The sequence below is a fragment of the Cyprinus carpio genome, chromosome B17 (genome assembly GCF_018340385.1).
Source record: "Cyprinus carpio isolate SPL01 chromosome B17, ASM1834038v1, whole genome shotgun sequence".
NCBI classification, from domain to species: domain Eukaryota; kingdom Metazoa; phylum Chordata; class Actinopteri; order Cypriniformes; family Cyprinidae; genus Cyprinus; species Cyprinus carpio.
Genome location: NC_056613.1, coordinates 7,534,245 through 7,604,259, shown reverse-complemented (window position 1 = coordinate 7,604,259; position 70,015 = coordinate 7,534,245). Strand labels below are relative to the sequence as shown.

The 70,015-nt window shown below is 36.9% G+C and overlaps 2 protein-coding genes across 7 annotated transcripts; one reads left to right on the top strand and one right to left on the bottom strand.

Moving 5' to 3' along the window:
* The first annotated feature begins 159 nt into the window (after positions 1–159).
* Positions 160–11,874, top strand: LOC109076423 (homeobox-containing protein 1-like). 6 transcript variants are annotated; one of them, XM_042741989.1, is made up of 9 exons: positions 160–502; positions 3,847–4,392; positions 6,081–6,166; positions 6,423–6,533; positions 8,547–8,703; positions 9,616–9,698; positions 9,804–9,899; positions 10,152–10,270; positions 11,040–11,177. In XM_042741989.1, exons 2-9 carry the CDS (start codon positions 3,848–3,850, stop codon positions 11,109–11,111), a joined length of 1,269 nt encoding a protein of 422 aa, XP_042597923.1. In that variant the 5' UTR covers positions 160–502; position 3,847; the 3' UTR covers positions 11,112–11,177. The 6 variants fall into 6 exon arrangements, with proteins under 6 accessions (XP_042597923.1, XP_042597922.1, XP_042597920.1 ...); XM_042741988.1 differs by having other exon boundaries at positions 10,149–10,270; XM_042741986.1 differs by having other exon boundaries at positions 163–502; positions 11,112–11,874.
* A 5,507-nt stretch (positions 11,875–17,381) lies between these two features.
* On the bottom strand, positions 17,382–60,142 carry LOC109076419 (kinesin-like protein KIF13B). The gene is made up of 40 exons (XM_042741984.1): positions 58,952–60,142; positions 54,913–54,997; positions 44,487–44,502; positions 44,268–44,328; positions 43,655–43,747; positions 42,506–42,686; positions 42,332–42,419; positions 41,502–41,636; positions 37,354–37,466; positions 36,385–36,496; positions 36,000–36,212; positions 35,810–35,920; positions 35,527–35,661; positions 34,952–35,082; positions 34,608–34,694; positions 34,303–34,490; positions 33,657–33,921; positions 33,391–33,553; positions 32,170–32,316; positions 31,933–32,082; positions 31,551–31,676; positions 31,178–31,351; positions 30,183–30,340; positions 29,905–30,037; positions 29,421–29,567; positions 29,294–29,323; positions 28,809–28,918; positions 28,120–28,236; positions 27,758–27,813; positions 27,485–27,609; positions 27,229–27,405; positions 26,924–27,016; positions 25,580–25,732; positions 24,417–24,494; positions 24,250–24,303; positions 24,057–24,171; positions 23,494–23,627; positions 21,967–22,032; positions 21,019–21,700; positions 17,382–20,270 (listed from the first exon to the last, which is right to left on the bottom strand). Exons 1-40 carry the CDS (start codon positions 59,019–59,021, stop codon positions 20,062–20,064), a joined length of 5,481 nt encoding a protein of 1,826 aa, XP_042597918.1. The 5' UTR covers positions 59,022–60,142; the 3' UTR covers positions 17,382–20,061.
* Between the last annotated feature and the right edge of the window lie 9,873 nt (positions 60,143–70,015).

Below are 70,015 nucleotides of genomic sequence, written 5' to 3'. Positions count from 1 at the left end.
CTGTATGATATGCATAATATTAATAATAAACTAAATTCATATTTCCGAGAAAAAAAGAGTAAGAGGTGGATATAAGCAGTAAGCTCCACATTCTGTCCTCACGTCCTCAGCGAATAAAAAGTCAGAAATGACATTTTTGTCCGTGCAGCAGTTGGTGAAAAATGATCGAGGATGAAACTGTACCATATTCCACTGGATTTGTAGTCCGGCGCTCGACGAACTCCCATTAAGTGTGACTATCCCGCCCGCCGGGAGGAACTACAACTCCCATGAACCCACCGCCGCGCTTCTGTTAATATCAATATGGCTTCTGTCAGTCAGACAAAGGCGAATCAGTTTTTGCCTTGAAATGAAATCAAATTAGGGAAAGGTAGCGGGAGAGTCGGACGTCGTCCTGGTTTGCTGGTTCATGTCTGGCGACGGGGATTAAAGAGACGGAAACACTGTCAGTTGAGTTGAATAAATGCTGTGCTGCACGGAGGCCCCGCACGCGCACAATCAGGTAAGTCTGAGATGCCAAATTATAAGAAAGGCGTCATTTGTTAAATCTGTCTGGAGACATGAAACATGCATTCACGTGTAAACGCCGCGTTCGGGGGAACTGAGCTCGGTTCGACCGCTGGCTCGCATGTAAAGTCACATCTGCTCTCATTCTGTGCTGGGATAGGGGTTTAGAAAAGAAATGCCAGCAACTGTGCAACAACTGACTCTATGTTGACATTGGCGAAATCAACTAACAGTTGTGTTGATGCTCATCTCTTTGCATTTGTTACCGTGACTGTTATTATTTATGTATATGTTGTATATTTATATATTATTATGTTTTGTGCTTTAACAAGGTGTTGAAAGCATCCTAGAGCGGTGTTATTTTGCTATAGGGTTTGTTTATATTGGGATAGGTGACGTCTGGTGAATAAAGGCTTGATAGTTCATGCAAATTTTATTTTGTTTATTTTTTTATTTAGGGAAGGTGGCCCTATTAAGACCACCTACATTCAAAGTTGTGCATGTTTTCTTATAGATGCTATATGTTAATAGTTTGATAATAAAGTGTATGCAATATAGGAGTAATCCAGTCCAAACACGTTATTTTTGTCATAAACTGATCAAATTTAATTGCTTTGCAAATGATAAATCCAGATCGTCTTTCTAATGTAAAGTGCATTTGTATCCCATCATGCTTTTTATTGTAAATTCTTCACATTGCATTACATTAAATCAAATCATTTAGATGCATTTTTGACTGACCAACTGCAAAAACTGCTGATGAAGCTGTTCTTCTCACTTACCTTAAGACAGTTTGCAGTTTCTCTGGCTGAGCATCTTTTTGGATTCCAGTTTCATTCCCAGGCTCAGTTTCTTCATACCAACATACCAGTGCAGCAAGTTTGTGAGACTTCCCTTTTTTTGAGCCATATCATTTAATTTTCTCAGAGTGGCCATTTTGTCTCCACAATGAAAATAATGTAAGCGGTTTAAGTTTATAAAATAGAATGTGTCACAAATGAATTCTGTTAATGTTTTTATTTGAGGTGAAGTGGCTTTTTGCTTAGTAGGCTAGGCTTATATGAAGCAGGGAATAAGGGTTAATAGTGCACATTATAAGCATTCCTTATAACCCCTCGTGACAAAAAAGAAAAGAAAAGTGTTATGTTTATAGATTATACTTACAGACAGAGCTTAAAATATTTAGTACATAGTTTGTATAGTGTTTTCATTTAATATAATCATTAAAAGTGTTTATTTATAATTTTTTTTAATTATTTTTTATGTTTTGTTGTTCTGCATCTTTGTGAGCATAATTTAGACAGTCATGTGCTTGTTACAAATATGAGCTTTTAAAAGGCAGAGAATTGCCTTTCAAAGTTAGAAAAATAAAAAAGTTAGGAAATAAATAATTTGAGGACTCATTTGATTTATCCTAATTTTACATTTTAAAAAAGCTTAATGAATTCTAGTAACAGCTTTAATATATTTAGTTTTGTGTGGCCTGGATAATCAGTTTGTTTATGTTTCTGTAGAAAATGTAGCAAGATGTTCTGTAGATGCTTATCACATTCAGTTTATTTATAGATATAACTTTAATTATAGAAGCACAGTGGGCATCAGGTACATCAGACGACATGTTCTGGATGGTCTCTATTTTCATTGATCAGTGGGCATGAAGGTCTAATAATTACCAGCTGTCTGTATGGGTAAATTGATATTTTAAAGATCACCATAACTTACATATGCAACAAATGGGCTGTAAAAATAGTTTAAAATTACGGAGAATTGAAGTAATAAGAGATTTGGGCTTTTTGTGGATGCCGTGCTGATGAAGAGAACCAGGGGCATATGGACAAAATCAACTTTGATCTTGAGCTGCTGCAAAACAGATGAGTTTTTGTGCTGCTGCCTCAGTACTGTAGTTTCATAACTATAATCTATAGATGCTTTTATGCTTCCATGCATATGTCAGATAAGACTATGAGTATGCAAATAAAAGAAACAATGAGCAACGCTAAACTCTAAAACTCCTCAGAGCATTAAAACATTATTAAAATGACATGCACACCAGTAGCCTTGCGTTTAATGCTTGATATAGCAAGATTGCATCTCTATTGATGATTGTTATTGTTAAAAGTAACAATGCATTTTGCATTATTAAACAATTATTTGTGTTACTAGTTTCATGTGTGCAGGCCAGTTAACTGAGTTGGTTTGTCATCACCAAGTGAGGAGAAGTGGTTGTGCATGCCTGTGGTTTAACACGTCTACATATAAGTGTTTCTGAATTCTTGTGTCACTGTGGTTTTTTATCAGCAAGACGGAAAATGTATATGTGGTGCATGCATCCGTGGGACAATAATGGGTTTTTATTTTATGACTTGTATTGTTTGGTTTCTAACGCTGAAGGCTTGTTATTTTGGGAGATACAAAAAATGGAATATTGAACAAATCCTTAAGAACGCTCTCAGATTTATTGTTGTTTTTGCTGATTTGCTGTATCTGATGCCTCTGGATAATTAAACCTTTTGAAGCTTTTTAAGGGTGCTTGGGTGAGCAGAAATCTTTTATGCATTTTATGCAGCACAGACACCAGGAGACAGTCGTACTCGCTCATCAGCAGAATTTATTCTTGAAGAACATGTCGCAGGGAAGTTGAAATCTTCATTTGGTTAAAAGGAGCCTCACCGTTTTCTCGTTTGCTTGATTGCATTACACTGTGCCATATGGAATGCATATTGCGCTGGCACGAGTTTTGCATTTGCAGCGTCATAAGTTGTAGCTTCCTTTTAAAACTCGAAATGAATTGAAATACGGTGTGTTACGGGACAACTATTCGGCAGAAGCACGCGTGTGTGGGCAACAGCCTGGCATTGAGAGAACTATTCTCAGACAAACGCCTGTACGGAGTGATTCATCCTCAGCTTCTTCTGAAAGTAGGTTGGCCGCCTCAGATGGAATTTTTCTTGGCAGTTTTCCCTAAAGTTAACCTCCTTCCCCCTCCTCACGTGTCCCAGCTTTCTGCTGTTTAAAGTCTATTAAAAATTCTGTGGTAATGCATGCAGTGTCTTTGCCTTGACCTCAGACAGGCTCCACACTTCTGTTGCAATGATTGGTCGATAAAGGTGCGGTGACTTTGACATTTTCTTGGAAAAATAATGCTTTAGTTAGGGCTCATGCGCATGCGGCCCCTGCTACACCTCCTCCACTGCATTTCTCACACAAAAACATTGTTTTTTTAGTCTAGGCTGTGTTGTTTTGATTTTTATACACTATGCAGCCATTTGTCGTGTTTTATCAGCATTTCCTCCAACATCAATTCTCTAATGCAGCAGCTCTCTCTCTCTTTCTTTGCAGAATGTCCCATTATACAGATGAGCCTCGTTTTACCATTGAGCAAATTGACCTGCTGCAGCGGCTACGTCGGAGCGGCATGACAAAGCAAGAGATCTTGCACGCCCTGGACACCCTCGACCGGCTGGACCGCGAGCACGTGGAGAAGTTCGGCCACCGTCATGCCCACGGCGGAAGCGGGGTGAGCGGCGTCAATCATGGCAATGGCAGCAACGCCACCACCTCTTCCAACTCCTGCACTACCTCCTCTAACAACCTCACAGCCTCTTCTTCGACGACCTCTAAGGCCACGCAGACGGGATACCGTGGCAATGGCCTCTCTCCCTCCCCTAGCAACAGCTGTGACACCTCCCCGCCCCCGACGGTACCCACCCCCGTGCCGGTAGTAGCACCCATGGTCCAAAATGGACGGGACGGCCTCGCCGCTATGCCCAACGGGAAGCTCTCTCCACCCCGCTTCGCTGTTAGCAACACCTCTTCGCGGGCCTTTGCATACGAGCTCCCAGATGAGGAAGTGGACATCGATGACAAAGTCGAAGAGCTCATGAGGTAGGTGGAAAACTTGGGATGGGACAGTTCTTATATTATAAAAAAAAAACTGGATGGTTACAATAAAAAACAATATGAACATTAAAGCTGCAGGCAGCATTGAAAGGGGACCCTCACACCCGGGCTCACCGCTTAGCGGTGGTGCTTTGACTAGAACTGAATATGGTCATGTGTTCAGGACAGGACTCGTATCAAACGTGAAGTTTGGGGCAGATCAGACATTGTATGCCTGAATTATAACAACTTCTATGCTAATTTCAAGGCCGCCTGACAAACTCAAGATCTTTGCAATTTAACGTCACAAAGGGCTTTAGATTACACTGACTAAATTTAGTGTTGACCTTTAAATCTCTAGGAAGAGTTTGTTAATATACAATTCCTGAAAATGGCCAAAACGGCACAAAACTTGCTGAGAAAATTCAAATAACAGACTTCCAGGTGGGTTTTGGACTTCGCAATGGGATACTTTTTTGTAGGTATTTGTGTGTCACATGTGTCTACCACATTTCGTACATGTATTTGAAGCAAAGCTTCGTAGGTGGCACTATTGAGCCATTTTGTCATTTTGGAGAAGAAGAAAAAGAAACTGAGCAATTCCTGTAGGGTCCTCGCACTGCGGTGCTCGGGGCCCTAAATACAGAAAAAAAAACATTGTAGTCCACTTCATGATGAACAACTCATCAGCCTAAAATACCTTAATTATTAGCTTTCATTCATATCTTAACTGAAATAAACTCTATTTGGATGATACCTCAAAATACAGTGTAAAAACAACAACAAAAAAACGTCTACAGATGCATCAAAAACGTTTTTTTATTTTTTATTTTTTTTACTTATTTTAAAAAAGTGAAACATTCATATATTCTGGAGTCATTACATGTAAAGTAAAACATTTCATTTGTTTGTTTTAATTTTGATGATTGGAGCTTTTGATGATTGATTGATTTAATTTCGATGATTGATCCAGTATCTCAGAATATTAGAATATTTCCTAAGATAAAACATAAAAGTTCAAGTTCTTTAACCCCAATAATTCCACAAACCCTCATAAAAGTATGTGCATTTATGTACTCAATACTTGCTCAGGGCTTCTTTAGCACAAATTACAGCATCAGTGATGCGATCAGCCTGAGGCACTGCTGAGGCAATTGAAGCACAGGTTTCTTTAATAGCGGCCATCAGCTCTTCTGTATTGTTGGATCGACTGTTTCTCATCGTTATCTTGAAAATATCCCATAGATTCCATTTAGGGTTCAGGTCAGGCATGTTGGCTGGCCAATCAAGCACAGTAATATCATGGTCAGCCACTTGTAAGTGGTTTTGGCACTCAAAAAAAAAAAACATAAAATCCCAGTGCAGTCCAATTCATGATCAGTTGACTCTTATGAACAATTCTTGTACATGAATCATTCAAAATGAGTCACAAATCATTCATGTCAGTCGTCGTTAACACTGATAAACTCATAAACTCGCTCATAAATTTTGGTCATATCACTGAAATAAACTGTATTTGCTGTTTGTGAAGCTTAAATTAGTGTTATTAATACTAACCGGTTGTTGATATGACAAGGTATAGTTAAAAACAAGCATTAGGGACATTTTTGTTGTATAAAAATGGTTCTTTAAGAAATGTTGCCAAAAATAGTGTTGATGTTTTTCATTTGATGTCTCTCTCTCTGTTGTTGTAGAATGGACAGTGCTATAATTAAAGAAGAGATTAAAGCCTTCTTGGGGAACCGGCGAATATCACAGGCAGTAGTTGCCCAAGTCACAGGTTAGTTTGCCCTGGCTTTTTGTTTTCCAAAAAGCCAGAATGACTGTGATGTATTTCCCTTGTTATTTTGTATGATAAAAAAAAGAGAGCCGTTTAAGCACACCTTAATAATTTGTTACTTCAAGCATAATGCTATAAACAAATGTCAGCTGTATGGCTGCTTTTTATTACAGTTGTGGGATTTGTCATGGCAGGCCTTCGAGAGGCATATGCAAGTCAGATTCTGCCCTTAGAAGCTGTGTGTTGTTGTCTGCAGGTATCAGTCAGAGCCGGATCTCTCATTGGCTGCTCCAGCAGGGCTCAGACCTCAGTGAGCAGAAGAAAAGAGCCTTCTACCGCTGGTACCAACTAGAGAAAACTACACCTGGTAATACCCAACCCCAGTATCATTTAACCATGTAGGACGTGTAACAACTTTCTATCATCTAATAACTTTAAACCCAAGTCATCTTTGGCTGATATAAATTTTATCATATCATATCATATATCATATATCATATCATATCATATCATAATCTCATATCATACATCCTATTTTCCCATTTACACATTTCATACTATGTTTTGCAATGCTTAATTAAAAAAGCACAAATAATTTGATGTTTATCAAATCTCAAAATGAATGTGTTTTTCATGCTGTACATTACAACGTTGTGATGTGTGAAGTCAGTTTTAAAATGATCGATTTTATTTTTAGGTTTTTTATTTACACAAAATATTATAGAAACTTAATACCTAGCACATAATACGGCCCTGTGATGAGGAAGGATTCTGTATGGTGTTCCTATGTGTACTCAGTGGGCATGTCATAATATTTATCATAATATGATAGGTAATATCAATACAGCGCTGCTTTGCAAAGTTACAAAACATTGAGGTGGTAAAATAGTTCATAATTTGTATATTATTATTATTATTATTATTATTATTTTTTTTATAGATTTTTTCTGTACAACACAATATGACCATTAAAAAAATACAATCATAGAAAGCATAATTATGTATAAACAAATGATATTTTGTGATTGCAAAATTGGGTAAAACAAGCATTGAGGCCTTTGCAGAATTTTGATTTTACAAGATGCCATATGTATGATTTATTTTATTGTTTTGTCATTTGATAGTGATACTGTTGTTTTAATTTGCTTTTATATAGAATTTTGAATCTTTCATATTCTTGAGACATTAAATGACATTAAATGGTGCTTAATATAAACCTAAAAAGAAAAGTTCACCCAAAAATGAACATTCTGTCATTTACTCAACCTCAAGTAGTAGTATTCTTCATTCTTCAAAATATAGTTTGTGTTTAATAGAAGAAAGAAGTTCATACAGGTTTGGAACAACTAGAGAGTAAATGATGACAGAATTAAAATTTTGGGGTGAACTGTACCTTTTAAAGGGGTGCTATTATGCTTTTTCACTTTTTCAACTTTAGTTAGTCTGTAATGTTGCTGTTTGAACATAAAAAAAGATCTGCAAAGTTACAAAGTTCAAAGTCCAATTCAAAAGGAGATAATTTATTTAACAGAAATCACTTTTCAAAAACTACAACGAATGACTCGTTTGGACTACAACGCATATTTTCCAGGATTTGTGATATCACAAAGATCGACGAATGGGACGAGACCTGGTTGAGCTGCATTAGAGAATGCAACGAGTGTTATCACTATGTCAGAGCCACGCTAGCTTTCCCAAGGCAGACGAACTTTGAGTGATTACAATCATCCAGATTTAAATCGCACTCAAATTTATTTGATTTTGATGCAGTATTTACACTGAAGCTAGCAGGCGGCTATGGCAAGGAGCATGACATTTCCTGACCAGGCGCAGAGTGCTGCCAATCACAACACACACTAGCCCAGCTAACCAATCACAGCACATTTCGTATTTCAGAAGGCGGGCCTTCATTTGATACAGGAACTATTCCAGCTGTTCATGTCAGACTGGGGAGAGAGTTGATGTAATCATGTTAAATATGTGAAAAATATTGTGTTTTTCGAACAACCTAGTATGAGAGCCTGTTCTAGTACACCCCCAAAACAAAATCAAGACCTTGTAAAAGAGCATAATAGGACCCCTTTAATATATGCATATATACAGCATTAAATGGCACTGACAAAAAGAATAAACTGTTCTCCAAAGCCTTTAATTTTAGAAAACCTCTTGTGCTCCTTCAGTTTTTTCCAGGCTGATCTGAGGGAAGATATCAGACATTCAGTGAATAGATTAGAAGGGCATGACCCAAACCCCAGAGTGCCGCTTTTCTCATTATCATGTGCTTCCGGACCAGTTAAAAGGCTTTGGTCTCCTCAGAAGCACACAGACTGTTTTCCTTATGACACTTCATCTGAGATGACGTGTCATGTTTGTGTCCCAGGTGCAACACTAGCTATGCGGCCCACCCCGGTGGCCCTGGAGGACATTGTGGAGTGGCGTCAAACCCCTCCTCCCATTAGCAGCACCCAGGGCAGTTTCCGTCTGCGCCGCGGCAGCCGCTTCACCTGGAGGAAAGAGTGTCTGGCGGTGATGGAGAGGTGAGAGGATGTGGTAAATTGTGTGAATGGACAGGACACTGTGGGTCGTTCCAGGATAATGGATGACCTTTTGATTTTGAAGCTGTGATCTTTGAGGGAACACTTTACAAGAAGATTCCAATTGTTAACATTAGTTAACTACATGAACAAGAACAAACAATGAAAAATCATTCTTAAGTAATTTATCATTGTTAATGTTAATTTTAATGTTCATTAATACAGTAATAAAATTGAAAGTTGAATCTGTTAACATTATTTAATGGACCTGAGTTAGTATAGAAAAAAATTGTAAATACTGTAACAAATGTGTATTTTAGTTAATCTATTAACTAATGTTAACTAAGGGATCCTTATTAAGTTTTTAAGTGTTTAACAGTCCTGTCAAGCATTACTAGTTTCATCCTCAAGGTCAAGACACTACAAGATTCTTATTAGAAAGTAAATGCTAATTAATAAATTAATTGATTTAATACTAATTTCTGCAAATATCCCCATTTCAATAATTAATTGTTTAATAGATAGTTTATAATGCAGAATCACATGTGGTAACAGGACTGAACAACAAACATTTTGTACAGCTTTTAATAATCACAATTTATTTTCATTGATAAACATACTATTGTTAATTCATTGTTAATTTATGTTTGTTCATAATACATAAGTCAATGTTAATTTATACAACTTGTAAAATTTAGTATGTAGAAATACACATTTAATTCTGTAAAAGTACTGTTCATTACTAGTTCATGACACCTAATGTACTGTATTAACTAAGGAATTTTGAACCTCATTGTAAAGTGTTAATTTATTTTACATTATTAGACATTATGCATGCATATATATAAAGCTATGAAATGTGTTATAAAAAGGTTATCTGCCTTACACTGTGTTTATCTTATGTTTTCGCACAAGTTATTTCAATGACAACCAGTACCCCGATGAAGCCAAGCGAGAGGAAATTGCCAACGCCTGCAATGCAGTTATTCAGAAACCAGGTAGAATGTTTAAACACAAGCTCCATAAAGAAGATGAATGCATGTGTAAATGCCTGTTATCGTGGCCCCAGACGTTATTGATGAGCTCTGCTGTGATTTGATTAGGGAAGAAGCTTTCAGATCTTGAGAGGGTCACGTCTCTGAAAGTTTACAACTGGTTTGCCAACAGACGGAAGGAAATTAAGAGAAGAGCCAACATAGGTAATGTTGAAGCCCTCTGGGGACAGACAAAGCTCGAATTACACGCAACAATGCATTTTGAATATGGACAATGTAATTATTTCCATTGCGTTGTTATCGCCATGCTGCAGCTGTCTCATTCAAAATGTGCATTCCTAAGAAATATTGAATTTACAGAATTTAAATGCCTTTCAGAAGACTCAGTTCTATCATGTTGGGCACATTCTAATGGGCTCAGATATGTTATGGCAAGGTCTGTTTTTTTCTAAGAAGCAGCAATCCTGGAGAGTCATGGGATTGATGTCCAAAGCCCGGGAGGTCATTCCAACAGCGATGAGATCGATGGAAATGACTACGGTGTGCCAGTAGCTGCTGACCAAGTTTTGGGAATGGTAAGGGAATTTTTTTCTCAACCAATTAACCATTCCTACGTATTTTTGCTAGGATGGCCTATATTTTAATTTAAAAAATGATAATAATTTAATTTTAGAATGTAATAATTTTTAGATTTAAAGAAAAAAAATACATTATATATAATAATAATAAAAATTACACACATTTATTTAATGGCTGATACTCACTAAATGTCCAATATTGAAATTCTATTCTAATTTTAATATATATAATACTAACATAAAATCAAAATATTAAAATATAATCAAAATAATAAATATATAAAAATATATATATATATGTATGTATGTATGTATGAAAGTGTTGTGTGGTGTGTGTATATATATATAAACATATATAAATAAATATATATAAGTATAATATTTACATATTAGTATAATATGTAGTATATCATATTTTATATCATATATATTTTTTCATATATTTTATCCTAGATTAATAAAAAATTCTGGCTAATACCAATGAGCTAATAATTATTGTCATGTTGTGGCTGATAATCACTATATGGTTGATATTGAAATTGAATGCTATTTTGCTAAATAATTTTAAATGCTGCATATGAATTTATGAATGACAGCAGAGGTCAGTCTAAATTTGAAAATGGGGAATATGAAAATGCACAATTAAATATCCAATACCAGCCAATATAAATCCAATAAATAGTAAAAAATCTGCCAAAATTCCTAAATGGTACCAATATACCATGAGTTGAACTATTTCATGCTCTTTTGTCTTTTAATGACACAGTCATTCAAACAGGTTTTCAGAGGCAAAAGCAGAGGGCTTCAGTCCAATCTCTGGTTCTCTACTTCCTTATAGGATGACAACACCGGCCAAATCGAACACCAGGACCCCATAGCTTTGGCAGTGGAGATGGCTGCTGTCAATCACAGCATCCTGGCACTGGCGAGGCAGGGCGGAGCCACCAGTGACATCAAAACAGAGGTGCTGGACGACGAGTGAGAATCTTCCCTGTGGAGCACGGAGGGAAGCCGAAGGAGAAATGTGGGGTTACAAAAACAAAGCCAAACAGTTTGTGCGTGAACTGTTATTATGAGGAATATGGCCAGGTCGTGGATGACCAAAGTGAATGCGGAGGTTATAAAGACTGTTAACCCAACATTCCCCCTCCTCCTCCCTCCTACATGTGACGCCTCAATAGTCTTTCCATTCAAACCATTCTCCTACACGCAGCCAATTGGGGAGGCGCTGCAATTAAACTGTTTATGAAACACGTTCACTAAAAACGTCATGCGACATATCACCCTGCCATATCACACTTGGATAGTGAATTTTGCCTCTCAGTTTTCCTTCTTTCAGGAAGTCTTCTTTGCAGGATATAAGAGGTCAGTATCATACTAAATGTTCACTGCCTCAGTCTCTCCAGGGAAAGTGTGTTGGGAAGCATATTCTCTCTCACTTCTTAACTTATTTCTTTATGTACGTGCAGTCCAGCGTTGCTGAAATTGTGTTTAAACTTGTACAGTTGTCACCAGGGTCTAAAGTTAACGCTCGCCTACCACCAAATGTGTACATGCGGCTTTGCCAAGTCTGCTCTGCCAAGCATTAACAGACTAGAAAAGTGCAAAATAATCTGGTAATTCAAAATTGACTAGTTTATTGATAAGTCTTAAGGAAATCTTGAACATGTTTCTTTTTGGGGGTCTACATAAAATGTGTTTTTGCGTTCAAAAACATCTCTTTAGGCATGGTTTTAAAATTTAATGTTTAAATAACATTATTTTAAAAGTTATTTTAACTTCATATGTTGTCTTAAAAATGGCTGAGACACTGAAAAAATCATTGCCATACTAGGGGTGGGCGATATGACCAAAATCAATCATTTTATTTCTCGGTAACAAAATATATCATAATATTGATATTTTTGGTCTTTATGATATCAAATTTTCACAAAAAACTAATACTAGCTGAGAAAAAACAAACTAAAACTCAGGCTCACTGAAGACAAGTAAAAAGTCAGCGATTAAATAAGAATACGACACTAATTACAAGCAAAAGGACAAAAAAAAAAACTACAGTGGAACAAATAAATAACACGTTACATACATTGTATAAGTAATCAAAATGTATAAAAACACTGCATATTCTTCACTGTGTAAATTAAATATATATATTTCTTCTTATTAAAGTTACAAAAGTCAAAAGCAGTGAGAGATTTTCTCTTTTGTTGTTTGATAACATGAATTACAGACTGCAGGAATATTAGACTGCTGTCACTTTAAGAGCTGCCCAGATTCAATATACTGTTACACGCGTTTCCTTATTCAGCTGTTTGCTTTCACTTAAGACCTAAATTACTGCCTAAATTACTGAGTTTATCAGGATATTTGCAAAGACAGAAAACATAACTCTGTTCAATGCTCCCACGCTCTAGGAACACATACAAAGCTGCAAAAATAACTCTTTAATATTCCTGCGCTCTATGAGCACAATCTTAACGTGTCTAAACAGTCTAAACAGTCTCTCAGACATTGCGCACATATAGTGAAATGATTTTACTGTTCATTGCATTTCAATGGCTAAGCATCACTTGTTTTTAAACCACAATACTTAAAAATGCATGCAAACGAAAAGTTTTCATGACTACGTAGCACAGCAACATCACGTGAGTGTTTTACTGCAATAGAGACGATAGTCCAAAATGTCTACCCATTGAGAAATTTCTACCAGTATATCGCCCACCCCTATGTGATACACAGTGCAACAGCCAAAGACGTCTTTCTGAATGTGTGTAGCTGTAGTGACTTGTTTAAACAAGGTGAATTTAAAGACTCAAATCCTGGATGAGTTTCATCATGCAAAATATATTATAGCTGATGTGTAGCATGTTAATTAAAGCATCACAACTAAAATATCTAAAAGCTACAAAAAATGGAAATGTAAATTGAGTAATTGGTTGAATGATTAATTGTAACTCATAACTAAACATATTACATGTCTTACACCGTGTCTACACCAGACGTGACAGTTGTCGCGCCGCAACAGCTAAGGTCTGCCTACACTGGACGCGACAAAGCGACCGTTGAAAATCATTTGACATTTGTGTCAATATGTCATAAATAGAACGCAGAAGCAGTTTTCTGTCGGGGATTTGTCGCGCCGTGCCATGCCTCATCCAGTGTAGACAGCATCACTGATTATAATGACTTCTATAGTATTTTGTTGTGCCGCTCGTGTCCAGTGTAGACATGGTGTTAAAGAAATTTTAAGAAATTTGCTGAAAATGTATTCACCTTCAGGCCATCCAATATGTAGATGAGTTTGTTTCTTCATCGGAACAGATTTGGGGAAATTTTGCATTATGTCACTAAATAGATCGTTTGCAGTGAATGGGTGCCGTCAGAATGAGAGGTCAAACAGCTAATAAAAACATCACTATAATCCACACAAATCCTGTCCATCAGTTAATGCCTCGTGAAGCGAAAAAGCTGCATGTTTGTAAGAAACAATTCTATCATTAAAATATTTTGAACTGTGACACAATGCTACATTTCTCCAAATCTGTTCCAATGAAGAAACAAACACATCTACATCTTAGATGGCCAGAGATTGAGTACATTTTCAGCAAAAAAAAAAAAACTTTTTCACGGATGTTAATCAGTGGTATCTGTTGCGACTCGCACGTTTCGTCACTAATAGGCTGGAAACCATAAAAATTAAGTCATCATTGTGACAAGAATAGTTTAAGTAAAACAAAATACAGTTTTATGACCAGTATTAAATACTTGTCGTTGTGAAATTGGCAAACCGTTAATTGTGGACCCTGGTTGTCAGCGTAAAAGTTGCATAGGACTGTTTTTGCAGTACCATAACCGGCCTGCTGGCTTCAGCAATTATGTATTGCACTTTTAATTACCAGCGGCAGCTTATTTATGTTCCTGCCGCTACACAACTGTGCATCTCTGCAGGGAGGCGTCGAAGGCTGTCTGGAAGCTGAAGCCTACTCGTGAAGATTGTGCCATTATATTTCCACATTAGCAGACTAGAAATTCAGTCGGGCTCTTCTGCAGGCCTCTCTAAAAGCAATCAGACAACAGCCGTTTATTTGAACGTATATAACCTCAAAGTGTTCTACTCAGCCAATACCTGTGCAAACGTTTCAGCAGCACGCGGCTGGAAAATGTTGTAGCATTGGGAATTTCTTCGTCTCAGCGAACGGGAAAACACTTGACAATCAGGGTGACGACGTTCCAGTACAAAAAAACCTGTTGGTGTTTGCCCATGTGTCCAAATAATGGGTTTCTCTGGAAAGTAATGATAGCTAAAATCCCTCCCATGGGAATTAATAACCGTCATTTCTGAAATTAAAGTGGATTTAACCACTCTAATAAATATCCCATGTAATTGCTTGTTTGTTTTTTGTTGAATAATCATAAAATGTCACTTTAAGGGGGAGGGTTATGGTGCTTTCGGTTCTTTACCCCAACCTATATATATATGTATACATATATATATGTTTGTTTTTGTTTCATTTATCTGGTACTGTTTCAAAGAAAGAACATGAGAGGGATGAACTAGTTCAGGTTATTTTTTTATTTGTGCTTCAGAATTGAAATATGGTGCTTGTTTTTTTTAAAAAAGTAAAGGAGATACTAACCACATGCCCTCTCCCACCTTTTACAGTCTTTGCCTTTAGGAAGCTGCTTTCTGTGTGTAATGCACATCATTGCAGTCACAAATAAGCTTTTTTTTTTAGACGTATCAAAATAGCTATCGGATGACAAACCTGTGAAAATTATCAGCTGCTTCAAAAGTTCTCTCAGAATGTCTGAAATACCATTTCAACTCATATACACACCTTTGTTCCTATTGAGTGTAAGATTTCAGTTGATGAGATCACCACTAGCTAACAAACAAGCTCGTATTTAAAGAGTCAGTCGCAGCCGAACGTGAATTTTGAACATGGGCTTCAGCCTTAATGCAAGTATTTTTAAGCACTTAAATTACAGAATGTTTAAAATCTGTCAACACGTCATTTCTGTGAAAATTAACTCTAGATGACGCTGTTTAAGTTAACGTTAATATTCCTAGATACATTTATTCCATAAATCTACATAAGCTTAACATAAATGTACCAAGTCTATTTGATAGAATATTGTATGTTAGGAGAGAATATTAATTGGAAATGAGATTTCTCGCTTTAGGAAATTCTGCTAAGCAGATAAATCTATCAAATGAGACTTTATTTGTTTCTCTAGTTATGCTTTGTAATTTGGTTGAATTAAATCAAGTACAATCTGTTCTTTTGTAAGGGTGACCGGGGCTATTTGGCACATTTTTTTTACTTCAGTAGATATTTGACAGTGTGCGATTATTGTTAGTTTATATAGAATCAAACCTTACAGAACACAAAAAATCTATATATATATATATCACACACACAAAAAAAGAAAATATATTAAACCACGTTTATTATGGATTATTGCAAATATATATATATATATATATATATATATATATATATATATATATATATATACAAATACATATTTGTATTTAAAATATATTATATATATATATATCACACACACAAAAAAAGAAAATATATTAAACCACGTTTATTATGGATTATTGCAAATACATATTTGTATTTAAAATATATTATTATTGACTTGGCTTTTCAGGAGAAAAAAAATTGTAATCAAATTCAGTTAGCTTTGGCTAAAAAAAGTTAACAAAACTGCAACACACAAAACTTGACAATTTGCCCCAACCTGAATTTTGAACGTAAAAATACTTTTTAAAATTCCAAAGTTTATATCCACTTTCTTATATGAATATATATATAATAAGTAAAAATTAAAATATAAATCAAAAAATATCAAATCAATTTTGGCTAACTGAAATTTAAATAAATTGTATGAAATTACAGCTTTCTAAGTTTTATATCTGTTTAAATCTGTTTTCATTATATAATTGTAATGCGGATTTGGTTTTATTGTGTTCAGCAGCTATTAGAAAAGATACTGACATATAAATGCAAAATAAAGCAATTTTTTTTTTTTTTTTTTTTTTTTTTTTTTTTTTTGGAGTTACTGAAATATAATCCTTGTGACAATTTCCCTGTGACAACTAGCCCCGGTCTCTGTTTTGTATTTCAGAGATTTTCATTAAACCTCAGTCAAAATATTAGATGCTATTATAGCGAGACAATGAACAGTATTGGAAACTGCCAATCATACTTTCAGCTAAGAAAAGTGTAGAATTGTCCTCGAAATGTTTTAAGTCAGCTGGCATTGCCAATCCAGATTTGAGCGTAAAGTATCATAAGCTTCTACAGCAATCATGTAGTCTTGTATATTTTATTCTAGGATACAGACAGTCCAATCTTACTAACACAGAGTCCCTCAGTAAATGCTTTCTTAGAAACAGTATTGAGGCACAATGTGATGATGGACTAGTGCCCAGTCAGTTACCCAGAAGTCTTTATTAAGCTAGTGTTGGAATGTGTTTGGAACAGAAGTCTGTCGTGAAAGAATGAGGGAACACTTTGACTGTGTTTTTAATCTGTCCATGTTCAATATGTGAATATATGAAATATATATAAATATATTCTATGAGTATAAAAAAATCAAAATATATCACTGTTGTATTAACTTGAAATAGTCTAATCATGTATCTCTTATTACAGAATTTAGTGCCTTTTTTGGACAGTAGACTGTTCTGTAATTAATATGTAGTATAAAACGCATATGCTGTTACTTTTTAAAGTTTTGTTTTGACACTCTTTTGTTCATTTTCAAACTTTGTTTTAAAGTTGTCTTTATTTTAGAACTGTACCTTCTAGAGAATAAAAACTTGAGCTGAAAGACACTGTCTGATTAGACTTTTTATACCTCAGTTCAGAATTATTAAAGGAAATTCTGAAAAATTTCCTAATTGAGAAGTTGTAACTGGATTGTGTTATATGTCTGTTTTTTGTTGTTTTTGAAAGAAAGAAAGAAAAAAAAAGACTTTAAAAAGTCAAAATTTTGAAAATAGGTACTTGAAGAAACCCCCCCCCCCCCCCCCAAGACTGGAACCCCTAAAACACACACACAAAAAAAAAAAACTGTAACAAGACAAAAGTGTAAATCAGTTCACTTTTTATTTTTTCTTTACAGCCAGATTATTGTACAGTCAATATAAAAGAAATTATAAATGAATTATTATACATGATTATTCTTTGGATATCAGCATAGAATTGCAGATAATTAAATTAATCAAACCCAGCCTTGTGCTCAGATTGAACTCTCAAGATTCAACTATATACAACACACATATACTCTGGGTTCAAACGCTCCATATACGGGACAACTTTCATGACATAAAATCATCAGGACGAGGCACAGACTAGTGGTGAAAGATGGAGCCGTCCACTCACTGCTCACAAAAAAAAAAAAAAAAAAAAAACCTACAAAAGTAGAGCAGCAACTTCCTGCCAAGAGCTTCTTCTGACATCTGTGTAAACAGCAGGGCCCAAAGCTTCCTTCAAAACCTCTTCCTCCTGATGCCCTTAATGGGAAGGATTTCAAACAGGAGGAAAGCACGAGTCTCCACACCTGTATTTAGTATTTAACTTCAAAAGGCCACTGTGTGGTTGCTCGGATATGGCTCTGGATCTATGCCATTTATGACAGATCGAGGTGTCATGACTGCTACTGCAGACTTGCTGACATTGAACAGAATGGATATAGGGTGCATTCAACCATTTTGGTGAAGAAAAATGGTAAATTGCACTTGAAAACAGAAACACCTAGTACACTATGATTGAAATGTTGGGCCGTGGAGATCAGCTTACTGAAAATGTCTGAAAATAAGTTCATTTCCCCGTTCTTTTTAAAGTAACTCGAAATTACGTTCAAAACAATGAACCATCAAATTCCTACAAGCACTTTTAATGTTATTGCTACAACAGAAATGTATTAAAATTTAGTTGAGACTTGTCATTCAGTCTATTACCTTTAAATTAATACTTTAAGAATGACTAGGACTTAAAATCCTACCATCTGAAGCCGTTGTTGCTAATCAAAGCAACAAAGACGTGCTGCATGTGCGTTTGTTTTTTTTTCTCATTATGAATGAGGCACAGATCAAGATACATAAAAACAAATGTTAGTAGTTAACTAAATTTTGACTGAACACAAACATCAACACCACACTACAGGAAAAATGAAAGGCAACTTCAAACTGTGGAGAAATGCAGGTTTTCTCAGATGGAAATTTCGAAATGTTTTTTACTTTTGAGCACCAAATCCAGTGAAAAGCAGATTTACAGTGGATCTTCGGTTAGTTTAAGTTAATTTACAACAAAACTAAGAACCCTTTGGGCACATAAGCTATCTACTATAAATCAAATGTGCAAATTAATTTTCCATTCATGGGATTTTTACACTTTATAACTTCAATTTACATAACTACAACCATTAAAATATATTTTAATAATTTGATATTGCATTAGACTTCAGAAATCACATGATGGTTTCCACGAATAGAATATAAAAGGAATGAAATCACACTTTTTCTCCATCATGATGTGAACAAGCATCATATCTGCATGGAATCATGCTCCTTATTAAAAAAAATTATGACCACTTTGCCCATACAGTATGTTAAAAATATAAAATTTTTAACATAATGTACATTTTTTTTTTAGATCTTTTAATTTGAATAAATAAGATGAAGGTATTGCCAGTAATCGGTCCAATACACAAAACTGGAATGTGCTTTTACCGTGACCTTCTAATGGAAGACAGTCCTTTAAAAACCGATCAAACTGAGCCACTTTAAATTGCAGCACAAAGTTATTTGAGGTTGAAGTAGTTTCAATAAACCAATTGCAATTAAAAGGCTGCTTACTAAAATGTGCTCCAACCCATCAGATTGTAAATAAGCCACTTTAAAACCATTTAGAGAGGGTCTAATTAAGCCAGTCGATTAAACCTGAATGTGCCATTTCAGTCAAATCTAAAAATTCACCATGAGTAATTAAGGATACACAGCAAGCCGGTGGTTTCCTCCAAAAATACTGATAAGCAATTCTTCCAGTGATGATAAACCAAATAAAATATCCCATCTTGTGGATACAGCCATCCACTCACTGGTCAAGTAATAGCAGTACTTCATAACGAAGAATGAAGAAACATCAAAAACCTACATTAACCTGCTCAGGGCGACACCTATGGCGAAATCCATGCAACCCCCCTTGATAGTGGCTTACAGCTGCAAACACAACTGGGCATATCCAATTACTCTGATTGGATCCCTAAGATAATCTCTTCCATGTCTACCATTTATCACATCCTAACTAGCTTTACGAAGGTGCAATGAGGGAAGCCAAACAAGAAATGGGTTGACTTAAAAAGGCACATCCAGGAAACTAAAAACCGACTGTGCAGAGAAGATCAAATCAAGCATCATTTGTAGTATTAAGTCCAAAAATGGACTCTTGATAAAACTAGGGCACAAACAGAAATGATGGGTTGATCTCAAAGACCCAGAAGATTAATTTATAGTCAACTCAAAGAGACTTGCTTGAGGAACACAGCTGAAGCAGCATGTTAAAAATTGATAGCACTCCCACATGCTACACATTAGCATAGCACCGAAACTGATAGAGGGGTTTGTGAGGGAATGTTGTACCACCTCCATGCAAAGTTGGGTAACTGAATGCTCCATTAGCCCAAGCACAGTGATGGATGGAGTTGAACTCCTCGGTTAGATTCAGATGTTGGAGGTGGAGGTTCTGTCCTGCTCAACTCATTGTCAATTAGCTGGTCCAGGATTTGCGATTCTCTCCTTTCTGAATGGCAGTGCCGGCTCCTCCCCTCAGTTGCTGACTGAACTCCCCGCTGCGGCGATTTTCCGTATGCCTTTTGGAAGCTTCCCGTCGAGTCAGTCGATCTGGACGGACGAGCACCCCATAACCAGGGTTGCATCGGAAGTACTGGTGGCCCTCGACGGAACCATCATTCTTACCTAGTGGACAAAGGATAGAAAACGAACCAGGTTGGTTAAATGGGTCTCACCAAGGTGTCAATGTCTCAAAAAACTTACCTCAAAATCAAAATTTCCTTGATCTTTTGATATATAAAAGGTCTTTGTGCTATAAAGACATTCTGTGTGTTTCAGAACTCAAAACTTTCGCATTAGTCTAAAAACAGCTTATATTGAAGCCAGTCTGCCAAAACTACAGGTTGTTGAATGTGCTACTTTGGCCATGTCCACGTTTTTCCTTCTTCTGTTTCTAAAAAAAGTCCACATGAAAACAAAAAAATGCATGCTATGACACACTGTCAAGAGCATGCCAAACCAACAGGTGGCGATTTAATCTCAACAGTAAAGCCATGTTAGCCAGTCAGAAGCCTGAAAAAGTTTGTGTTTACAAACAAGGCACAATTCAACGCAGGAATTTCAGAAAGATTAAAACTAAAAGACGTATGATATGTGCTCAGTATTTATGCGTTTTTAAACCTAAAACACAGCAGCATCCATCTATGAAGGATGTAGGCTATCAAACATACACAACTGTTAGCCAATCACAGCAGTGGGCGTTTACTTCTGAGTCTACAATCGGCCATGCCTATTCAAAACAGTACAGAAAATAGCCTATTACTTCCTAATTCTATTTTTTGATGTAAAAAATCTTAACATTCCAAGTGGACCTCAGAGAACAAGTACAAAAAGGCAGTTCATGACCCCTTTAATAATGGAAGATCAAACTCACCTGAGGGAGTGTCCAACTCGATCCCGACCCAGATGCCTTCTGAGAAGTGCGTTGGGCCAATGTAGCGGACCGTGCCGGACTTGTTGGATCCAACAGTGACTCTCCCTCCCACCTTGAGCCAAGCAAGTTCCTTGGGTTCTACATCCTCGAAGGTTATCTCTAGCTTCTCCAGGCTGTCAGTTTGCATTGTGGTGGCTTTTCCATCTCCGAGAATGTTACTGAAAGACCTGAGCTCATTGGCTTTGACTTTCTGGAGGGAAAAAGGGCTGTCTGTGGAGGTACCCAACACCAGGGGAGGAGTTGCATTTAGCTGTGCTTCCTGCTGAGAGGTGGTGACACCATTCCTGTGGGCCGCCTGGGTATCTTCCTCTTTTCTAGGCCTGTCAGATCTTAGCCCAGCTTCTACAGGAGCAACAGAGGCATTAACAGGGGTCGGCAGACAGTCTTCGTTGTCGAGTCTGGATGCTACGGGACCCGCTTGGGAATTGGGAGTAGGGGTAAGGTCCCCGCAAGCTATGGAGACATCGGAAAGGGTGGCAGTGGAGACGCTAGTAGAAAAATAGCCACTGGAGGACTCGCTGATGGGGCTCAGGGGCAGGTCATGCGGATCATGCACAGAGGATGGGGCATCAGGCCCATCTGAGTGTCTGTCTGAAGCAGGACTCTTCCCCAGTACTGCAACCTACGGGGAATGACGTCCAAACCACAAGGAACATTAAACTACACCTCAACCTATCATCTGACTCTCACACAGAGAGCACATGCTAGGAAAACCACAGATTTAATAGCATGCAATTTACATCACATGCAGGAGAGAAAGACTGGGCTCTTAAAATATCTTCCTAGGCTATACTTTCGCAAAATACAAGTCTGTAACCCAATTCATCATTCATATTTATTTAATTTCACCAAAGACTGAGCATGAGATCAGAGTGGAGATCTACTTACCGGTTCTATTCTTACTCTTCCTTCATCAGCGTTGTTGGCTGTTTGCATCATTATTCGTGGCATATGCTGGAGAGATGAATGGAACATATTAAATTTGTTTTTATGATTTCGGTAATGGTTTTCAGAGAGGCGGCACAAAGCTTGATTTAAGTGTCACAAGTTCATTTTTTATGTTGGGAGCCTTTGGATTACGTTTGATCTAAAGTACTGACAGATCAAAAGTCTGTGTGCAGGGGAGGAGTGATGTACACGATGAAATATCACTGTCATATTTTTTTCCCTCTACGCCCTTGTCGAAAGCATGCTGGGAGATATGATGAAAGGGTATGGCTTGACAATTAATCTTGGGGAAATTAAACACTGGAGTTTATCTATGGACTCCTGCCTAACATATAATCAGGTTTCCCTGACATGATTTACTTTGACAAAATGAGGACACTGTTTTAATCATGGAAAACCAAAAAAGCCTGTTTTCTCACACACAAAAAAAAAAAATTCACTACCAAGCAATAAGGCTTAATTTGAAGACTTAATTTTCCTCATATGAGATGGATAATATATCAAAGATACAGTACATGGGCAATGTAGTAGCATATGGAATTTCTGTCTATATGGAAATGAGGAGGTAAGAAGACAGAACAACATTATGCTAGAATCTAAAATTGACAAATTAAATCAGTCAAGAGGATTTGCATCCCTCTTTGATTACCACATATGATTTTGTCATCTAAATGCAGCATATTTCTGACAGGCTTTGTAGGCGCTGAAATGGCTATTTTTATGACTGATACTCTACATCAGTGTTTTTTTTACTTTTATGCATGAAATTACCCCATGAAATACTTCTGACATGAATTTACATGCAGAAATGTTTATAAGCATAGGTATTGCTTGTCTTTTGAATAAATGTAATAATTTGAGTTCTTTGTAATGGGACCATACTTTGAAAAAATAAAGAGGTGGGTGAATCTCATCAAAAAATGTCAAGAAAAAAAACAATATAAAAAATGCATTCAGATATAACATTTATTTATATATTAATTAATTAACTACAATTAAGCACATTTTACCCCCAAATACTACATGATACATGATGATCAAAATGTAATATATAACTTTGCCTTAAAATGCTTAATTTATTGTTTGTTATATTTTTATTCATGCATATATTCTTCATATTTATTATAAATTTGAAATTGTTCCTTTTGGTTTTTGGGTTAAATATACTATCAGCATAAATAAAATGCACGGCAACAAACACTACATAATATACATAATTGGAATTCAAAACTTAATATACCACTTTGCCATAGAAATTCTTCATTTATTGTTTATTGTTTATATTTGTATGTATGCATATATATTCTTTTTATTCGTTGTCATGTTTTAATAATTTTTCCTTTTGATTTTAGGGTTAAATGTGACCTGGATGTGCATTTCTTGACAGTTTTCATGAGAGTCACCCAGATGACCAAAGCAAGGTTTAAGCATAGTTCACTAATTAAAGAGCCAAAACCTTGACCAGACCTGTTGGGAGTGTGGCGAAGGTCTCAAATCTTTCTTGTCGTCCCGTACAGGGAACAGGGACTTGAGCAGCTTGGGCATCTGAGGAACCAGGGCCTTGACTGGGGAGATATAAGAAGCAGCAAGCCCTGAAAAACCTGTGGGTGGGTTGGGAAGGAGGCAAACAGCAAGGCAGAGGTGTGGAGAAAGACGACAACGGTGGTGAAACAGAGACAGATGTAGAAAAGATATAAAAGGAGTGCATGAAGTCACAGTCACATAAAAATGTCACACTGACATTTTTTGACCGATCACGAAGAGACAAGATGAAAAGAAACTTAAGTTGAACAAGACAGGGAGAGTTTTGATAACCAAAAGGTTGCAGGCTCAAACCCCGAACTGGCACTATTGTGCCAGTGATAAAGATACAGGGATTTTCTCTGTAATAAGTGGTTGTTAAAATCATAAATCAGGTTCGAAATGAGAGGTTAGTCAGAAATGAATCACATTTACAGTAGAGTGCACAGAATTGAAAGTTGAAAGGACTTCCTGTAGCGCTCACTTTAAGAGTGACCATTATGTCGTACCTTGCTCTGGGTCCTGATTCTGTGTAGGTGGTGTAGGAGGTCTGGATGGTCGTGGCAGTGTTTTGCTGAACTGAGAGGATGTCCCAAAGATATCCTGCTGACTCTCCCATCGATTCTTACATAAGCAAATTGGATATTCGAGGTTACATAAAAGGACCCATTTCCTGTCTTATTTTCACCCCTAGAATCTTACCTTGTTGTCATCCAGCACTGAGTTTAGTGACAGATCCTGTCTGCTTCCAGATAACTAGAGGAGAAAAAGGTGATGTGTAAAAACAGAATGTGACAGGCTGTGATGATGCTGAGTTTTCTTAACATTTCTGTCTGTTAAGATGACTTTAAGGCTGCAGATGCACTTACCCGGTGCACACTGGGAGAGCTGAGACTGCGTCTGCTGCCCTTGCCTTTACCTGCCAAATGCTCCTTCACTGCCACCTCCTGTAGCACATGATAAAAAAACTGATTTACATGATGAAAACTGAACTCGAGAGAGAAAACTAGACAGGGGAGTCACCATTCATTTCAGTGATATAATTCATAAGACTGCTTGTTTTAAAGGGGTCCTATTATGCTCTTTTACAAGGTCTTGATTTTGTTTTGGGGGCGTACTAGAACAGGCTCTCATACTAGGTTGTTCGAAAAACATATTTTGAAAGTTTTTTACATTATTACAACACCTCTCTCCCCAGTCTGACATGAATGGCTGGAATAGTTCCTGTATCAAATGAAAGCCCGCCTTCAGAAATACGAAATGCGCTGTGATTGGTTAGCTGCGCCAGTCTGTGTTGTGATTGGTTAGCTGGGCCAGTGTGTGTTGTGATTGACAGCACTCGGTGCCTGGTCAGGAAATGTCATGCTCCTTACCATAGCCGCGTACTGCAAGTTTCAGTGTAAAAATTGCTTCAAAATCAAATCAATTTGAGCATGATTTAAACCCAGAGTTCGCCTGCCTTGAAAAAGTTAGCATGTCTCTGACATAGTGATAACACTCGTTGCCTTCTCTAGTGCAGCTCAACCAGATCTCGTCTCATTCGCTGATCTTTGTGATATCACAAATCCTGGAAAATATGCGTTGTAGTCCAAACGAGTCGTTCGTTGTAGTTTTTGAAAAGTGATTTCTGTTAAATAAAATATCTCCTTTTGAATTGGACTTTGAGCTTTGTAATCTTTTTCATGCTCAAACAGCAACATTACAAACTAACTAAAGTTGAAAAAGTCAAAAAACATAATAGCACCCCTTTAATGAACAGTTTAAAAAATGGAAAGTGCATTGGTTTCATTTATAGAGTAAAACGTGTTTTGAATTCAAATACTGCTGCGTATCACAGCATAAGTTTATATAGGATGAGTTAAGTCTTTAGTCCCAAAAAACACTGCGAATCATTACATCTGCCACAATACTACTCAGATAAAGTCTTCCTTTAAGATTCAGATTAAAACAAAAAACTATGTACTCAAATGGATTAAATGCAAAAAAATGCAATCTTATCAGATATTAATATTAATGAATGTAGCTGTGTGACCTGTCTCAGACGGTCCAGTGTGAGGATGTTCTCCACAGCCAGGACGCTCCGCAGGTACTTCTCTATGGCAGCTTCGTTGTCTGAGGATTTGGGGTTCTCAGCGCTGGTGGCCACACGGGCCAGCATCTCCCTGTCCTCTGAGCTCTGGCTGTCCTGCTGGCATACATAGCCGAGAGAGAGACAGGTGCTCATAAACAAACAGACTCGAGAAACCAGGTTTGCATCTTTATCAGAGTAGCTTTCTTGTGGGTAATAGCAAACTAACATGGCCTTTAAGCATTGCTGAGATTTGTGCAGAGATACATATGAGCTAATGATATTTATATTATTTAATATTTTAGAATTATTAGCAAAGATTTTCACCTTGCTTCAGTTCTGAAATCTACTGACAATTTTATTCTGAATTGGTGTTATTTTAGTATTATTTATAAAACTATTATTACTTTTGTTTTATATCTATATCTATCTATCTATCTATCTATATATATATTAATTATATATTTCAGTTTTAGTAATTGTAGTACTTCAGCTAAAACTTATTTTACATCAGTTAGTTGCCAAAGGAACATTTAGCTTTTCATCTAATATTTAGATTTTATTATTTTTATTTCATCTGTTTTTAAATAAAACAAATAAACAGTTTTAGTTACCACACAATTCTGATATATTCTGATCTATTCTTATATATTGTCATTGGTCACTGAAAACCAAGCAGCAACCTCCCGCTCTCTCTCCTGAAGCCAACAAGGAAGTAACTTAAACTGTAATTCGTCAACTGGCCGCTAGAGGCAGGCTGCAAAAGGGAGTCAATCCCATAGACTCCCCATGTTAAAATGTCCAACTTTACAGGAGAAAAAAAACATTTACAGCCTGGTTCAAAAAATTATTTTGGTCTATATAGCTAATTTTACCCTTCATGACAACTGTGAGGGGGGTGAATTTTTTTATAGCTCATCCGTTTAAATTATATTAAGCCTTAAAGTTTGGCATAATTAAGGGTGTGGCCACTTGAGTGACAGGTGGATTGCCGCTGCTGACACTGCCGTCGAGCTAGGTGGGCGTGGCTTCAGCAACCAGCTCCCGCCTTTTTGCCCATTTTCGATTATCCAGGAGTGACGCGCGGTGACGCGCTGCCAAGATGGCGACGGCCAGCTCTGCCTACTTTAGGCTTCAAAAACGCACTTCGGAAATCTACAGGTGACGTCACAGACACTACGTCCATGATTTTATACAGTCTATGCTGAAAATCATATCATTTAGATTATGCATTATTTATTATTCATATTATGCATTACATAGACACACACATAAATATATTTCTGTAAACAGATTTTGTATGCTTACCCCTGGGATGTTGGAGACAACTTCAAAGGTCACACCACAGCCAGGAATAGTGCTCCTGGTGGACATTCTCCTTAATAAATTTTGAGCAAAACCCTGTTTAAACCAAAAAAATTATTAAAAATATGCAAAGACAGATATAAAAATCATAATTTTTTAGATCTGAAGCTTGAAATTCCTTAAAAAATATAAGGTTCATATCAATTAAGCACCAAAAATTTCTGGCACTGCTGTATATAACATGTATGTAGACATTTTTCTACAGTTCTGATGATAGTGTAGGTTATACAAAGTAGGCTATCCCGCACCTGTCGTCCAGTGAGATTCACACAGATGCGTTTGCGCAAGACTAGCTGCATCTCTGCAGGGTGGCTGAGCTGAACCACGGTGCGGATAATCAAGTATACTCTCTGATCTGGGGCGGCACCTCGACTCAGCTGTGGACATTCATGAACGGTGGAGTCCCAAGAAGCTTCGGCTTTCACCTGGAAGAAAAAGAGTTTTTAATACATTCCTTTAAAACCAACTAGGGAGCCTCTGAGAGTGCGTAGGTCATATTCTCACCTCTCCATCATAGTGTTTGACAATCTGAAGGTCAAAAAATTCATCCTCATCTTCTGAGCTGAGCATGGCGTCCCAGCCGCCCGCCTCGGGAACGTCTATGTTCTCCTCAGAGCTGAAGTCATCAGCTGGAGGAAGGAAGAAGAGAAGCACAGGATGGAAAAGTGTGAAAATGAGTATTAAGATGAATAGTGCTTGCAGTGGAAGAAAGGTCACAGAGGACATTGCATTTCTGCAGAGAACATTGCTGTTTTTAAGCAGGCAAGAAAAACATACCGCTTAGGTCGAGGAAGAGCACTGGAATGTGAGTTTCCATTCCAGGTACTGGTACCCTGCCAAGAGAGACATAAAAATCAACCCAAAGGCCAAATACTCATGACTAAACATTTGTAAAAATGTTAACCGATACTGACATTCATTTAACAAACAAAGCCTCAAATCCAAATATTATTCATTAAAACACATCATTTAAGTTTTATAACAACCTGCCTAAAAAGCAAACTGCACAGAACTGGATTGACATTAAATATCATTCAAACCTATGACAGACAACATGTTTACCAGCTATCTATAACATTATATAATTTAAGTGTTCAGTGTAAATGCAGTTGCTCGGAATGGCTGTAGCAGTGCTGTACCACTCTGCAGGAGCTCCTGGTATTCCACTGCCAGCAGAGGGCACCATCACTGCATTTCTCTCCTCTGTGAGCGTCAGCCGCCACTCAAGCAGCTGGGCCTCCCTCTCCACATCATCCACAGAGAGCAAACTAGTCACCACTGATTTCTAATTTCACGCTAAGCAAAATCCATTTGCAGTTTAGTCCCTTCAACTTTATATATACATCTAGAAAATGTATATACACTATAATATAATATATATATACATATATTTATATATAATTAAAATGCATCCATATATTATCTCAATCTTTGTAGATCTGATTCAGTCAAAATTAAAATACATCCATATTTATCTATAAAAGCATTATTTGATTTTATAATAACAATAAACAAACGTGGCCATGCAGTGATAAAACGCTGCTCAATCTTTGTAGATCTGATTCAGTCAAATCTCTAGCTTTATTTTTCTGGCTGGCAAGGGAACAAAAAGAAGCTATGAGGGATTCTGGACCAGTGCATGTGTACAAATAGAAACAACATACAAAATCAGATCCACATTTCTTCTCTCTGCTCTATATCTAATCAATCTGCTTGTTTCTCAAAGACTGAGACACCAGCTCCCCAAAGCTAATTAGCAACAAACTAAAGTGAGGAAAGCACTATTTTGTAGTCCATTACTGAGCTAAGACAAGTACATGTGTCTGTCTGATTTTTACCTGTTTTGCTGACCAACGTCTGAAGATGTTGGTCCAGATACTCTTGTCTCTTAGTGAGAGCAGTGAGCCACTGACGCCGCAGACGCTCCAGATCTCGCTCCTACAGGATGATGGACAAATGCATGATGAACATAAAAGCTCCTATCACCTGGCCATTTCTATTTTGCTAACAAAGGCTTTTTATGTCTTTAATGGGCAGGACAGAGGAGAAAGACAGGAAAGAAATGGGAGGGAGAGACAGGAATGTGATGAGGAAATGACGCAGATCTGATTCATAACTGAATCTCAGCAGGAGCACCACAACACCATGAAAAATATAATATAATATAATAGAAATAAATATAATAAAAAATTAATAATAATAATAATACTAAATTACTTAATAATACTTAATAATAATAATAATAATAATAAATTACTTAAATTTATTAACAACTAAAAAGTCTGTCATAAATGTATTGACACCCAAACATACCTGATAACTGTCCATTTCATCGCCCTCAAGCTAAAAACAAAAACAATAAAAACGTTATAGACTCTCAGACAACATTCAGACATCATCCTGCTAAATGCTAAATGTTTAGGTGGAAAAGAATGTTTACCTCTTGTGGCTCATTGTTTTTAGTCATCTGCACCTGTCTGATCTCCACACAGCCGATGGACACTCCCAGAATGATCTCTGCTATCAAAGGCATTGTGCCGGAGTCCTGCACTGAACGCACCTCCACCTGAATCCGCCGAGACTGGCCCTGAGAAAGACACACCAAAAAAACAGTTCATACCTCATGACAAAAACCCTAAAGTTAAATGTTAAATGACTGTGTTGATAGAATAACAGAGCACAAGTAAAATACAGGTTCACGTGCCTATTAGTCAAAAATACATATACCAAAAAAAAATAAAAAAAGCTATAGAAAATAACACCTTGTTACCATCTGTATTAGACCTGTGACTAAAAAAAAAAAAAATCATAAGGTGCTTTGCTTTATTCTGATCATAAAAAACAACTATAGACAACAGCTGTGGGCTTACAGACTTACAGTGGTGTAATTTATAATATCCATGCATGAACATGTAGTGTCTAACCTGTTTGAGCTGGAATATGCCACCGGTCCGCACATCTCGCGCGGGCACCACCTCCACGGGCATGTACTCTCCATTCTCATTCAGCTCCAGAATCTGCACCCACATCTCCAACTTGCGTGTTACCTCGCTCCACCTGAGGACATGTAAGAGTCAAACCAGTCCGAAAAGCAGGAAGCAGATCACTTGATGCTAGACGCCCCAGTGTTCTCTACATTACTGAAAGTTAATTCAGTATTATCAGACAATTACAGGGGGATGAAGCTCATGTTTCTGCTCACCTGTCACGTAAAGTGCGTGTTTTGGCCTGGATGATGCTGAGGTCCCACAGCGCAGGGTTCCTGCCTGGATCAGCCTGCCTGTGTCCGTATACCTCGATGGCTACGGCACCCTCTGTTAGATACTCGATAAAATCCTCTGTTACTGTCACAGCATTCTCCTGCAGTACAAAGAGTATAGTAAGTAAATGCATGTTAATATTTTTTTGATAACTCATGTGTTAAAACAATACAAAAAATCAAAAAATGAAAAAAATTTAAAAACATACACACATATATACTTCATTTCATAATCAGAATGGATTTAGAGTCACTTGATTACCAATGGATCCTCTGCAATGAATGGGTGCCGTCAGAATGAGAGCTGATAAAAACATCATAATAATCCACACGACTCCAGTCCATCAATTAATGTTTTGAAGCAAAAAGTTTTTAACATCAAACAATTGATTCCAATAAAATACGAGTCCTCTATTCATTATATTGCTTTCTACATTGAAAAAGTCATCTTGTGAGAAGACAACAGAGGATGGACTTTTTCACATTAGGAAGTGTTATGAATTCTGGTTAGAAATGACATTAGAATTAAAATCATCTGAATGATGGATTTGTTACTTTCAAAAATGCAGCTTTTCACTTTAAAATACATTATTTGATGGACTGGAGTGGTGTGGATTACTTGTGGATTTCTGTGATGTTTTTATCAGCTCTCATTCTGACGGCACCCATTCACTGCAGAGGATACATTGGTGAGCAAATAATGTAAATGCTACACTTCTCCAAATTTATTCCAAAGAAGAAACAAACTTATCTAAATCTTGGATAGTCTGAGGTTGACTAAATTTTCATTTTTAGGTGAACTATTCCTTTAATGAACAAAGACGCACAATTACCCAAAGTCTTTAACGCTAAAGGTCAATATTAGTAATAATTCCCAACTTGGAATATTACCGGTTAATCTGCCATTTGATTGTAAAAGCACACATCTTGACTCGTACCTTACAGCTGTCAAACACAACCATGCAGTGGGGGTCTTTGCTGCTGGAGAAGGAGGCAGAGGGATCCACTTCTGGGGCAACAATGATAGGCTCTGCTTGGTCCCAGAAAGAGTACTGACAGAAGACGAAATTGGACAGGTACTGCGGGAGACCAGTAGCCTGCAGGATTTTAATCTGTTCAAGAGACACGAGTAAAATAATTATGAGGTATGATTTTTAAATATGAACAAACGGAAACAGTAGACTGTGCTGTTATTATTCATTTTAGTTAACTTGCTTTTAAAATATCATTTAAAACTAAAAATCTTGACATGACTTAAGTTTCTCAAAACTTGCATGCACAAAACCTGCTTCTGCGAACTTCAGTACTCACCATACAGACCAGTTTGCGCTCCTGTACATCACCGTCTGGGCTTCCATCACTGTCGTCTCCTCCGGCAACGCTGTCATCAAATCCTCCACCCATTCTCATCACCTCCACATGCAGCCGCCCAGCAACCTGACACCAGCAACAAGTGAACACAACACTTCACTGGTCCACTGGAGATAAACTGTCTCTCTCATGCTTTATATGATGACTCAGATTCCATTTCACAGATGAAATTGCATTTGATTTCATTTACATACCATTTCATCTTCTGGTAGAATTTTTTTTTCAGAAATCATTTGATTCTGTTAGCGTTAAATATTCATAGTGAGTCAAACCACTGGCTGAGTGCTGCAGACAGATCACATCATCATCACATCATCCTCACCTCTCCTTTCTGATTGATGATGGGAACCGCATATTGTAGCTTTACATCATAGAACAGGCAGGAGAGGAAAACGTTGGCCACCCCGATTAAACTGTGGTTCACCTGCTCATCGAAGAAAGGGTCAGCTCTCTTGAAGTACGAGCGCATCACCTATGAGATGGAGAGAAAAACCACTCCTGTAGTGTTACCTTTTCATTTTTAATGGGACAGTAAAGCGTGTGATGAACAAGAGCTTACAGGGTTGTCTTCGTCAAAGTCCTTCCACTCCTGATAAAGCTCTCTCATGTCCACCAGCCGGTTTTCCATCTTCTCAAGGGCCCATATTTGCTTCCCTTTGCCTTTCCTCCTCACTTGAATGGCGGGTTCGCTCAATACAGCGTCTCTCTGCATACACAAACACAAAAAAACCCCACATAACTAAACCACCAACACTTAAAACTGTTCCAATTAAATCTAGTTCACATCAAAACTTACAAGATGATCAAGTTTTACAACATGCGCATTAAATATCGCATGCGATTTATCATGCAGCCCTAATCTCCATTATAAATGTACAATAACTTTCACTTTACCCTATGATCACACTGAAAAAACATGATTTTCTTCCTCAGTATTTTTGTCTTGTTTTCCAGTGCAAATGTCTAAAGATTCTTAAGTCGATAATGATACACAGAGGAGCACAATGACAGAAGAGTAGAAGTCATTTTCTGTGAAATCAGTCAAAATGAAATGAGTTTATGAGTAAATCTATTGATAAGGTCAACTTAATTCAAAGAGAAAACAAGTTTTCATATCCCGCTGACAGGTTTTTGTTCTTGTTTTAAGCCCAAACTCACTTAATTATGTTCACTTTCTCATAAAACAAGACTTCCTTTTGTATTTCAAGTAAATGTATGTCGATTTAAGGATGTTTAGATACTGGAAAAATGGGAAACAAGACAGAAATACTGTTGTTGATATTTATTGTTTTCAATGCATGCAACATTTAATGCCTTGACTTTATAAATTTAAGACTTTTTGCTCCCATTTAAGACCTTTCAACCTTAATTTGTAAGAAGAGCGAATTAAGACTTTTTAAGACCTGCAGAAACCCTTATATGGGTCTAAAATAGTGCTGTCAAATGATTAATCATGATCCAAAACAAAATTTTTTGTTTACATAATATATGTATGTGTGCAGTGTATATTTATTATGTATATATAAATACACACACACACACACACACACATGTATATATTTCAGAAAAACAGATTGTTTATATATTATTAAGTATGTTTATTTATAATATAAATTATATGAATATAAATATAGACGTGAATACATACAAAATATATACTGTATGTGTGTGTATTTATGTATACATAATAAATATACACAGAACACATACATTATGCAAAAAAAACTTTTATTTTGCTTTTATTAATTGTTTGACAGCACAAGTCTAAATTGTGGCTGACCTTTCTGTTGGCGTTAAGGTTTGCAGCAGGGATCTGTAGAGTAACTCTGTACTCGGTTCTCTTGTCCAGCTCTTCAGCGATGAAGCTCGCCTCCTGCACTAACAGATTAGCCCGTACGATCTGCTCCCTCAGTTTCCTCAAGCTCCGCGTCAGCACCACCTCCCTGGTGTCACCAAAATAAGAGCGTTACAACAAACTCTCCATGTACTGAGTTTCACCTTGGGAAAACTAAACACATTTGTTTCCACCAAAAACTGAAAGCTCACCTCTCCTCACTCCACTGGCGCAGGCGGTGCTGGGCGCTGGGTGATGATGACATTCCTCCCTGGCTCAGTCTCTCCCAGCTGCGGTACTGCGGCTGCAAGGGCTGCGACTGCGACTGCGGTATCTGCATGCTCTGTCTGTCTGGAGTCAGCTGTTTGCGCAGCTGCTGCAGCTCCTGCTCGTACATCAGCCGCTGGCGCTCCAGAGCAGTTCGCTTCTCCTCCTCATGCTGGCGCTCCAGAGACTGCAAAACCGCCTGCATGGGGTCTGTTAGACAACAAAAACAGAAATATTTTACATCATTCTGGATCGTGTTTTGGCTACTGTACCTTTAAGACTTGAGGTAAATTACCTGTTTTGATAACATGCCTCTTTAAATGCAAAATAAGTGGTCATTATTTTAATAGCAGCAATGTTCTACTTTTTAAAACAGCTGTACCAAAGTTTGGGGTCAGTAAGTTTTTTTTTCTAACAAATTATTAATTCCATGCACATCAAATGTGAAAGTAGACATGTATAAAGTAACCAAAGCAACTTTCTATTCATTGAAAAATCCTGAAAAAAGCATCAGTTTCCACAAAAATATTAAGCACCACAACTGTTTAAAATGAAGTCATATTTCACATACATTTTGTGGCTAAAACTCACCGTTGCTGCCCAATGCCTTCATCATGACTTCAGTCTGAGCAAACTCGTAGCTGAAGCTGACCTCACTGGACACTTCGCTGGCCGTGTCTCCCTCTCCGTCCAGCTGCTCACTGCTGTTACTGTTCTTCATGTTCCCTCCCTCACCCTCCTCTTCCTCACCCCTCAAGCGCCGCTTTGGTAGGTTTATCCTGAAGAAGTCACAAATATAAATAGTCTTCATAAAAAAAGAATACATACTGCACTTTCACGTACAAATACAGGAAGCCGCTATGTGACATTCTTTAGTCTAGGGTAATAACACGGACCTGAAGAAGTGATTGTTTCCCCAAAAAATACGGTCACCATGGTGAAGCTGCTGCCGGCTGGTGACTGGAGAGCCGTTCACACATGTTCTGTAACAGAGGAAACATCAAGTTACTTTAAACAACTTTAGATTTAACATTTACCTAAATAACGATTTGGCTTAGATTTTTTTTAGATAAACTTTTAAGTTTTTAGATAAAAGAACTTGTCTACTGCATTAATTTAAATGTACTATATATGCATAGTGCAAAGAAAACCTGCGGTTAAGCGTTCATTGATTAAATTGAACCTGTGAGCCTTTTGGTTTACCCATGTGACATTTACACTACTAGCCCCGATGCATTACCTTGAGTTTCTGTAAGGGTTGAGAAAGACAGCTCCCTCAGGTGTGATGTTAATGACACAATGCTCTGCTTGGATGCCCATTCCACATAGCTGGATGTCCTGTGAATCTGCTGATCCAACCTTAGTGTGTTCCTGCAAAACATCCCAGCATTAACTGCAGTTATCACTCAGATGACATCCATAGAGGCAAAATCAACACATAACGGGTGCCACATTTTCAAGCACCAAATTATAAACTAGAATATTGTTGTTGTTTTTTTTTGTAATACTACTACTAATTAATTCAATATTTCAAAAAAGTAATAACAATATGCATATTATATTATAATATATACTTTTTATATATTGTGTTACATTAAAATGTGTATAATAATAATAATAATAATTATTCTTATTATTATCATAAACATAAATAATCCATAAATAATAAAAAGAAAAAAAAAAAAAAAAAAAAAAATAAATAATATAAAAAATAAAAATAAAAAACAAAAAAAACAAAAAAATAAAAAATAAAAAAAAAAAAAAAAAAAAACTAAAAACTCTTAAATAAAATAAAATAAAATATTTGTGCATTACCTTTAGATAATAAACCAATAGTTCATTAAGGGCAGGGTCAGCGTTGAGGTTGACCAGGAAGCATTTATCTTCTCCAACCTTGATACCAGAAGACTGCAGAGAGATGCCAAGACTCTCCAGCTGTTTTTGTCTCTCCTGTGCAAAGAAAAGAACAATGCGAGAATAACTTTAGCGTCCTCTTCTGTGTTTGACGGATGGTTTTATGGAACATGAACTGAAGAACATCCAGACATAAACAAAATTACAGTCCAGACAAAACAGTGCAAATTATTGTTGCTGTTACTTGTGCGATTTCCTCAGTCTTCCTCAGCTTCTCTTCCCAGGTGACCGTCATCTCCTGTATCAATTTCTCCGATTCCTCCAGTCTCTCCTTCAGCTCTGGTGCCTTCATCGACTGTAGAGGAACATGGCTCTTAACATGCTGTTTTTGACATTTTGCAACGTCACACTAAGAAAATTATAAAAATGTGTACCTCAGCCTGCGTCAGCTGATCTCGCAGTTTCTCCACCTCTTCTCGGAGTTCCCGGATAATCCTGGCATTGGGGTCTTCGTTGACCACGGCGTGGTTGACGATGCTCTTTGCTCGGTCTGCATAGCGTAATGTTGACAGCGTCTCATCATAATTATCTGCCGCAGGGCTTACAGTGGCAACCATAGCAGTCCGACTGTTTCCACCCAGACTGTCCTGTGGTCACACCAGAAGGATGGACATTAAACATCAATGTACAGGGCAGAGGGGTACCTTTCCAGAGAATATAAATTCAAAAGAGTGTGGATGGAACTGAATTGGAAAATTTAAAAAAATACTGTGGAAATTCCCCTTCCTGGTGTTTACCGGACAGAATGAGTGTTCATACCTTAAGCAGCCATGTCAGCACCGAATCTCTGTAGGGCACAAACTTGTTCTTGTTCTTTCCAGCACCCTGGTCTGCCAGAGCTGAGATCACCAAACCCAGAGTGGTTAAAGACCTGCCCGGTGTGGAGAGGAAAGACAGAAATGGAAAAAATAAGTGAGAGAGAAACAGACCAAGGAAAAAGACACAGTTCACACACAGAAATATGCACTGGCAGGCCAAAAAGCCTTTACCAGATTTATAAACCTTTCTCAGAACAAACTGTGCCCTTAGATGTAGCCAATTTAACAAATCTGATTCTCCACAGTATCTTTAAAGAACTAAAATACATTCTTAGAGGGCTAAAACATCCAGACACAATATTAGTGGGGAGCTTCGCACTGTAAATGAAGATTATGTCTACACAGAAGATAAACTTATTTCAAAATAGTTATTTTCCATGACATGTCTCCTGTAAAAAGGCAAAGCACCCATCCAACAGAAGAGGGAACGCCTAAATTCAGTGCCATAGGAAAATATTCAGAGGTGACTCAGAGACTAGATTAAGCAAGAGAATCTCATGAAAACATGTCTGGGTCACATTTTACTCCAAAACTGAAAGGGAAAAATTAATAAAATTAGGCGTGAAGAAAATTAAGATGATTTTTAGAGCATGTAATTGTTATTTTATCATATTATATTTTTATTAATCATTAATAAATAACTTACAATTTATCATATAATACAATACAATACAAAACAATACAATACAATCTATTTATTCTCCACATTGTTTGTCCTTGGTAGGGTATAATATAAATGTAACATTATACATAGTAATGTGATATTGATTAATGGAAAAAAAACTACTAATTATTTTATTATTACCAATTATTTATTATTATGATTATTATTATTAATTATTTAATATAGACAACAAAAAACAAAAAACAAAGAAAGGCATCATGCAGAATGAGTCAAGGTTGCACACACTTGTTAATGTTGCTGCCTTCCTTGAGCCGCTCGCCTGCAGCACCCGTTTTTGCAGCTCTCTCACTTCCTGCCAGGTCCACCAAACTAAGCTTACTCACCTTTTCCCCACTTGTCTGTAGAAGAACAAGAACAAAAAAAGAAATGAGACGCTACGTTCAAAGTTCATTGTAAATGAAAACTGGTTCTCAACTGACTTACCTGCTTAAATAAAGGTTAGAAAATTGAATACTGCTTACTAAATAATATACACTGGTTACTTTTTTTTTCCGAAATAGCATGTCACATGACCTAATTATGTGTATGTTTCCATGATTGGCACCTAATTATCCTGGAAATAAACAGTGAACTAGCAGTGGCGGGAACTGATAAAAAAAGCAACATAATCCCTCACTACTGAACATTTCCATGGTTGTCAATCCTGTCTGTGCTTGTCCTCCCTAGAAACCCAGGGAAACGGCTTTAAATGTTAAATTTGTGTATGAATGACCACGCTGGACAAATTCTGGTGAGCTGTCCTATATTACGAAGGAACAATGACAAGAGAGGCAATAGTGGGCCATAGACAAGCATCCATTGTTCTCCTCTCTATTGCACAGCATTGGAGCAGTATGTGGGGTGGAGTTCCTTTATGTGCCCCAGCACCTTACTGTACACAATCCCCCGGTTTGAGCATCAGAGATGAGGTTTAATTGAGAGGAGAGGCAGAGAGATGCGAGAGCGAGCTGAGAGGATATGGGAAGTCGTGAGGAGGGGGGACTGAGCTGGACCGAGATTACAGTGCATTACAGCAACAAAGAGAGGCCTTGTGCTGCGAAGGCTTCAGGCTCCACATGCACATTAGCTGAGAATACACAATCATATAGAGTTCATTCGTTAATCTATAATCAGCTATTTAAAGGAGATATATTCTGCTCTTTTGCAGCATTTAATTTTTTTCCTTCTATTAACTACACTCAAGTTACTTTATGACCCATTTCCACCTTCTCTGTGACCTTTAAAACGAACAGGCTGTTCTTGCTACTGTACCTTTAAGACTTCTAAATAAGTGAATGACCTCTGCAAGAACATTGTTATGAGTAAACCCCTCACAACACATTAGCAACTGCATAGCGAGGCAGTGACAACCACTCAGAACACCCTAGCAACTTCAGAGATGCATATTAATCCCCAAGAACGTATTAGCAACTACATGGAAACGCCCTGGAAATCACCAACAACACCCTAGAAACAAGGAAACACCCTGACAACCACTCAGAACACCTTATCCACCTTTTAACCACAAATTAACACTCTGTGTAGCAACACCCTAACAACCACTCAGGACACAACAACCACACAGAACACCCTAGCAACCTTATAGTTATCCATTAACCACTAACCACTCATAACACCTTAGAAACTGCATAACAAGACCCTGACAACCACTCAGGACACCCCAGCAACCTTATAGTTATCCATTAACCCCTCAGAGCACCATAGAAACTACATAGCAATGCCCTAAAAATCACCTAAAACACTTTAACAACCATATAGTCATGCATTAACCACTCAACACCTCAGAAACTACATAGCAACACCCTGACAACCACCCAGAATACCCTAGTAACCTTATAGCCATGCACTTAGTCATCAGAAAACCATATAAACTACATAGCAACACCCTGACAACCTCTCAGGATGCCATAGCAATCATATAACTACGCATTAACCCTAACAACACCTTAGAAACTATATGGCAACACCTAGCAACCTTATAGTCATGCACATACCCCTCATAACATTTTATAAACTACATAGCAACACCCTGACAACCACTTAGGACTGCCTGGCAATCTCCTAGCCATGCATTAACACCCAAGAACACCACAGCAACTGCACAGCAATGCCATGAAAACCACCTAAAACACCTAGCAACCACAAAGCTAAGCATTAACCACTCACAACACCTTAGTAACTTCACAGTAACACCCTGACAACCAACCAGAACACCTTAGCAACCACCTAGTTATGCAGGAGCCCCTCAAAAAGCTTCAGCTATTACAAAGCAATGTCCTGGCAACCACTCCGAACACTCTGGCAACTGCATAGGTACACATTAACGCCTCAAAACATCGTAGCAACTGACGGAGCTGGGTAGATTACTTGCAAACTGTAGTCCGCTACTGATTCCAAATTACATGACATAAATTGTAGTTATCAACGTAATCCACACATTGCACATTTTAGGTAATATAATCAGACTAATTTATCATTACTTTTAGATGACTTTTGACCCATCTCGTTTATCACATTGATTTAAAAAGGATCTTGTACCATAGCGATATAAAAATGCAAAGAAAAAGAAAACAAATTCCATTCCAAGTGCCTTAAACATTAAATTATGTCAAGGTTTCCCAACCTGGGGTTCGTAAAGTAACTGCAAGGGGTTTGTGAATTTAATGAAAACCAAATAATTAATTCAATTATAAAAAATTTAAATTAAAATAAGTCATTAATTAAGCCATTTTATTGCTATTGAGTAAATAATATCATGTAATCAGTAAGAAAAGTAACTGTCGTCTGATTTAGAATATTTTATAGAAAATGTAATTTAATCTAATTACAAGCACTTATTTTTTGAAATCCAGATTACATGTAATCAGTTACTACCCTACCCTGCTCTGAGAACTGCATAGCAATACTCTGGAAGAACACACAAGTGTTGAATAGTGGTGAGTTTACACAGTCAATCACAGACAATATAACAATCTAGTTTTTAAGGAGCTGTTTTCCATAATATGCTAAACACAGATTTTAATACAAAAGAGTATAGAAATCAGAGGTAATCTACTGCCTCACATTTCCCCACAGTGCTGTTTGCATGGAAAACCTCAGCATGCAAAAGACAGCACTGATGACTGCGATGGAAAAATACACACATTATTACTTATTTATGGCTGAGATGACAATCAGCACGCACATAAGGGCTGGGTTTGGTGCACGGGTATGTGCATGCAGGCTAAAACTTTATTATTGCTCTGTTTTAGTGACAACATGCTAAGTTTAGATCTTGCACCTGTTGAGTGGCCAGCACAGTCCAGGCCCTGATGAATTATAGATTAGGGACCGGACACAAGTCGAATCAGGTGATCGTGACGTACGGTACAAAAGAAAAGCATAGTGACACCAGAGGAGATCAGCTGACGTCTAAACTCGGACACTCTATAATTTATTCATCAATTTTCCTGCCATTTGCATGAGCTCTCACCATGCTCACAATAAAGCCGATAAGGGAAGGTTTACTTTGTCCAGAGTGCACTTAATGGTACAAGATCTTTGGAGATGCATAAATTAAATTACTTATGCAATATTATAAATAGAAAACAACCAGTAATGACCCAAAGTGGATGGAACAAAGGCAAGGGTGGTGTAAAAATATAACATAAGAGTAACATTTGAGACTTAACACTGGACTGTGCCATAAGTCCACATCAGCTGATGAAAAGTATTCAATACATCCATCTATGAGATCATCAGGGCTGGACATGATGACTCATCTCTCAATCTCCCCCTTCCTGCAGTATTTGGCTTTATTTCATGAGGATCTTGTAAGAACATTCAAGGTCTAAGTTTTATTATCAAACAGCAAAATCAGGACTGTTCCCGAATTAAATTACCCTAACAAGGTTTTCCTTGCTCTTTTCAAATGACAGAGTTTGAGGACAGACTCCAATGCTCTCAACCCAGGCCACCCAGACCATTTACAATACCAAACTACAAAAAAACTAGTAAATCAGAGAACATGGTTGCAAAGTTGAAAATACATTAACATGACCACCCACATTTGCATAGTTGTGTTTATTCAGAAACTTGACGCAACCTGATAACCAAACTATGCTGGTCTGCAAAGGTTAGCCAATCATAAAGAATGTAATTTACATGGTCTAAAAATGTACAGCAGTAAAAGCTAAGGGTGCAAAATGGTAATGATAATAAGTTTTATGGTGCAAGAAACTGTCTAACATAAAAGTGGACTTAAAAAACAAAAATAAAACCTGAAGCGTGTAGGGTGTGACCCATTTAAGTGATTTTCCGCTTGCATTATCTTGCATCTAAATCTTAATCTATGAAAATCAGTTTTAGAACAGTGTGTTTAAGTGTGTCCTTACCCCCGACTGCAGGTCCTTTAGTGTGTGCGTGAGGATGATATTGAAAACGGCATGGGAGCGACTGCTTTCCTCATTCATATTGGTGGCTGCCACAGTGCGGGATTTATTCCCCTCAGACATCAAGGACTCAATGTCCTTTGGGTAGGAGAAGGGACACGATTAGAATCTCAGACATGCTTTAAAGGTCAGAAATACTGCACACTTGTGCATACTTATTTTTTTGTAAAAAAAAAAAAAAAAAAAAAAAATGCCAAAGCAGTTAAGATGTCCTGAATATGGCCCCTAAAAATAAGGCAGGCAAAATGCAGATGAATTATGGTTACTGCAAAGTAAACTGTTTTTAGGTTTTGAACAGAGTTAAATAGGGCTTCCACAATGATCACTTATGGAATCTCTGGAATTCTACAGAATGGATTAAAATTTGTACAAATGCGTTAATCCAAAGCATTGAACACATTAAACCCATTTAAACTCAACATATTTTTAGTAGAATTAAAAGAATAGGTGACAAATTACACAATTCCATGCATCAAATTCTGCAAAAAGTCATGGAAATCTGTTTTTTACAGATTATGTGCAGGCTTTAGAATGACTAAGAGTTCCATAAGACCAAAAACATCAGCAGTGACACGTGTCATATCGTGAGCTGACTACAAACATTCCTACGGTGGGATTTGCCAAGCATCAACTGCAGACCCAAAGAGGGGATAACTGAGCCACATGATCAACTAAACGACAGTATATATTGGAAAAAAGGAGGTGAAAGTTCAAACACTATGTAAAGTGCATGTTATTCCACTATTAAATATATTTTTGTCCTATTTTGTTACCTTGTAACTTTCTACCGCAAGCCTTGATAGACCATCAACATAAGGCCCCAAAACTTTATGCTCTCTCACTCTTAAGGCCTGTCGACTCCTGTGGGAAAAACAGATATTGTGTAAGATCTACATCTACAGCAGAGTAAAGCTCAGAGATTAAACATGAGACACAATAGGCTTCACCCTTTGGGGTCCAGCAGGTCCCGGACTTTCTCATTATAGATTTCCATATAAGAGACTTCCACGGTGAAGCTCTCTTCCTCTCGCTGGTGTTGAATGGTTCGCTCAAACAGAGAACTGCAGAGTCTGGGGATCAAACCGGGTTGGTCTGCCGAACCCATCATGGTGTATGACTTCCCAGAGCCTGAGGGAAATTACATGTTCTCATGTTACTTCAAATAAATAATCATTACTTAAAGGGGTCATCGGATGCCCATTTTCCACAAGTTGATACGATTCTTTAGGGTCTTAATGAAAAGTCTATAACATACTATTGTTAAAAAATTCTCAATGGTAGTGTAAAACAACACCCTTTTTACCCTTTCAAAAACAGCTCTTTTCAGAGCAAGCCGTTTTGATGCATGATGCTTTAAAAGCAAATGAGCTCTGCTCACCCCACCCCTCTCTTCCGCGCCGCTCTCTGAGAGACGGTAAACTTTAGCCATATTCATCGTGTTACTTGCTAACTAGCACGTTATTAGGAAAGGCGATTTGCAAATATAAAAAAAAACAAAAAAAAAAAAACATATACTCACTTCTTCTGTAGGTGAAGCTGGATCACGAATGATTCGTGCGAACATAGACACATTTAGGTAGATCTGGGGATGCATTCCCTTCACAAACAAACGTAATCCACTGCATCTTCAGCGGCTCAGATGTCGGGAGTAAATGACATCTGCTATGTTCATTATTACATCCAAAAAAAGAACACCTCAATCGCTTAGGAGTCATTCTTGTCTACATCTGCTCCAGCGGTGAAACAATGGCAGACTGATGACAGCTCACTCGGGGTAGGTCTAAGGTAAAACGCTAGTGTCAATCAACTATATTGGGAGGGCCTGGGTCAGTGTGACGTCCCATAGACAAGAAGCTGAGAACGGCTTGATTTGAGAAAGGGATAATGATTTTAGTAGATTAAAAAAAAATATTGGTGGATTTTTATCATTGTAGGGTGGTGTGCCAACACACATTTATGTTCAAACAACATGTAAAAGTGCATTTTGCATCCGATGACCCCTTTAAAAAAATAATCACATTACAAAAGAATGGTTATGTTTAGAGTGCTTTTAAAAAAAACTGAGCAAAGGTCATTGCGTACAAAGCATTACTCACCAGTCTGCCCATATGCAAAAATACAGGCGTTGTAACCCTGAAAGGCATTGTGCAAAAGACTCTCCCCAAGGCACTGAAACACTACATCTTGGCCTGTTAAAATATGATTGAATGACAATTAAGACAGACGTCCATAAATGTGAATCTTACAAAAACCTGACAAGAACATTTTTAAGTGATGTATGACGCTGACATAACAATTAAACTAAAATAAGGTTATGGTTCTAAAAATAGGCTTCACTGTAGCTTCAAAATGATTCATCATGTGAAGGAGAGAAACAGGAAAACAGGAGAAACCATGTATTGCTGTGCTGAAGTGCATGACGACACCTAAAGAAAAACCGTTTAAAAAAAAAATTCACAAAAATAAGAAAAAAAGAGTTTCTTATGGCATAATTTCTTATAAAAAAAATGTGTAAACAAAACCTTATCTTCACTAGTAGAACAAAAAAACCTTGTTAGTACAAATGCTCTTGATGTGTAAACAAAACCTTATCTTCACTAGCAGCACCAGCACCAGCGCGAGAACCGTCAAAATATGATACAGATGAGATATTTGGTACTGAACCAAAAAACAAAGTGGCTTCTTCAAGATGTGTTTCCAGAAACTGACCAGCAAACTTCTCTGTCTCCGACTCATCCATCGACCAAAAACAGTAGTCATAGGCGAAGGTCTTGACAAAAGGGGGACAGATAGATAGAGATAAAAATGGTTACTATGTGTTTCCATTTGTTCTATTCTATTAAACTTGTATACTGTATGAATGTTCTATCAAACTTGCATTTTGTGTGATGTAAGCATGTTCATTTTAGACAGAAATGAGGGTCATACCTTTGGCTGACCCCTGCTGCAAGATGAACCAAGGAGAGGGTGCATATGGGAAAAGACAGAAAAAGAGCTTGTTTACAACCAAATCAAGTAAAAGACAGAAAAAGAGCTTGTTTACAACCAAATCACTTATGCATGTATTTAGAAGAATGAAAAATTTCAATGTGGCTGCGCTGAAGTACAAGATGACAAGTAAGATTCTGTATAAACTAAAAAAGTCCATGTGTTATTTTGGATGTGATATCATGAATATACCAGGATTGAATGCCATGGTATTAATAGAGTTCTATAGAATAATATTTACACTGGCAGCCAAAAAATTTGAATAATGAAGTTTTTTTTTTTTTTATGGGGGGGTTAAGCTCAGCTAGTCTGCATTTATTTGATAAAAAAAAAATTCAGTAAACACAGTAATACTGCAAAATCTCATTACAATTTAAAATAATTGTATATGCTAAATTCAGCTATGCTGTCATAGAAATAAATGTGATTTTTAATTATATTCAAATAAAATAATTATATTCAAATAAAATATATTTCACAATTTTGGCCGCCTGTGCATAATAGTACAGTACATTTTCCCCTGACAATATCTGAGCTTTAATTATTCCAGGAAGTTCAAACAAGCTTAAAAAACAAACAAACAAAAAAAACACTCTAATTGTCCAAATTCTGTGGACCCACTGACTCACAGCTGACCAAAATAGCATGTCATCACCATGAGCGCACTCAAACGGGACCAGGAACCAGCAGCTCTACACACAATCACACATCCTGGGTGAGTCCATGTCATCAGTTGTACTTTGCTCAGTGGACCTGAACACAAACAGACTGTCTCTCACTGAGAAAGCCTTGCCGTTTACAGGGTAAATACGCATTTGGAGCCCTGTCTCAAAGTTGTGTTATCTGTAGAGGGCACCTCAATGGCTTTGCACAGCACTCTGTGAACACAATGACCTAGGCCAATATAAGCATTATTGACAGACTGTGGGAGCGTATTGAAGGATCCTAATCACTCCGAGAGCACTGTGCCTTTCCAGGCCAAATTAATTCAATTCTGTTGTTGTTCTCGGGGTAATTAAAAAACACAAATGCAAAATGCAAAGCCCTGTTCCAAACCATAATGAGCTCCTTAAACAACAAATAGAACAGAGCGAAAAATCTATTTAAATGAAACATCTACCAAGTATTTTACCTGATATTTGTTTGTGCCATGAACTTTTGAGCACTGAGCTATTGATATATGAATTAATGTATAAAATATTAATATTTATTATTACTATTATTATAAAGATTTACTCTATTATAATAGATTTACTCTATTATGCATTGAAATTTGTCTTGGAATACATGACAAACAAGTCATAAATAATAATAATAATAATAATAATAATATTATTATATATGGACTCGACCAATAAGTGTTTTTCAGGAGTTGAGGCTGATAGCAATTATTACAGATCAAGTAGTCCAATAACCAATATTTTGAACCAATATATATGCCTGTTGTAAAAATTAAAATTTATAAAATTTATAACTAAGGCGTAGGGGTGGCTCGATACCACTTTTTCAGAACCGATCTTGATCCGATACCAAAAATTCTGAGTATAGCCAAATACCGATATCGATCCAATACCAGTGCAGTTTTTTTTTTTATCTGTGTAGAATTTCTATATCTCAATGTGTGTTGAACTGATCATCACTCTTTTATGTGTTACACACAATCTACTAAATATACACAACTTTCTTATAAAGAAAAAATAAAAATAAAAAATATATAATCATAATCTATGACAAGAATACTATTATAAACTAGGTTAGTGGACAATTCAGTGCACAATAATTAAATAAAACTAAATGTTTGTGAAAAAAAAAAATTGTGGGGAACAAATAAAAGTGAACAGGTGTTGGACTAAATTTGGTAAAATGTTACACATTGCTCTTTGTATGGTTGTAAAATACATTCATGAAAAAAGTAATATATTTATAATTAAATATAAAGAGCCTACTATAAAATTAAAAGACATTTCTTTTAAATGTAAAGCCAGTAATGAGGCAGCAACATATGATAGATAAGATGAACAAGAAAGGCTATTAATAATTAACTAATAATCTGTCATTGTGCAAAAGTATAATGATACAAAAGGCCCCAATACAGAGCGGCACAAAGCACTTCTGCGCATCCCGTGTGCAGAATGATGTGCTTGAAGCAACACAGAGTCACAGCACGCATGCACAGAGCTCGGCATAGAAAAGTTCAGAGCACAAAGAGAAGAGACATTGATGCATAGTGTATTAAATCTGTGCGATAGTTTATTGAGCATTTTCTTTAAACAGTTTTAAATCTCAGTTATTGTGCTGGTGAAGAACAATTCATAGTGCTCTCTACTCCAGTGCTGTAATCTAACACAGAAGAAATGAACACTATTTAGAAACAAAACGAAACTCCACCAAGATAAAGTCATCCAATGCAAAACCATTTATCTTTATTTACAGATCAAGTATATTATTAGGAACAGTAACTCATCTTGGAGCAACATGAAGTTTGAACGCTGAATGGAGGATGACAGACAGCCACAGCAGAGAGAAGATTTTGCATCAACTTAACTTAAATATTAATTTGTACCTCACATTAAACTGTGGAACAGCTTCAGAACACTTGGAATATAGTGCACGAAAACTTTATGGTGCTTTATAATGTTTTGTGGCTTTCTTGGGGTTTAACAATTACACAGAATAATATACGCAAAATATCGGATTTGGATTGGTCTCGTGATCGATACCCCAATCCGGCTGAAACTGCCAGTACCGGAGCAATACCGATATTGAATATTGGATTGGCGCACCCCTACAAGGGCGCTGACAAAACTTTCTTCAAATGCTTTAGCAAATCACCTTTAAAAATGACCAATTCCGATAACCATAAAAATCCTTAATAAACGGTGGGGTTGATAATCATCAACCCCTAAATGGTTTTGTTTATTTATAGTAATAATTTAATCTTGTATTTTTATTTGTATATTTACAAATAAAAACATAAGATTAAATTATTACTATAAATAAACTAAACTATTAATGAAATCAGCTAAAAAGTGGTTTCTATGTAAGTATATAAGAGAGCTTGGTTGATCCAAAATATGAAGAAAAGCTTCTCTGCACAAAAGAATCATACACAATAAGCCAAAAATGGGTGTAAAATTAAACAGGGTCAATTTCAATTGAAAAACAGTTTTAAGGATCTCATAACTAAGGACATCTAAGATGTGGAATTATTGCCAATTTATACATGCCTTCTGCACATATAACAAAAAACCCTATAATGACCATCTTCAGCAATGGCGATCCTTTTTATGATCCCAATCTAGAAAATCTACGTCCATGAGAGCTTATGGAAATCACCGAAGCGTGTACAGCCATGTAGGTACACGGCGAGCAAACAAACAAGCGAGGGATGGAAAGCTGGGGCAAAATATGCCTGGATTCAGTTCCAACGACCCCGGGCTCAGCTTGTCATTTAAAATCAGGCCATGCCACACTTGCGGTATAATAAGTTGCACGATGACATCCCCCCACGTCACACCACACTGACAACTGAGAGAGATGTTGGCCCCTGAAGGAAGTGTCAGACTAAGCTTCATCTTGAGTTCCTGGAGGAGGTCTGGCAAACGGGGTGGACAAACACACATGGCGGATATTCGGAAAGCTGTGGAGACAGCTGTATATCTGTAACACTAAAAATAATGTTTCTGAGTGACAGTCCCTCAATTCTGACATTGAAATAAATATGTGGATATTCTTAGAAAATGATCTTGTCTCCATATTATCTGTTTCTCAAAATCTAGCCTTGCTATCCATTGCTGCAGGGCATAAACTGCATGATACAGATAACAGATACTTCAGAGAAAAACTAATCTAATTTCATGCATCATAGGAACATAACGAATGCTTTACAAGACACCTAAAGGACAGATTACAAATTCTTGAGAATTCTCTACCAAACCTCCACAGCCAAGGGTGTAGCTTGCAGTAGGTATGTGTGTAGTGACAAATGAGTTCACTGGTTTGTGTGCTACACCCAGACTACTGCTAATGCTCGCAGCTCCCGCCGCCGGCAACTCCTTTCCCAAACACTCGTTACAAGTCCTAGTGACTTTGACCTAGTACTATCTGGCAAAGCCTATACTAACTATACCCCAGTCACATTTTATCATATCTGATTCGCCAGCATGGCGAATACAATGATGTACTGTCCATGATGGAATGGACAAAGTACTGAAATGAATCATTTCAAACAAATAACACTACTTAGCAATGTTTCTAATCTTATTTATTACTCTGAGCACAACTGTAGATTCATTCCAGTAATTAGCTACATGGCTGCCTTTTTCCTCATGCAATGTTGATTTAAAATGATCTGCTAAACAGTCTTCTCTTATTTATGTTGGGCTGAGAATTTAAATCATTTTAGTGAATCGCTTCATTTGGATGATAGGCGTGAATGAACCAGTGCAAATATATGATTCAGTGATGCACTTTTTTTTTTATTTAGTGTAAATATATCCGTTTAAATCAATATAGTCACCATAAATTAAATGTTTATCATTTCTATGCTAGAAAAATACTACTCTGATTGCAGAATATACAGTAATATGACATGACAAAAAAAAAAAATTTAATCAATTTTTTAAAAAAATCATTAATAAAATAAAATGAATCAATTAAAAATAAATAAACAAGTGTTTAGGTATAAGTTTGCAAAATTGAAATAGATGCTTTGTTTATCACTACAAAGTTAGCAAAATAAAATAGTTAAATCAATTAATATAAAATAAAACAACAATTAAAATAAAAACAATAATTAAAAAAATACATAAAATAAAATAAAATAAAATAAAATAAAATAAAATAAAATAAAATAAAATAAAATAAAAGACAAACAGGTGTTAAGGTATAAGTTAGAGAAAGTAAAATGGGTACTTTGTTTATCAGAGCAAAGTTAGATTCATGTTTTTGACTGTCCAATCACGGAAGCCATGACAACCCAATGACAACCTAAGGAAAGTTGGCAGCTGCTCCCAAGTTCCCAGTCTGGTTTCCAAACATTGCTGGACTAAACCCGCAATGCATCACTCTGTGTTGTCCTAACACGGCTGTCCTGTACATCTGCACAGATTGGAATCATCCATGAGCCAACTGTACAAATGAAAAATGCATATGCTGTGCCTCTACGCCTGTGCCTGTTTTCCCTACAGGAGACGGAGGCATGTGGTTGTTATTACCCAAAAAATGCCTCAGTGACAGGTGAGACCAATCGCTGAGAGACACTCTAGCTAGAACTGGGATCAGCGCTGCAGTGCTGTTAATCACATGAGTTCTCTCATGATGTCATCGAGTAGACTCGCGAGTAATCTTGTATATTGCTTTATGACATTGTTTTTGTGGGAGTGAGTCAGAGGCTTCCTGATATGAGGCAGCACTGACTGAGCAGAGTCCTCAGCTGCTGGGGAAGACACAAGCTCTCACTTTCTTTAGCAATCGCACACACAAAAACATTCATTTAGAGAGTGACGGTTTGGCACAAATCAACAATTCGAAAAATTTGTGATTTAAAGGGGAAAAACTACAGTCTTTCGGGAATTTGACTGCAAACTCTACAAGTTAAATATACAGGAAAAATAACAACTAACATATTAACAACTAATTCTTTTTAAACTCTACCATTCAAAAATTTTGTGATTTAAAAGGGGAAAAACTACAGTCTTTCGGGAACTTGACTGCAAACTCCATAGTTATTTGCAAACAAAATATCTAACATAAAAAACTGATATATTACCATCTAGCCCTACCCACAGTTACTGCATATAAATCAATTTAGCTCACTGAAATCATGTCAAAATGAATGATTAAATGTTTACCACACTTACAAAAACATGCTGTGGCAAAGTTGTGGCAAACACTGCAATGAAGGTCATTGGTTTAAAAAAATTAGACTTTGTTCGCCACATAATAACAGCAAGTTAATCACAAACGGTTGCTACTTTTATTAGTTGTACTTTTATTATCCAAGGAACTGTCTATAGGGGAGGAGGCTGCTATGAAAGACTGTGTCAACAGTGTCGTCCCTTCCCCCACTCTCTGTATCCCTCCATTCGCGCTGCAAACAATCACCACTCTGGTTTGGTGCTATAACAGTATACAAATGAAACCGAGACCAAAGCACCACAGGCGGAAAATAAAAACCACATTGACACCACCGGAGGGAAAACCCTCCATTTACAGGCTAAAAAGTGGTGGTTGATTCGAGTCTGCAGTCTAGCAAACAAGCCACTGGCCTCAATCTGTCTTTGACTGGCATCAAACACACATTTAATTCCGCCACATTCAATCAGGCTTTCAAGCAAACTCAAGGAGCATTCCAGTAACATGCTTGCGATTTCATTTCGAGCTAGTTAATGGATTCACTCAATGCTTCATCAGACTATCCTAATATTCCTAAAAGGCTTGAGGAAAGCATTTTCTACAGAGAACCATTTAAATCTCTCCTTTGAGAGAGTATCGACCACTCCAAGGCAAATTGTCGACTCAAGGCCAGGACTGTAAATCCCTATGTCTTTGTCTGCATTCTTGCAGGGGCTGAAGTCTGAGAACAAGGGGGAGGAAGGAATGAACCTTGATTATGGTCCACTGCAGCTTTCTTATGGGTTAGTGATGTACTCTACGGTGACAGCTGTCAGTGTAAGTATGCCAGAGACCGAGGGTTGTGGCAAATGCTGTCTAACACCTTGTGGTTGGGGTTCGCATGACGGGCTAGTCAGAAAGACAACCTGACCGTGCACTCGGACGCACATGAACTCCCCTTCAGCTTTTGGGCTCTGAGGTCAAGTCATTTAAAATAAAAAAAATGTGATTCCGCTTCGGTTGCTTGCAAATACGCAGCCTGTGACTTGGAAAGATGACATTTTATACCCTTGACCTAAATTATGATCCACTAGATATATGTCCTAATGAATGTATGCGCACCGACAGATGCGGCTTCATGCTTGAACTTAATGCTCTTGAGCAGGCCGAGGGCAACAGGATGCACTCTAGGGCACGTCTTCCACATGATGCAGAAATTATTTTCCTAAGCTAAAGACACCCAACTGTGCCTCAATGTCTTGGTAATTACAACAGTGTAACGAAAAGTACACAATTAAACTCAACCAGCAGTGCTCATTAACATTATGTGACGCCTCATCCAGTCGTTTTCACTGATTTGCTAAAATGTAAAGGTTGGTAAGTCGGCATTAGCCATTGTAAGATTATAGAGAGAATATATAGATTATATATATATACATATTTCATCATATACACATACTGAAAGAGGAAAGCTGCATTACAGCTGAAGTTCCACAATTTCTCTGAATAACAACACAGATACACGTATGCAGAGTTGCTAATGATAAAATGTAACCTTGATCCAACTAGTTTTGAGAACTGCACCCTTGGCATTGCTTGAGGTTCTTGCTGTACATCTCATGTGAGAGTGTGCCTTTGGAGAGATTGACAAAAAGCTGTGAAGGAAAGGTCGTGCTGAGATGGTTTGGGAGTGTTTTATGCAAATGACTAACCACGGGCATAAGGTCGCTCATTTAGAATACTCCAAATTCATTAACATTAGAACGTGGTTAAGAACTAGTTCATGTGCATACGCATGTGGTGTCATTAGGCAGAAAGCAGAAATATTGTCTTATATAAGGCTTTAATAATCATTTTAATTCTACGATGATAGCAGAGAAAGATATAGTTCTAAAAATCGTTCTCAATATTAAAGAATAGCAGAGTTCACACCACAGCTATAATAATTGACAGCCAAAAATAATCAATGCTGCTGTCACAAGCTTGAGAATTTAAAGCGGCGTGCATGAGAATAAACAGACGATATTGTCCACTGGTGTGGACACTAATATAGTTATCTTTATAGTTATTGTTCTTTGTGTACAGGTAGCCTACATTTATCTTGTTTTAAAGATTTTTTGATATTTCTACTGGAAAACAAGTAATAAACACATTAAAAACACATAAAAGTCGTAATTTTACCACTGCATATTGTGAGATAGGAGGATCTAACCTAGTGTCTATGACTTGATGAAAAAAAAATATATATATAAACATCTTAGATCACTGTTCAGCAACCTCTTATGACATGGATCATGTACATGCCTATTCAAGAAGCATTCGTGACATTTAAGATATTGATGGTATCTGAATATGCTTTTTTGAAAATGTGACTATAACTTAAGGCATCTGTGCATCACTGCAATCACTAATAGAGCTCCATGTAAAGGAACTTTGATACACAGGGTGGCGGTTCTGTGAGTCTTCAACACACCTGAACTCATTCTGACTAGTGTATGTCTGGCTGATTTCCTGTCTGCTAAAAGCACGCCCTGTCTCTTCAGTGCTCTTTGGTGCATTTAGGTGGGATAGTGGTAGTCTTGATGTGCTGGCAACTCCTTAAATTAACAAAATCTAACACACGCCTTACACTAAAGGACACAGCTGCAAAACACTGTTAATAATCCTGAAATAGTGGGGAGTGACAAGCAATTATTCATCTTTGTGAAAAATACAGAGATTTTTCTAAAATTACAAGTATGCTATTTCTATTATAGAATACATAAATACAGTCAAAAATACATTGATTTGCCAGGCATATACAAACATCTGGTAATAATACTTATTGCTCATGTTTGGGTGTGTTCAGTGTTCAACCTGTCCAAAACACCCCTAGGAGCTACTTGCAAACATAAAACCTTTCAAATGTCATTTTCTTTCATTAAAGCAAATGGACAGGCACTAAGATTCATTCAGCCTGAGTATGTGATGCCATCGGACATGCTGAGAGCGGTACAACCACACAAAGGACTGAAAGACGAATATACACGGACATATAAACATGGCATGTAGCCGTCATAAAAAAGATGATCTGGAGTGTGTTGTAGCGCCTGACAGATCATAATTAATATGAAATGCCAGCAATAATCTGCATAAATCAGGCTATTTTGGTCATGTGAACCTTGCCATTTGAGGCATCTGCATCGCAGGGGCCATTAACGGGGCCAGCGATTGAGCGCAGCATGTCACATGAACTCAACGCTGCAATTAAACTGTCTGTTGTGCGAAGGCAGCAGGCGGCTCGACCATTCACTTCCAAGTTTAAAACCTGTTCAACCTCTGTCTTTGTTTGCACTGCACGACAAGAGAAAGCAGAGGGGAAAAAATAATTGCTCTCTCTTGTTTACCCGCCATAAAAGTCAGAGGAAATGTTTATGGCCGGCAGATGCTAAAGCTAGCTTGTATTTTCCCCTTTTTCCAGACACAAGAGCTCCTCAGCTATGGATGACCTAGGGTTAACCCTCCTTCTGCGTTTCCGTGACAACGGAGGGCAGAGAAAAAGAGAGGAAGTCAGACGGAGGAGAGTTATGCCCCGACACACGGCAGGACGGAGCAAACAGCAGGCTGCGTTAAAAAGAACTGCACGTCCACATTCCTGTTCTCCCTCAGCCCCCATCGCACGAGCAGTCCGACTGAAACTGACAACGATGCACACGTTCTCAAACCCCTCATGAAGGGTCCAAAACATGAAATATCTTATTGAGAGAGGAAGAGAAACAAATGCTGCTCTTGTTTGGAATGGAATTCTAGGCTACAGCATACTACTGTACATACTTCATGGTATACATTAAATATTACTGTTTAAAAATTATGTGTTCTTAACATTTTAAAGAGTACCATGCTGTATATTTTTTTTTGTTTTAAATCAAAGAAGTTTAAATTCCTCAATTCTTCATTTTGGAGAAAGAAATGGTTATTTTAAATCCAATTTTTTTTGCAATGATAACTCAATCCGATCAAACAAGGAGTCAAGAAAAAGATGTTATAAACAGCGGCAGATATTGCATCTGCTTCATTACTCTGGAGAAGGAAGCCAAGTTGAGTGAAAAGCATTGTGGGATACAGTAACCACTGCAGTATGCAAATGTAGTAGGTCACTGGGTATTCTGCATACTAGTAGTATGCTATTCTGAACAAATCACAAAGTTAGTAAATCTACACTACCGTGCAGTTTAGTGTCAGGGAGATTTTCAGTGTTTTTTAAATAATTTTGTTAACCAAGGTGGCATATATTTGTTCAAAAACACAGTAAATGGCAATATTGTGAAATATTATTACATATTAATTGTTTTCTACGTTAATATTGTATAATGTAGTTCATTCCTGTGATAGCAGAAATCATTCTAATATTCAGATTTTGTGCTCAAAAACCATTTCTTATCATCACTGGTGAAAACAGCTGCTGCTTAATATTGTTTTGAAACACTGATATATTTTTCCTTGCTCAATAAAAGTATTAATATAGTATGTCTGATTTTCCAATTTAACTTACCTGGAATCTTTTCCTAGGTTTGCCGGGTACAAATATGTTTGATTCCCCTCCATTTCCACAACACATTTTGTGTTCAGGTCCTTTTCTGTTGGGAAAAAACACATTGAGGCAATTTAAAAACCAAAGAATATACATTTTCAATTTATTATGAGCTGCATCACCTCAAAAAGAATCAAGCTGTTAAACTATAAAAGAAAAACGGATACAACACCACTAAACTGATCAGATGAAGCATACATCGTATGGAACTGCTACTCTAAATATGTTTGTCCCATCTCTGTCACTTAGATGTATCTAATAAGACAATCTTATGACCTATTGAGTTCCCAGTCATCCTGATTATGCAGAACAAAGGGCTAAAATCAATAGCAGGGGTTAATTTCACAGCACAAGATGCTGCTTGAGGACTGAAACCAGAGAGCATTCTGACACAGAGAGTGTTCCTGAAATCCCCCACCACTATTCTCACAGATATGGAAAGAGTTCAGAGCAAAACCAACTATAATTTCCCTTGACAGGCTGTCAACTACATCAGCAAAAAAATCAGTGAAACTAAAACAATGATTATACACATGCTAGATGATATATGGCATTCTTATTAATATCCCTTTTATTCAATACTTGTGTTAACCAACTATTTCCAAATCCATACTTCTCCAAAATTGAATTAAATGATTTCAGTGTGAATGTGACTGCAATGTAAGTGCAATAAACTCATCAGCAGGTCATGAGTTCTCAAATGGGAAAATAATTTAAAGCAAAAATTAATATCTCATGCCCGATTATGTATTAATTTGGAATGTAGTGATGTAGTGAATGATCTGCCTCTGATTATTTTGCAAAACTGACCAGATTGATAAAATGTGGCATATACCGACAGTGGATTTGGTTTTGTGTTTGCATTACATTATTCAATTTAAAACACTGGAATAATTTGATTCAATTTAGGAAAAAAAAATGGACCAAACTGAATAGCTGGCAAACACAGTTATTTAAATAAACAATATTTGTGCGCACAAATGCATGAAAATAATTAGAAATTTTAAACAAAAATTAAAATAAAGTATACACAAAAATTGTTATAGATATTTGACATGGGAAGTAAATTAAGCAATTAAATATTAAAGCATTTTTGGTCCTTTTTTTAACTCACAGAATATGTTTCGTTTAAGTTTAGTTTAGGCTGCAAGACATAAAAACACAGAAACATGGTCAATGAACACAAGATCCAGTGACAACACAGCACTGGCTATATAGTTCAAGTGACACTTCCATGAACTGGCACGAAACTCTCTCAACACTGGCCACATGCCATCGGGCCATCCTTAATGTTTAACCCTGGGATTGACTCGGGTCTCAGCTTGGCCAGAGCCTTCACAGCGGGAAGAACCTGCAACAGCATTCCTTCAAACACTATGTCAGCAGCAAGCCTGTTGCTAAAGCAGCTTCCGGTCCAATAAATGGATTCCAAATAAAGTCTTGCAGTTCGGTCAGCTGAAAGTTTATGATGCACTGCTGACTGCTGACAAACAAAGGGAACGGCCTAATACTAACACACCCAATCCAACAGAAGGCCAAAGCATGTTTGAAACCAACAAACTCTCCTACCGACAACAACAGGGAAGTGGAAAGCATTTGCAGCTGACTCAGAAATCCTTGGAAAGGATGCAATCCGAAGCCACACTAGCTGTGACAACTTCCTGTTAAAGCAGGAAACAACTGGTTTCCTCCCAGCATTGGTGGCCAAGGTCCAATAAGGAGACCCATCTGGATTTACCACAGCTAGCCAGTCCAAAAAATCTGAATTTCCTGCATTATGTCACTCAGGTGAGAGCGATAAGCACATGTAATCTTGGCAACAGTGACGAAGTGGAAAGATTGACAGAATCCTAAACACAATAACACAAAGACCAAGCGACTATTTATCTACAGGGAACAAAAGGCAGTGACAATGCCCTAAAGCTAATTTCTATAGTTATTTGCCTAAGTTTATGGAAGTAAAACTATTAACCAATGCATGGTTCAGTCTGCATTCTTCAAGCCATGCAAGAAGGGAATGAGGCAATTGGTGTACTCAAACTAACTTGGTAAATCATTAACTATTTTAACCTCTATATCCCTTTATCCACCAAAAAGGTTTTTTGAAAATATCTTAACATAGTCTTAGGATTTAATATGAATATTTTCTTAGAGGAATCCAAACACATTGTTGGCCATGGGAACATGTTCTGTTATGCAATGCTGGCAAATAGTCTATTCAGACTCCCTTCCTGCCTTTGTCCAAAATAAAAAGAGAGAGAGGCAGAGAGAGACAGCGCAAGTAAAACAGAAAGTTTAGCGTCATTTAGAGACTTTCACATTCAAGCTCTCTCTGTCATATGAAATAACGTCTGAAAAGTCTTTGGAACTGGAACAATACAATAAAGGTCAGAATTCCAGCACTGCAAATGGAGACTGGGAAGTTTTAAAGGATATGTGACTCAGAAAGCTCACACAGGCTGTCAGCACACCATCAGTGCTGGAGTCTTGTGACCGAATGTTACGCTCCAGTCGGACACGTGACCCCGTCACTACAATGCAGCAAATATTTCACGCTTCGGTGGCTTTACCAAGACACATGTTCTCCCACGGCAAGACCCGCTTTAATGTCATGCGTTCATGTGAAAGACATGCAAGTAATCATGCAACTAATCTTGGAGAAAAAGAAAAGGTGAATAGAAAAAAGGAAATTTAATTAAACAGTATGTATGACATTAAGTGGTGTCCTCTGGATAGATAGATAGATAGATAGATATATAGATAGATGGAAAGAGAGAAAGATTGTGCATGTATCAAATATTCAGTTTCTGTGGTCACAGAAAACCTGGAAATGGGTAGTTGACAACTTCAAGCTGTGTAATGTTATAATTTATCTCAACCAATCCTTTTATAAATGCTGTATGTTTGATAACGTATACATACTTTGCACTCTTCGTATTGTTAATGAACTTCACCAAATATACTAAAGTTGAATTACAAAGTTCACATCATCTGACCCAAATATAAATAAAGTGTAACATAGATAGATAGATAGATAGATAGATAGATAGATAGATAGATAGAGATTTTTTACCAAGACGAATTCCTTGTGTGTTTAAACATACTTAGCAATAAAGCTTTATGATATAGATAGATAGATAGATAGATAGATAGATAGATAGATAGATAGATAGATAGATAGATAGATAGATAGATAGATAGATAAATAGATAGATAGATAGACAGATAGATAGATAGACAGATAGATAGATAGACAGATAGATAGATAGACAGATAGATTTCACCTAGGAATTCCTTGTTTATGTAAACATACTTGCCAATAAAGCTCTTTCTGATTCTAGATAGATAGAGAGAGAGAGAGATCGATAGATAGATAGAGAGAGAAAGAGAGAGATAGATTTCACCTAGGAATTCCTTGATTATGTATACATACTTGCCAAAAAAGCTCTTTCTGATTCTAGATAGATAGATAGAGAGAGAGATAGATAGATAGATATATATATATATAGAGAGAGAGAGAGAGAGAGAGATCGATAGATAGATAGATAGATAGATAGAGAGATAGATAGATAGACAGATAGATAGATAGATAGAGAGAGAGAGAGAGAGAGAGAGAGATCGATAGATAAAAAAAAAAAAAAAAAAAAGAGAGAGAGAGAGAGAAAAAAATGAGAGAGAGATAGATAGATAGATAGATAGATAGATAGATAGATAGATAGATAGATAGAATCATATTTTCTATTAACTCAATCTGGTCATGTGACCCAACACAGAGAATCCAGCTGGCATGGCCTGATCAAATGGACTTTCTCAGAACTGTCAAACCCATTACTGACCAGATTAAATGGCCGTGTCACAAAACCTAGTGTGCTGACTATCTAGACATCTTCTGAGGACCACACGGACGATTCAAACGCCCAGGAAAGCCCTACACTGGGTCTTGATCTACAGGCTGCATGTGAACTGTGCTATCAGGTGACAGAACTGAAACTCGACCCACCTCTCCGGTTCATGGGCCGGACCCGAACCGCCACCTTCACGTTGGAGTTGTTCAAATTAGCGTCGCCCATGATGTCTGTCGATATATCCACGAGAAGACGTGTTATAAAACGACCGAAATGCTTCCTGGCAGCTACGAGTTCATAAAATAAAACTCATCTAGAGATGCCCGTCACAGGAGTCCCGTTTAATCTGTGATATCTGAAGCGTGTCGTGTCCAAAAATGTCCAGCATCGTCCTTATTGGGTCGTTTTTCTGCGTTTTGAACGGCACAGTAAAGACATTGTCGCTTTTAATAATGTAAAAGAAAAGTTTAGCGGAATGTCTTGACAGCTGGAGATTTAGTTGGATCAAAAACAAGAGTCGAGAGCAAAGCCAGCTCCCTCCTGGACTCCTGTCACATTCACACTGGGTCAAACTGAAAATGTCAAGACTTTTGTCCAGCAGGAAACCGAGTTAACTAATAAGGCAAGCAGGGTTTAAATAGTTCATGCCTGGCTGTGACAGTCTAACTACGAAGAAGAAGGTTTTGCATTTAAGAAAAAAAATATACCCTGCAGGTGTTTTAATCCAGAGAAACACTGCATAACTGTTTCAATGGAGGTTTAATCGTATTTATCTGAATAAAGTGCAATGCAGGCAGATCTGTATAATGTTTATCCAAAACTATATCAAACAAATAAATCAATGTTCGCAATGCACGGGACTACTAGATGTTAGGCTATTAAATGCTGATCTGTCAATGCAGCGCTTTTACATGTAACGTTACAAAATAGCAAACAACACGGGTTTAGACAGAAATACCATTAATGTAAATGTCAACATCCTACTCTGGCAGTTATTTCCGAAATCTGATCGCGAATTGTTGAAATGACAGGAGATCCCACAGCATCTGATGCGTATTTGTTGAATTTTAGGGGGTTTTTTTCAGGCTGGGTCCAACTTCACGAGCTGATTAAAACAATGGTGCTGCTCTACATTTCCATCCAGCTCGCTAAATCTTCTGGTTTAATATCCAGTATGATGGAGACAAGACACGCGTCTTCTATAGAATTAGCGAATCCGGGAAAATGAAGATTGGAGTGAATTAAGGACTCCGGCGTGGATGTTACAGTCGAAATAAGCAGCCGCTTTATTCCATGACTGAGCAGCGTGAAGCCAGTGATGTTAACCGTGATCTATGACGCCCAGCGGAAGTTCGTCTTTCAAAGTAAAAGTCCTTAAAATAACAACACAAAATTATTAATAAAGCGATTTCATTCATACATACGTTCACCAATAATTATCATTAATTTATTATTATTAATAATTAATAATCAAATCACCAGTCATGTAACAGAAACAATAATAATAATAAGTATTATTATTATTGCAGTAGTAGTCGTACTGTAAGCTTTTTAATTACATGTATTTTTTCTCGAGTCAGAACTGAAAACCATCCAATTGTGATCAGCTGATCCCCTGGAACAGGCTTTTAACTTCCGATGTGGAAGAGCTGATTGTGTTTGGAAGTTCATGTCATTGTGCTGAGGTCAGATGTATTTCGGTAACGTAGTTCTCCCTTTTAAGTCCACCTTTTTCATCGTTAACAGACATTTTAATATCCTATCCATATAAAGTTGGATGTTCCAAATGCTCACACAACCTCAGTGCGATATAGCTTTGGAAAGAGAGATGGTTCTATAATATTACTTATTTTAAAGAGGTTAAATACTGCCATCATATGATAAGTACTTTAAATGATAGCACAAATAAATGCAGCGATTTACATTCTGTAAATTCTCTTGAACCCCGTTTAAAGGTCTAGTTTTTATTTGTTCATGTTGTGCGACACCTGCTGGTCATATTTAGCACACTGACCCACGCGTCCAAAACAAATACAAAAAAAAAAAAAAAAACGTATATGACGTTACTTTACATGTTTATATATATTTATGGTTATTAAAATGAGTGCATAGAGATCTTAGAGAGACGGTATTTGTATGTCAGATACCAACAGAGGAGGCCTTTCGATAATGTAGATCTTAAGTTAAATGTATTCGAGCTAATAATTTGTCGTCCCAGTTTCTTGGTTATGTATTACTGTGATATCCCACTAGAGGATGCTGAATTCTCAAATAAAACCACCCAAATGTATTTTAATGAGACCAAAGGGATACAATGACAACTTTTTAAATGTTGTAACATTCACTTCATTCTAAAATTATGATTCCCTTATATTTAAAATATTTTGTATTTGAGCTGAAAAGCGATCAGAATTATTATACTGTCAAAAAGCGCCAAAAAAAAAAGTTTGATCAAGACTTGTAACTAAGTTTGCTTGAAGCCGAGTCACTTTTCTTGCACAGTAACACCCACTGCACTTACATGAGTAAGTCGTCTGTTACTGAAATGTCATGCTCCACCCTGTACATAAAGGTTGAAAATAGGAACAATAATTGCAGATGAAGGAGTGCCTGCACTTAAGTGAAAGTTTAATTTGTTCTTCAAGTAGAAGAAAAAAAGTTGTACGCACATGTTCATGCATCAGCTTTGCAGTGAAATCATGTCTGCTCAAGAACAAAGAGTCACAAAATGGAGAAAACCCAACACAATTAATATAGCTGTCTATGGTAATAAGGGCAGAAATGTAAATACAATTTGACGTTTGCTGATTGTATCATTTATTTGGAGTTGCCGCAATTGTGCAATTATTGGGAAAGACCCTATTAAAGTCTAAATTAGATTTAGATTGGCTTACCGAACAAATCACATCCATTAATCACAATGTAAGCAAAATTCCACAGCGAAATTGAATCCTGGTGGTTTTTTCAGGATCTATGGCTTAATCATTCCAGTCTGGGTACATACAGTGCACTTTGAAGCTTGGTAATTTAGTGTAAATGTTAGAGCGTGAGGGGTCTGACGGGGCCTGAGAGGGAACTCCTGTGATCTGTGTGGCTCCGAGAGGAGGGGCCTTCCAGGGGAAAGGGCATCTGCTTTGAATCCCACCACGCAGGCCGCCTCCACCCCACTGTTATGCTTTCGCCTCCTTCAGACCTGAAGATACTATTAGATCAGTAAACCACATCCACTTCAGTGAGCTCATTTCCATTGCATTACTATGGGTAAATATTTGTTTGTTGTGTAAGGTTAAGAAACCCCCTAATCGTAATTTCAGAAATAAAAGTGTGGTGGTAACAAATGTCACTACTCAGTGGAGGTGATAAAGTTCCAGTACCTTGCCTACAAAACAGATGTGCTAATATGAGACTCTAACTAACAGCTAATAGAAGATTAACTTATTTAGCGAGGTTCTCTTCTAACAGTTGCTCTCCATAGAACACAGTTAATACTAATGCCTGTTATAGAGGCCCTTTCATTCATATTGCAAACTCTTCCTCATCGGAAATCTTACGTGGCTTTTTTGTTAACAAGAGCAGTGCTATTACTTTTCTGCAGCGTTCAGACAAGGGTTATTATAGTTAACTGTGACTAAAACCTTAAAAAAGAACCTTTAACAGAAAATGAAATATTAGTGAAGAACTTTTCAGCTAGCTGCCAAAACAACATTTCTCATTTTCACTTTAATTTGATGTACTAAAAATAACTTAAACAGAAATAAATAAATAAATAAATAAAAAACAGTATATAAAAGACTATATAAAAAATATTAAAAAGCCTAATACAATGGCAAAAAATACAACTACAGTAAATTACTAAATAAATTTAACTTAAAAAAACTAAATATACTAAATTAATTCAAACTATTAATAAAAATGAATAAGAACTATTATATATAAATTACTTCAAATAAATTCTACTTATATAATAATTCTATAATAATAATAATAATAATAATAATAACAACAATAATACATGTTTCCTTTATTTCCTGTAGGATCATGTAACACCAAATACTGGAGTAATGGCCACTGACAATTAAGCTCTGCCATCACAGGAGTAAATTAATTTTAAAATATATTAAAATACAAAACGGATATTTTAAACCGTGATTATATACTGTTTTACTGTATTTTTGATCAAACAAATGCAGCCATGATGGTGGCTAGATTTGCATGGACAAGAAACACATTTTACTGAGAAAATGTAAATTATAGTTTGTTTTTGCACATTGCAAGCAAGCTATTCACTCAACATTACTCAACTTGTTTTCCTAACATTGTTTTTCCACACATTAACTGCTGCGCAGCCATGATGATGATTTGACTCCTAGCATCTTGATTAGATAAACCAACAACTGTCACTAACAAACACACGTAAACACCCGCAATGGGAACTTTACGTCTTTTCCTCAACTTAATTCATCTTTATTAAGAAGGGCGATAAGGGACTGTATTCCGTGTAGGCGAAGGTCTTCTGGATTACTGGCCCCAAGGCGGCTTATCGTGGGGGTTCGTTAAGATGACACGATTAAGATAATTGTTCCGGCAGCTAATCAGACGGAAGCGTGGCAGGCAGAGGGTTCGATTTCAGGGACGACACTTATCTTTACAGAGAGGGATCAGAGGGGGTAGGTGGCATGGGTAATCAATTAACTGTTCCCAAGCTTAGAGAGGTGCTGTCTTATGAATGGTCCTGTCCACAACATTACAGAGAGGAGAAGATCTAACGCAGAACATCTGACGACAAGAGCCCATGCTCTCAAATTAGAGTTTAATTACTTTTCACACTTTAATGATTATTTCTAAATGTGACTGTTTGTGCTATTGACATATGCATAATTAACGTTGTACCTTTTTTGGCATGCAAAAACCAGGCCTGGAATCACAGCAAGCATGAATCATAAGCCTGGGAAGGTGAAAGCAGAGTTAAAGAGGTGGAAATATACATCAGCAGTTTTTCAGGAAGAAACTCAAAATTAAATGCGGTCTCCTGCCCTTCTTGCCCCGTAGAGAATGCAGTTGAGGCTGTGCTGCTCCGTGTGGTAGATGACTCATACTGTGCGAGAGCAGGATTAGTAGATTGGAAATGGGTTTCCGGAAAATCGGAGGTGAGCAACCATCATTGGGTTTCATTTCTCAGCTATGTCTTCTATAAAGTTTTTTTCTCCCCTTTATTTTGCGTGGTCATATTATAACCTAAAAAACAAAAGAGACATCAATGTCAAGGAGATCACTAATATATATATATATATATATATATATATATATATATACATATGGTCACACTTTAGTTTTGGGACTAATTCTCACTGTTAACTACTGATTAACTATGACTTTTGTCTCAATAAAATCCCAATTTGCTGCTTATTAATAGTTAGTAGGGTCATTGTTACATTTAGGTTTAAGATCAAAGGATCTATAATATGATAATGCAAAACAAGTCACTGATATATGCTAATAAACTAATAGACAGTCAATATGCTAGTAATATGCATGCTAATAAGCAACTAGTTAATAGAGAATTGGTCCCAAAGGTGTTTCCATAAATATATATACTCTATTAAAAATAAGTTCTTTATTGACATCTATGGAAAACCTTCAACATGGATAGAATCGTTCTATTACATAAAACAGTGGAAAGGGTTCTTTAGATTATTAAAATTAATATTTCAAGAGCTGCTCGTTGAAAGGTTCTTTGGGGAACCAAAAATGTTCTTCTATAAAAAAAAATAAAAACATTTTGGAACCTTTATTTTTACAGGCCTGTTTACACTTGTTGTTCAGTTCGCTTTGTTGTTTTGGTCTTGACCTGAAAGTAAATTACATTACAAAACATTTAGTCTTGGTTCGCTTAGCATTCACACTGTCATTTTAACACTGATTCCAAAAATACAAAGCAAAAGGCACAACTATCACGACTTTCCTCCGGGTGAAATCCTTAATGAGCTGTGTTCATATTTCAGTCAAACTGCACCAGAGATTTAAAAAAAAAAAACACCTTTTCAGGGTTTGTCAGAAAAGCCAGCTTTTCAGGGGTTTTCGGTTCACTTGTTTTGTGCGCACCAAGGTTCAGATGGCAGTGTTTCTGCTTATTCAAATGAACAGCAGTTCATTTTAATCTAACCAAACCTGCCAAGTGTAAAGACGCCCTAAGAGTGTATAGATTACTAGTTTATGCATGATTAGCCATATGGGTGAATCTCACAGAAAACATCAAGAACTCTCTGTATCATATCATCACAAAATCAAATAAAAAAAATAAAAAATAAATAAATACATTTTATATATATCATATGTACAGTATAATTACGATTAATCCCACCTAACATAAAAGTTTTTAAATATACTTTTATATTGCAATATTTTCACATTCAATCTTCAATTTAATATACAAACAACACACACACACACATACATATATATATATATATATATATATATATATAGAGAGAGAGAGAGAGAGAGAGAGAGAGAGAGAGAGAGAGAGAGAGAGAGAGAGACTAATTTATGTATTTTTGGTGACATATAGCCCAGACATTTCTTTGGTTGACCCATTTATCTGTTATACATTTGCAATTTTACAAATGCAATTCTATGCATACTTTGACACATTATCCATCAGTATTTCATTATTAAATAGCAACTAAGGTTTGTTTGTCATGAATTTTAGAACACAGCCGCTGCATTAGTGATGGCGTATATATGAAGCTCTCAGTGGTGCAGGTGTATTGCTGTGTTTTTATGGTCCTTTCTAATGAGTCTTGTGGCAGAATATTGTTTCATATTATGCAGGACTCTGTCAAGTCAAATGAATTGAGCCTGTTTATGGAGAGGGGTCATTGCCTATGACAAAGAACCTCATCTGGACCTTTACCATATGCAAAATGACTGGAATTAGATTGTGGGTGATGTAAGCTCTACTAAAATCACCGAGTAGCCCTCTGGGTCCTTTTCATATGGTGGCGATATTGAAAGAGGTGATGGAGAGGTTATGGTGTGGATTGATATTTGACTTATTATAAGAGTTGGTTTACTATCAAACTTACAGTCAACAGCTAGTTTTGTCACATTTACCAGAATTTTTTTAAATAAATTCACTATTTCCATGGATATCTGAACCCATACTCTAAGTTTGGAATTCATGTCATTCCGTTTAACATTTATTTTTCCAAACACATTTTTTGCCAAACATTCTAAACGTTTTGAGGTTGAATAATAATAGACTGTTTCAACCATAATGTCAAAAAGACGATGTGACAAAAATCTATACTATTACGTTTAAAGGGGAATAATGTCAGAAAAAAAAACAGAAAATTAACAGAATATATATATATATATATATATATATATATATATATATAAACATATACAGTGAATGAAGTTTTCATTTGAAAAAAGTAATTTAAAGGGATACTCCACCCCAAAATGAAGATTTTGTCATTAATCACTTACCCCCATGTCATTCCAAACCCATAAAAGCTTCGTTCGTCTTCAAAACAGAATTTAAGATATTTTTGATGAAAACCGGGAGGCCTGTGACTGTCCCATATAGACTACCAAGTAAATAACAGTGTCAAGGTCCAGAAAAGGTATGAAAGTTGTTGTCAGAATACTTCATTGTGCAATCTGGGTTATATCAAGTGACTGGAACACTTTTTGTAAGTGAAGAAAACAAAAATAATGACTTTATTCAACAATTTCTTTGTCAGTGGTCTACTCGGTATCCCTCCATATCACTGTATGTTGTGTATGCTCTTCTATATCAGCCGCGCCACAAGGATGCACTATTTCTATGTGTATTTAGCTTTGATTTGAAAGAAAACAGCGCATCCTTGTGGCGCGGAAGATACAGAAGAGCATATAGAGACACAGAGGATACTGTTGACAAAGGAATTGTTGAATAAAGTCGATTTTTATTTTCTTCACTTACAAAAAGTGTTCCTATCACTTCATATAACCCAGATTACACGTCTGATGGCAGATGGAGTATTCTGATGACGACTTTCATACCTTTTATGGACCTTGACACTGTTATTTACTTGGCAGTCTATGGGACAGTCATAGGCCTCCCGGTTTTCATCAAAAAGTTCTTAAATTGTGTTCCAAAGACGAACAAAGCTTTTACGGGTTTGGAACAACATGGGGGTAAGTGATTAATGACAAAATTTTCATTTTGAGGTGGAGTATCCCTTTAAGGAGTATTTTTTATTATTATTTATAAACAATTTTAAAACATTTAAAAATCTGTTAATTTCTTTACAAACTAAATCTATTAAATAACTTCAAGTTCAGTGTCCTCTTAATTATGTCATTGTAAGTCATGGGGACACAAAGCCCAAATGGCACAGTTTCCTGAGAATTACCTGAAAGCAGATGCGGTATCAAAGCCCATAATAGCCGCATGTCTGTTGAGAATAGTCTAGAAATTCACTTTTCTCTTGGACTTGAAACAAAGCCAACTCACCACATTCCCTTCAGCAGTTTATCAGGAATATCTCCCCTTGACCAGGTGCACGGAGCAATAGGGCAGCTCTCTCCATCAGCCGAGTTCAAACCCCAAACTGCCTTTCTTGTGAATCACTGCAGTGATAAAGAAATCCCATTAAGCGTTTGCCAGTTTGCACACCCCATCAATCTCACTTGTAGCAATGAGGAAGCCAAAGTGTGTGAGAGCCAAGTGAATGATAGTTGGACACAGGTTGTTTAAAACCTACTGAATTTTCCCTTAAAAAGTCAGAAAGAAACACCAAAAACTCTTCGCATTAGCTCTGAATTTAATTCTTCTATTGAACTAAAACATATTCAGATATTCTGAGAGTAATGATCGATAGAAAATAGCAAGAACACCCAGAATGTCCTCTACCTGCAGCTGTGAGATCATCGTCAAGCTGCAACAGGCAATGATAAGACGCCATTGACATCTCATTGATTCAGCCTTATCTCATTGATTTGACTCCCGTCATGTGCGTCACAGAAAGGGACAGGAACCTTTGGATCTGTCTGCATCTTTCAGCTTCTGCTGGCCCACTGAAGAGAAAGAATAATGACAAGATGATAATAAAGAAATAGTGCACCCTAAAATCAAAGTTGGCTGAAAATTTACTTACCCTTAGGTTATGCAAATGTAGATCTTTGTTTCTTCATTGGATTTGGAGAAATTCAGCATTACATCACTTGCTCACCAAAGGATCCTCTGCAGTGAATGGGTGCCGTCAGAATGAGAGTTCAAATAGCTGATAAAAACATTACAATTATCCACAAATAATCCACATGACTCCAGTCCATCAGTTAACGTCTTGTAAAGCAAAAAGCTGCATGCGAAACAAATCCATCACAATGTTTTTAACTTCAAACAATAGCTTCTATCCATAATATTGCTTTCTCTAATGAAATACTGTCTCATCTGAACCAGAAGAGAAATATGCACATATCAAACATGTTCATCAAATATGCCAGTGGATTTTGATGCGAGAAGACAACAGAGGATGGACTTTTTCAATGGAGGAAGTGTTATTATAGATTATGATATTTTGGCCAGAAAATTAAAAATGCCTTAATGATGGATTTGTTCCTTACAAACACCCAGCTTTTTGCTTTTCAAGACATTCACCCATTCACTGCAGAGGATCCATTGGTGAGCAAATGATGTAATGCTAATTTTCTCCAAATAATTATGTTCTCATGAAGAAACAAACTCAATTACCTCTCAGGGGGCCTGAGGGTGAGTAAATCTTAAGCAATTTTAAAATTTTGGGGTGAACTATTTCTTTAAATATACACACATAATTATTAATAAGACAATTTCCAAAGATGTTTATAGAGACATTTACCGTATAAATACTGTACATCGATTTTACATTTCCAAATGTACAATTGATTACATTCCCATGCCTTTTTTGTTGGGTGGGGGGAGGTTGAAAGCATTATCTATGAAAACCAAGCCAAATAAGTTTATGTGAGTGTTAAAAATGAATTCCGGGAAACTCACATTGCTAGAGAGACTGCATGGCGCTTGTCAGTCGTGCACAGTCAGAGCAGCACAGCAGGAGAGAAAACACTGTGATCTGTTTAGTGACGTCTGTGAGCATGTGACTGAACCTTCACTGTCACGAAGAGACCGCTTGTAAAAGTCACAAATTTATTTTGGGATTCAAATGTATGCACACCTGAAGGTTAAATTACAAGAACACACTAGCATAGCTATGAAAGTCACATTATTAGCAAGGATCTAAGAAACTACTTTTTCAAAAAGAGAGATATGCACCTGTGTGTTTACATACCTATAGTTTGGGGACAAAACTGTCCCCAGAACTTAATTAAATCCAACATTGTGAAAACCTTTTTTCCCCAGAAGGATCGTTAAACTTGAAATCACCTACATTGTGGAAACCAGTCTCCATAAGGACAACAGCTTAATAAACATGCTAAATAATACCTTAATGAAAATATAAAAATTCTGAAAAGTTTTGACCAAGCTGATGCATGCTCTGTGTTTTGTAGGGAAAGCTACTCAATAAAATATTTAAAAATGAACAAAATTTAATTCAGCAAGACATTTTAAAAAACTGCTAGTCCTTGAGGTAGAATGCATTTCGAGAAGTATAATTCAAGGCCACAATCGCTATGATGTTTGAGTCTCACAGGCCCCAGACGGCTGCCATCTGTGTTGCCAGCAGAAATGTTTTTGACCCCAATTAGCTCCCCTGTCTCTCCCCAGCACCTCAATGACAGTCTACTCCACCACACACAGACAGGTCCTTGCTTTTACAACTCCCGCGAAGTCACTATGGTTAACAACAGGTAAATATATTACTCTCCTCTTACAAAAAAAAGTCAGAAGCTTTGAAGATGTATACCTGGATAGTAGTTTGATAAAATGCGTACTTCCTAGTACCAAACCTGAGCTTCAATGCCCTTTTGATTATTTTTATTTTTCCAAAACACTACATAGCATTTAACACAATCACAGCACTCATCTAAACACTGTTTGACACTATACACGCCAAAGCCAATCTATGAGGTCTTCACCTGAAATGAAAAACCATCAAATTTAAGGTAATTTATGTTGACTTAAATATGTAATATTTTTAAATATATATAACAAGTATTTTGCTATATTATTGCCCCCTTATCTCTATGGTCCACCAGGGGGCATTTTGCCTCTTTAGCGGCTCTTATAT

What these genes read in the sequence shown, in the direction of transcription:
- LOC109076423 (XM_042741985.1), top strand. Translation starts at nt 3,848, where the DNA reads ATGTCCCATTATACAGATGAGCCTCGTTTTACCATTGAGCAAATTGAC. An exon ending in AAAGTCGAAGAGCTCATGAG is followed by an intron (nt 4,393 to 6,080) that starts GTAGGTGGAAAA and finishes CTGTTGTTGTAG; the next exon opens with AATGGACAGTGCTATAATTA. An exon ending in TGTCTGGCGGTGATGGAGAG is followed by an intron (nt 8,704 to 9,615) that starts GTGAGAGGATGT and finishes TTTTCGCACAAG; the next exon opens with TTATTTCAATGACAACCAGT.
- LOC109076419 (XM_042741984.1), bottom strand. Translation starts at nt 59,021, where the DNA reads ATGGGCGACGCTAATTTGAACAACTCCAACGTGAAGGTGGCGGTTCGG. An exon ending in GACCTGCTGGACCCCAAAGG is followed by an intron (nt 42,420 to 42,505) that starts GTGAAGCCTATT and finishes TTTTTCCCACAG; the next exon opens with GAGTCGACAGGCCTTAAGAG. An exon ending in TAAAGGACCTGCAGTCGGGG is followed by an intron (nt 37,467 to 41,501) that starts GTAAGGACACAC and finishes GTTCTTCTACAG; the next exon opens with ACAAGTGGGGAAAAGGTGAG.